At 46.6% G+C, this 72,089-nt stretch overlaps 1 protein-coding gene across 1 annotated transcript; it reads right to left on the bottom strand.

Annotated features, from left to right (window-relative positions):
- Nucleotides 1-15,969: 15,969 nt before the first annotated feature.
- On the bottom strand, nt 15,970-67,468 carry LOC146199468 (uncharacterized). Its single transcript, XM_084594955.1, has 2 exons — nt 66,109-67,468; nt 15,970-18,511 (listed from the first exon to the last, which is right to left on the bottom strand). Exons 1-2 carry the CDS (start codon nt 67,138-67,140, stop codon nt 18,506-18,508), a joined length of 1,038 nt encoding a protein of 345 aa, XP_084451081.1. The 5' UTR covers nt 67,141-67,468; the 3' UTR covers nt 15,970-18,505.
- Between the last annotated feature and the right edge of the window lie 4,621 nt (nt 67,469-72,089).

Genomic DNA, 72,089 nt, shown 5'->3' with positions numbered 1-72,089 from the left:
GACGTGAGCGAAAAATCCCCGTCATGGCTCTAGATGGCAGGCGGTAGTTTGAAGGTGACATCGCCAAGCACTGATTCATTGATAGATTGTGCTGTGTGACGATACCACATGTTGCCAGAATGTTGTGAAGAGTTGCCAACTCAGGTTATTCATTTAAAGTGGGAACGTGACATAGGAATCAACTTTTTGGGCCCCTGGGATGCAGGGTCAGGCACGCTATATATGCTATAGGATACAGGCTCATGTACGGCTTGCTTGAAACGGGGCATTATTCTATGTCGGGGAGGGGGGGGGGGGGGGGGGGGGTCGCTTATTACTGATACCTGTATAATGTGGTAGTTTTGGGCTACATGTGACTAGAATGCGTGAGATATTACAGGCAAACGTTACCGCTAGGGCATCATATCGTTAAACACAGAGCTTAAGCAGAGGAGATTAAGGAGAATAAGGGCCACAGTGTGGCTACGTTGCTAACTTGAATGTTGCAAGCAAACTGTGCGCAGTCGAAGAATAAGTATACGGAACGATATTAGTGTTCGAATACGGCCAAACATGAAGGTATGCCGAAATGCCGGGTAATGCTTGCAACATGCGAGCTTCCGTGCCCTCGCATCATATAGGTTCGTGCGGCAGATGAAATTCAAGCTTAGCGACACCTGACATGCCATTCTACTCATTTATTTCGGTTCTTATGCAATGCTTGCACTTCATTCTCGTGGGGAAAGTTAGGTGTGTTGAAGCAAGGGATACGATGTTCCGGACGAAGAGCGCGTTTAGCACGCTTTTCGATTTCGGTGCATGCCTCCAGCTTCGCAGCCGTTCTCCGCTCGTCTGTCCGTGTTTCACCAACTTGCACTATCTTTGCCTCTCATGTTTGTTTTCTCTTCAGTTCTTCTCGTAGCAAGGCAACATCTGCATGGATTCATTGGCTCTGCTTGACGGTTTTGCCGGGTGGTTTTGCCGTTACACACAGTTCGGAAAGGTGCTCAACGTCTTTATTTCTCAGCATACAATTGGAGGTACATACTAAGTTTCTTCCCAATCTTTATACAAAACAGAGAATATCTGGCGCCACATGAAGCTCGGTTTGTGATGCCGTACGAGCTAATGCCGCATAAGAAGCAGTGGGGGAGGTGGACCTGCCATAGAGGTATCTGCTGTGCATGCGTCATACTCGCCGCCTCGGTGGCTCGACAACGGCTCGCGTCACAGTTTCTATAGCAACCAACCAGCGAGGCGGCTACGTCACTGTAGCTATGCCAACCAGGCGCGGAGGCGCATCACACAAACTTGAGGAGCGAGATGGCTATAGAAGTGCTTTTGCACTAACATTGGCTTGCACCTATATGTCGCGAACGGGGTGTCCGAGTGAGTAGAATTGGGTCACAGCTGCGCTGTTGTATCACGCGTTACAATGTTTTCGAAACGGTCCAATTTGCGGAAAAATGTTTCAGTTTTTCAGCAAGACTTGTTTTCCAACCAAAATGCTTCATTCCCCGATACTTTCGTTGCTGTGGAAATGAACAGGTTCCCTGAAAGTACAAATGTCGCACGTAGGATTTCGGTCTAGTCAATTGCTTTCAGAGCACTAACAAAGCAACGAGAAATAGCTTAGTTAGTTGGCCAAAACCAGTGACGTCACAGGGTCGAAGGGATAAAACATGTCTCCGTATTCTTAATTTTCGAAGCTTGGTATTAAATCATCGTACCCTTTCGACACCTCTCTCCGAGCCATCTTGGTCAGATGGCGACATTTCTGAGGTTACTTAGAAGGAGGAACTTGGCCAATTTCGCTTCCACAAAGACTTCAAGACGTATAAGAACAAGGCCTTTTGATTGGAGAGCATACACGCCTTGCGGAGATTAGGAATTGGTTTAGTCAATTTTTGATGCGCTGTTGGGGCCCACGATATCAGTACTTCGTACCTCCGTTTCCTTCAGCAGAACCGCTTTTGCAGTTGCGAAAGTGGAGCTTCGAGTAGCTCTTGTGCCGCATGTGCACAGGAAGCTATAGCGTCCACTCTGGCGGGGTACCGACACGGTTTTGCGGTTCGCCACCTCGCGAGAAATGCAGCACTGCCGTCGCGCGACCAAATTTGAGCTTTGGTTGCATATATGCACTCTTTATCTAGTCCCACATAGGTGTTAAGATGTTTCAGTTATAAGTGGAACTTCCAATTTTAACTTAAACTTCTTAACATGTATGTAGAACCTGATTAAGAATGTATATTGCCTTAACCTTCTCCATGACTGTCCATCTGCACCATGCCTTACTTCCTGGTCCTTGCACTGCAATACACATCTTCCGTACTGTCACCCATGGTATATGCCCTGACTAGGCAGAAGCGAGCGCGCGGTTACCTCGGCGGCGGCTGAGTGGCGTCATATCCGCCACGTGGTTTCTCCTCGGTTCAAGGACAAATACGCACACACGCCACACACGGCGAAGAACCTACAGAGGTGAGCAAAGAAATGCGCACTGGTTAAGCCGCGAGCCCGTGATGAATTCATCGTGGGCTTCCTGCATCGATGTGCTTGCGCGCACACGTGCCGACCTCGTGCAAGCAACTCGCATCGTGTTTCTATCACGCCTCCGCGCTCCATCGGTCTCAAGGAAGTTCAAGCAGCGTGGCAGACGACGCTTGTCTGCTTGTCCATCATTACGAGCGTGACGGAAGAACGACCGGTGGCAACGACAAGCGCCCCGGCCAGCCAGCAGAGGCACAAGAGGAGTGAAAGGAAGAACGGCCCATAGATGAAAAGGGGAGTGAAGAAGAAATAAAGCCAAACACTGACAAAAGCGCGGGCACAGTAGGCGGTGTGCCCGAGCTCGGCTGTCGAGATCGCCGACCATTACCGCGAGCCAGGGCACGCTAATGGCTGTGGGCTTCGACATCCTTTAACGCGACATGGTGGGGCAAGCAACTCTCCGCACACACTCGCATCGATCCCATAAACGCATAAAGCAACAACCGCAAAGGTATCCAAACGCCAGCGAGGTAGACCAAGTACGGGTGCGGAAGAGGAGGTGTAACGGTGGTTGGTCCTCGCGGCGTGCGGAGGGAGAGGGGGGGGGGGGGGGGGGGTGACAGGAGGAAAGATAAAAGAAAGCTCAGAGAGCACACCCGTACTCATACCTCCCCCCCTTCAGCACCCATATGCGAGGTCTCGAAGAGGCCTTATCATGTGTCTGACTTCTCTTGCCTCTTTACCGCACCCCATGCTGTGGTCTTTGAAGTAACACGCGCTATCATGCACACGTAGGGGGTGTTTCTGTGCTGCTGGCAGTTATTGATGACGAAAGGAAGGTGGTATCGTTACACGCCTGGAACAGGGCAACGATGATGATGAGGCTGAAGCCTTCTTTTCACTTTCAGCTTCCCTCCCTCCATAGCCCGCCTTCTCTCGCGCCCTCTCCTTTTCACCCACCCTTTTCGGTCGCCATGCCGCGGCAGCTACCGGAGGAGGGTCGCGTTCCTATCGGAGGAAATAGGCCGACACAGAGAGCCATGATCGATGGACATACGTTACGTGTAGCGCAGTTCCTGCCAGCTTGGCGGCTGCGTCGCGACCGCGTTGTTCGTATACACCGCTGCATGCGTAGGCGCGCTATCGCGAAGCCTGTACTACACCTACAACTACTCGGCGTGTTGTTGGACCGATCCGGCGCTCTCCGTCATTGTGTAATCTCCTATAGCGCGAGACGGCTCGGCGCGTCCGGCGCCGCTATTCAGCATCTGTTTGGGCGTGAAAGAGCGCCCGCTTGAATGAGTTGTTAATCTCTCCCGTTCCGGTGGCGGCGGCGCTCTAAGCCGCGCATGCCGGCGGCGAGTCGCGCCTATTTGCGTCCACAGAAGCTCGTTAGGCGAGTCGGTGATTCTCGAAGACGCTGGCTGAGGCTGACCGATTATTCTTTTCGAGCTTGGATTGCGGCTGCACAATGCTTTATTAGGCACTCATTGTGGACGGCACTGTATTCGTGTACGCGGCGACCTATCTGTGAGTGCAAAGCTATCGCTGTTGCAGAGTTACTTTTGTGGGCTGTTAAATGATACTATAGTTACAAGCGTATAGGGATCATTTTTTTAGTGCAAGTGATGTCTTGTGGCATAAAATACGCGAACAGAAAACGTTCCCCCTAAACAACGTCGGCTATACTCGGCCAAATCACACTTTCTCCTGCCCCAGCCAGCTGTTGTGATTGCGAAGGACGCATGAGAAAATAGCTTGGTTTATACGCTTTGTTTACAGGGTTTAACATCACTCAGCAACTCAGGCTACGAAAGATGCCGTAGTGGAGGGCTCCAGAAATTTCGACCAGCTGTTCTTTTGAAATGAAACTGACATCTCACGGTACAGGAGCATCTTGCATTTCGCATCCATCAGAACGAGGGCTGAAGCGAGATAAGAAATTAGAATGGAAGAGAACGCATGAACCGTTGAATACCTTCTCGTTCAGCAAAAGGAAAGTGAACGTCACTAGTAATCACGAACTTTTAAAATAAAGCTATTCGCTGAAATGTTTTCCAGTTTACTATCATCTGATGCGAGCTCCCATACAATGGTACAAGGATACGCACGGTACGCACAGGCAACCAATAATGCCTTCAGGTGTCAATGCTGCTTATACGCACACAGCTGCAAGCAATGTCAAATACAGGTAGGAATTTAATTCAGGAACTACTACGTACTGCATAGCACCTTAAGTTCTAGCACATGACATACCTTAGTTAATTCTAATGTGTCTCGAGCTGACAATATTTAACCCTACTTATTTTGTCAGCTGCTCGAAGATCATGCAGGTTAGGAAAAATTAAATGCGCACTGATAGTCTTAGGCCCTGCTTTACCGTAAACACTAACCGGATATATACTTTTGGTCAACCGTGCAGCAGAGATAGAAGTCGTGCTCGGGATATTTTTTCCATAATATATGAGCTGGAGCGTAAAACTTTGCAGTCCAGTACGATCTATCCGCAGCTTGCACCAAGGTATAATTAATGATGGCTGCTCAGAGATACAACTCTTGTTTTGCGCGGCTTGGCATTTTCAATTCATTCGCGCTGAAGCTTTTGTTCGCGCGCAGGCGTATTAATCATTATAGCACTTTTGGCAGCCCGAAAACACGGCTTCAGGGAGTGAGCATATACGTATGTTAATATTCCTCCTCCTTACGCAGCTGCGACTGCCGCTCACGACCGCACCTTATGACCTTTATGACCGCAAAAGTAAATTAGCCACCCTTAAAGAAAGCTTATGCGGACGAGTAATAATTCATCGTCTACCGTCGTCCGCCCGCTGTATTAACTCACTGAGCACTACTACCGATGAGGGCCGCGCAACAGCAGGTCACGATTGGTTAATTGCCTCCCTGAAGCAGACGCACGATCGAATAGTACGTATATACTACAACTCCCTGTATATACACATGCGCTCATCTCCGTGTCATTAAGGCTACAACGGACTCACAAGACCTAACACGTCACGCACCTTCATTGCTTTTAAACGTGACTACCTATAGGCCACCCTAGTTGAACAATTAGAGACTCATTACTACGTGGTGAACAACGAGGTCAATAGAGGGGAGGGCGCTCGGAGCCACCGTACGTGATGAGAGCTCTTGTTGGCCTAAGTACAAACATACTTCGTCCCCGAGGGAGAGCGCACAGCGTATTTCGTATTTGAGCTTCGGTTCTGCGGTTTCTGACCTACTCTTGAGCTTGGGTTTCTTCGGTGAATTTAACGAACAGTCACGCCTAAACACTGTACGCTGTGATTCATATGCAAAGTAACGAAACAAGTGCCTTGCTTTGTGTGGTTTCGGCAATCAAAACATTGTCCTCTTGATCTTGCGGAAGTGATACCGATTGAGCGGACATGCAGACCCGCCCTGGCCAGTGATGACGAAGCTCACTTCGTGCTTGCCTTTTAAAGACCCTCGCTGGATTCGGAATCATGAAAGTCATTTTCACCAAATGCCACGCTTACGCATGCATCTATGACCTGAAAATCGTACGATGCCAGCCTGGTAGCAAGGGTGCAGCTAAAGTATCAATGCTCAATGCAATCGAGAAGGCTGACCTTAGCAGTAGATATTGCTAGAATTACTGGCAGCTTTAGCCGTCGGACCAAGTCATTAAATCCTCCTTTCAATATATATATATATATATATATATATATATATATATATATATATATATATATATATATATATATATATATATATATATATATATATATATATATATATATATATATATATATATATATATATAACACATAAAATAAAAGCTTGCTGTACACTCTGCGCTCTTAGTCTTGAAAATTAAGCAAAGGTATAATAACAAATGAGTAGGGCAATAACAACAGCAGCAAAGATGTCCTCGGAAAGAGTTAAATACGAAATGGGTCATCATGACTGGTCCAACAAAATATCTGCTTGGATTGAAGCCGGTGTCCAAGCGTGGTCCCTCGATAAGGACGGTCCATGCAATTCCTCTCCAACGATTATCCTTGCCTTCCTGACATAGCAAGACCAGTGGTTGGCTTGTGACAAAATCTAAGGACAAACTTTTACTGGCAACCGAAGTTTTGCCAGTGATGAAACCATTGTATACATTGATTAGTGGCCATGCTTAGGCCGATAAAATTGAGGCTGAGGTTATAAGCTCTGTACTATGCAAAAGCCATTGGTAGTACTGGCAAAGAAATTGGCACGCGTCCCATTACACAGTTTAAAATCGATACCATCAGCAAAAGCATATCAGGAACTCCCCAGATTGCATGCCGAAAAAGTTCTCAAACAACTCATATCAACTTTGCATGCTCAACGAGTGCGAACACATATTCGACAAAGTGCTCTGCAGAAAATGCAAAAATGGAAAAGCCTGTTGAGCGTTCTATATCACTACTACTTTCATTGTCTAAAAACGGTCTATTTGTGGACCATGATTTGGCTACCTTCATTTAGCCGATTGTATAGGTTTGTCGTCCTTCCATGCGGTCGCTGGGGTAGATTATCGCGGTGACTGGTTGGCTACAAGGCAAGAAAGATAGGCATGTTTGTTGACTATAGCTTCGCGAATTGTAATCCCCAACGCCTTAAATAGAATATCTGAAACACCTCTAGCCTATAGCACCGCTGCAATACTCCATTGACATCTTTTTATTCTCGCTGTGCCCTCCACGCAGGTGCTTTCTCCGTAGTTGCTTGTGCATACATGTGACCGGCCCTTCGGTGCCCGGGAACGAGCAAAGCGCGCACGTCAGGTGGCGTCCCCCCCCCCCCCCCCCCCCCTTTTTTTTTTTTTTCACTGCATCTGTTTGTAAACAGCCGGCCATCGTATGTATACGCACCCCCTAAGGCGTCGGCGTCCTTTTTTCGAGACGAGTACGGGCGCGACAGAGGACCGCACGCGGCGCGAAGCCGAGAGGCACAGGTCGGTGGTCGCGCGAAAGTTGTCGCATAGACAAAGGGCACCGCGCGCGCTTCATCCTTCAGAGATGGCGAAGCGAGGACGCGTTCACCATTCACAATGGGCTCCATTAAAGAGCGTCGCAGGTCCCCCGACACGCGACCGAGACGTCGGCCGCCGCGCCCAATCGCTCAAGAAAGCATGCGGCCCAGCCCGACGCGATGCAGAGCTGCCAAGTTTTGCCGATCGTTTGGGCGAGGATAAGCGACGGCGCACCGCTGGCTTACAGAGGTGTCACGCTGCGTGTCTGACCACGCACGCTGCGTTTGCAGTTCGTGGCGATTGAGGGGCGGCCGATAAGTGACAGACCGGGGCGGGCGAGTGACGGACCCTCTCGACTTCGACACCGACGCTTCTTCTGCACAGGCTGGCTGTTTTGTACATTCCCTGCGCGCTATACCGATTATGGTGAGCGATAATCTCCGTGATATGATGGCTATAAGAAACGATTTTCTGCTAATGGCAGGATATATGTATAGATAAATAGACTGCGGTTGCGCCAGCTTTGTACTGGCTATAGGTTTTGCCTGATACGCGTTGGCCGGTATTGACAACGACGGTTGAAGAAAGTAATAGAGCAATGTTAGGGAGGGTTCTAGGGGAAGCGGTATCTATTAGTGGCACTAGACAACACCGGCATCTGAACATTAGCTTTATTTTTTAACATTCTACATAGTGACGAGGGAGAGGGTGCCAGATACTGCATCTATGTATGACGGCCACATTCAATACCGTTGGTGAAGCACTTTCCTTGTAGCCTTGTCAGAGCGCACATACCTTGAATGTAGTGCATCTCCGTTGGCCCTCTGAGTTTGCTCGGTTTGCGTAAGGCACCACCAAGGCCAACACCGTTGTGCAGCCCGTCCCTCCATTTAAAATTTAACGTGCGCTACATAGGTGGTAAAGTATACATCCTGGTTCAGTATGATATGCAATCTTTGGCAAGGTGATTCAGGTTAGTGCCAACTGTGGACATGTACTTCACAACTGAAAAAAACAAAACAAAAGAAAAAACTCTCTGTTGCTTCCCATTCAGCAATACGTGGTGTATGTAATTTGTGGACGTAGGACTCCGCAATTATGGCCTCGTTCTAAAAAAAAAAGAAAGAAAGAAGAAGGAAAGAAAAGAAGAGGGACCAAGGGAGCGCCAAAGGATGACAGCTCGGGAAACTGATCATTGCCGAAGGAGCGCACTCGCTCCTGTGTCCACTGTGCGAGCCCGCCTATAAGGCCCCAAATTGCAAGCTCGCATTCCCTCCGTGCACTAGAAGATCGCTTCTTCCATTCAGTGGGCGGGGCGCCCTGAGCGTGCTCCCAAAGCGAGCTAAAAGGCAGCTCTTCGCGTTAGAATCAGAAGCTATACGAGCGGCCCAAGCCGAACTCTAAATGCTCTGCTCCTTTGTCCGCTACAAGCACAGAGCGACTTCCCAACAGAAGGCGAACCACTTTTCTCCTGCGCATCTTTCTATATACACGGAGGCACTGAAGCAGCAGGAGGGGGAGAAAGCGCATCCCATGCAGCGTGCCGTCGCGTGTTCGGATCGGTCACCCTGGGTGGCCCATCTGCTCCTCAAAAGAGCAGCGCTTAAGCACATACAGGAAGTGCTTGAATGGAACACCTTCTGTGAGAGCAAACGAGTTTGTATGCGGTTATACGGGCTTTTCTCCGTCCTATGGCGGGGCCGCTTTTTTCGATCACGTACCGTAAAACAGCGACTGTGCGCGGTGTATGGGAAAAATAATGGCCCTTCCGATGACTGTTATCGCCGGCACCTGATAACAATGGCACCATGAAGAACGGTTGCGCCCACCATTTAAGTGACGAAGAAGAGCGGCTCCGCGCGCTCTTTTGATATAAGGGTTATTTGGAGAACGGTTTTACGCCCATCGCGTAGGCTAGAGGTTTGCGAAGATGCTCAGGCTTTTGGTGGGTTAGCTCGAGATGTATTCATGCATTGTTCTCGCGAATTTGAGTGGTTAGGTTAATATACATATAGCGCTCTGCAAGATAACAGGGCTACTGAAGCGCTCTGCTGAAATCTGGATTAATAGATTGAACTGTTCGCGCATGCACTGCCAAGTGTGCACGTTAAGTGCACTTACATGGAGTGCGCTTCTGCATCTTGAATGATATTTTCGGGTATATATATACGTGGTGTTAAGCGGGAAAGCAGAGTGTACCTTTAGAAAAAAAAACAAAAAAAAAAAACAAAGACGAATTAAAATGAACAGAATGTTTGAAAAAAAAAAAAGGCTAATGGGAATGAAAAATATTTAAATATTGATTGTTTGACGTGGAAGATAACTGCTTTCATTATTAAGATGTCGAAAGTCGAAGACCGGCTAGGACACGTTTTCATCTTAGCAGAACTTTTGTCAACAAACAGCATGGCGGCTTGCACTGGGGGCAGAAAACAATTCGGTGTAAACGACGGCCTCGCAATTATTGCAAGTGTCAACAAAGCCTCACTGGCCACGCAGACATTTGGCAACACGATCGGCGCGGTCAGAGCGGGTCAACACCACTAGCAGCTGGCTCACGAACAAAAACAGAATTAAAATGCCGTCGCTATACAGTATCGCATTAAGCCCAGCGATCTGAGTTGCGTATTATTATTGTTATTATTTTTGTTTCTTTGTTAATTCAGTAACTAAAATTGGCTTTTGTGTCTTCTTTAGAGCGTTATCTCCACTGCGTTCATTTGCGAGTTTCGCGTTATTCCTATAGATCCACCCTTGAGCATGAATGTAAAGAACATGTTACCTCGGTTATGGCGCGGATGCACGCATAAAAACTCGGGTTGTTGCCAAATCGGGTTACTCATTTTTGAGGTGGGAGATGGAATAGGAATGAACAGGGCTCTTTGATGCTGTAGCGATCGCGGAGAACCGCGCATCCCTCCGAAGCACCGCGCGCCGCGGAGGAGGAAGGGGACAAAAGTATTCCTTCTCTTCCGAGGTTGAGTAACCCAAACGGGTTGCTCGTTGCGCCGCGTTTCCCTCTTCCCTCGCTGGGCGCAGGAGCGCACCGCTAGGCGTCGCAGACGCGACGCTCATTGGCCGAAAAAGGACAAAGGGCAAGATGCGCCGAGATCGGCGGGAACCGGCTACGGCCGAGGAGAGACGACAGCGAGCCGCGGCAACGGAAGGACGCAAGGTAAATACCTCCCCGCTATACTTCTTTGTTGTCGCCATCTTGCCCTTCGAAGTGTCAGGCCCCATCCAAAAGGATAGGGTCTCCAGCAAGACCTTCACCAGCGTTCTTTTTGGGAAGACCCAATAAACATCTGGTTCCGGGCAAAGTCCTGTTCTGTGTTGTGTCGTATTTTGCATTACTACTTTGCGGCCGTGAGAACGGCTGCACGTGGTGTGTGATCGCGGGAGCTCTGTGTTTGCGGCCTAGACCTCAGAAGAGGCTCGACGGCTTAATAAGAACCCCCACAACTGGCGCCCCACGTTGGGCGCCATTGTGGGGTTATGAGGGGGAACGGTCTTCCGCCCCGCTCCTGCTCCGCAGGTGCAGCGTCCTCGCTAGCGACCCGCGGAGGGGAACAAAGGGGACAAAGGACGGGGACGACACATAGTTAATACTCGAATGCTATTTATTGCACTTGCAAATAATACAGAGCATGCCGGCTAGCTATACATCAACAAGGTTTTCCTTGCCCTTCCAAGGAAAACCTTGTTGATGTATAGCTAGCCGGCATGCTCTGTATTATTTGCAAGTGCAATAAATAGCATTCGAGTATTAACTATGTGTCGTCCCCGTCATGCCCGTTACTCGTCGGCCACTCAGGCGCGTTCATATACTGAACACGCAACCTCGGCTATAACGGAGATGCATCCATACCACGTGATCTCGGATATACCGAACACGCAACCTTGTTTACAATGAAGATGCATGCATACCACGTGATCTCGGATACCCTGAACACGCAACTTCGGTTATAATGAAGATGCATCCATACCACGTGATCTCGGATATACCGAACACCCAACCTTGTTTACAATGAAGATGCATGCATACCATGCGATCTCGGATACCCTGAACACGCAACTTCGGTTATAGCTGAGATGCATGCATACCACGTGACTTCGGACAAGACGAACGTGTGGCCTCGGTTATAACGAAGATGCATGCATTTTTGTCATAATCGATGTCAACTATCGCTCGATATCTATGATTCGGCAGCGTCGGGCTGCTCTTTTTCTTCTTTTTTTTTTTTTTTTCAAATTACATTAACGTCTTCAAAACTGCTGGCGCGGCTATGCCCTCGGCCAGCGAAGTGTTTTCCGCAAACGAACTCGTCACGGAATAAGTATGATCCGCTAGCACCATGCGACTTTGCCGAAGTGCTCTTCTGCGAGTGCCACTCCTCGTGAGTGCACTTAACTTGTACGCTTGGCAGGGTTATTACACGATTTGTAAGCTGGAGGCTCAAAGGAGGCGCCTGAGAAAGTGAAGCACATTTATCGCGATTTTCAAGAACGCCTGGTAACGGCTTTGTTTCAGCGACTCTGCAGTGAGTCAGTCATATGACACTAGAAGTGTTACAGCTCTAGAAGGGCTAGAAGCGTTCTCCTATAGCACATGTGATAGTACCCTCTGCGCAAAACACCTTAAGAGGTGGAGATGATATCTCACTGAATCAGAGTTGTCATCCAATCTGTGCCATTAGACTCCAGCAGGGTGCACCGAGCGGGCTATGGGCACGGTCTGAAAATTCTTCAAGACGGAGATGATTTATAACGGAAATTCGTTACATATACGTGACATACGGCTTTCCTCGTATGAATGAAGACGGATCTGCTAAAAGGTGGTATATGGGTAGGGAACTAACGAATATTTTTAACAGCTGTTTAACTTTGAGATTGACCAATGCAATAATATGAATGAGCGGGAGAATCAAAAGGGATGGCCTTCAATAGATGTTCGTGCCGGATTAAGCATCCCCCACTGGCATCTTCGCGCGTTCGTTATCCACAAATCAACAATTTATTTATTTATTTATTTATTTATTTATTTATTTATTTATTTATTTATTTATTTATTTATTTATTTATTTATTTATTTATTTATTTATTTATTTATTTACTTGGCGCTGTCATAAGTCTAATTTCTTCCTGGTGCTGATTAGTCAATCCTACGCTGAACAGCCGTGAAAACGTTCAGATGGGCTCCCAATCAGCCACATTAAGCGGCAACTGTGATGTTAACGCTGAATCTTGTAGTCGAAACAAGGAGCAGAGGCCTGCAGCCCTCTATGTAGCTTTGCCCTCCGTTCACCAAAAAAATTAATTGCTTCTTGGTGAATGAGTTTTGCGTTTTTGTTCGTGGCTTCAAGTTTTCAAATCTGTAACGTTGGGGCGAGCGATGGGTTTTTCCGTGCGGGGATGATGGGTAAGCCACGGGCACTCTCATGCTCATCGCCGAGAAGGAGACGGCGCTTCTCCTAAGAAAGCCTCTGGGGGGCGCAGGGCAAACTCGGGTTGTCGGAATGCGACTTAAGGGCCGTCAGTGGAAGGCCTAGAAGGCACCGTCCGCATCTTCAACACAGGACTCGGAGCGCTATACTGCGCGATGCGGCGGGGAGATCGAACGACGCTTTTCAAGCAGCTAGGCCGCCACAACTGTAGATATTTTTGCTCACATCAGCACCGTGGAAAAGCAACTTCTTACGGTCTCCGCTGCAGGCTTAAAAAAACAGGAGATGGGAAGCTTGGGAGGTATTGTCGAAAAAATGTCTCACATCACGTTAAGGGCACGCGCGTCGCAGAACTGGATGTCTCGTCCACTGTCTATCAGTTAGGTATAGGAGTGACTAATTTATCGCGGTCTTCAACTTCTCTGGGGCGGATGTAGGAACGTGTACGTCGAAAATGAGAGTACACTGTGGACCTATTTTCTTTGATGCGATGTCTATGTCACCTTCTCGGTCGTTTCCGTCCTCATTGACGCCTGGCGCAGTCACAAGCTGTTGCGTTCACTCGCTGTAATTGCTCGTCGTCGAATACCCGCCGGCCCACGAACAGAAGAACAGCACCGCCGTCCACGCAGTGGAGTGGGTGCGCATCGCCGGCCAGTTCGCGCTGACACCCCATGAAGCACCACATTCAGTTCCTTCGGTAGGCCAGAGGCTGCCGAACTCAAAAGCCCGCATCCGCGTTTCAAATCACTACCTCCTCATAGAATGCCGTGCAATGCTTCACTGCGCGTTTTTGCGTCTTTCCTGCTCCGCCGCCCCGTCTCACAAAAGGCAGTGCTTTAGCACCCCAGCTACTTCATTCCTGTTTTACGAGCACTAAAATGGCCTTGCTCAAGAGTAGGCTTGGATGTTGTCCTAGAAATATTTTTTGAATCATACTATATTCCATTCAACGTTGCAGTTTGAAGAACTACACGTTCTACCAGCGTTAATAGTGAATACAAAAATTTGACTATGGCAGCATATTAGGGACAAAAGTATTCACTCGTTATTGACCACTGGTGGCTGTAGATGAAGCAGGTAAACATACAAAGCAACGCACTCGAACTTTGCGAGGTCTACAACTTAAGATTTTAGGAGCTGAGCTTTGAAACTTTGACCCTTGAAGACGTCTCATTGAATGTTTTCCGGCAGCAGTACCTTAAGATCGCCCTTACCTTTCGTCTGCAAACAGTTGAGAGACGGAGTAAAGAGAGTTTGAAACATCAAACGAAGAGCAATAGAAGTAATGAGGAAGGTGAGAACATTCCCTTATCTTTTTGGTAGTTTGTAGAGAGTCAGCCTGTCTCACGCCATCTTAGTGCGGTGCCCTTTTCCTTAAAAAACCCTGTTCTCTCTATCTCTTTCAAGCCAATGTACATAATGCAGTTTTGAGAAAATCTGCTCTGACCACAGCTCAAGGTGCACTGGCGAGTCGTCTAGCGATCGCTTCCAATCCTGTAGGCCATAAAAATACTGAAGTAGCAGTTGCCCAGTCCTTAGGAGTGAATAAATCTAAAATCCGAAGAGTAATATGACGACACCTTAAGAGTATGAGGACAGCGTTGATTTGCGAGGGGTGTAATGGCAGCTTGGAGGCTTTATTTCATGAGAGAGCCCCGGCTCCCTTCTCTCGATCCCCTACCCATATCACTCCCTCGACTTGGGGCTGGTGACGTGTTTGATTCTGTGGCAATCATGACAAAATATGTATACGTGGTCCTTCTTATGTTGAGCATGCTTGAAGTGCTGCTCGATATGCAGTCTGTATGGATATTTGCCCACTTTTCATTTTTTTTTTTTTTTTGCATTTTTTCGCCAATTGCTATGGTGCTTTAAACCTTTTGCCTGGTGCGAACTTGGAGAGACCGCAGTGAACTAGGAGCATTCCAGAGCAATTCTTCAATATATGCGCTTTTATGCTACAGTTTTTTATGGGCTGTTTTCCGTTATCTATGCCAAGAATGCTCCATCATGACCCATATAAGTTCAGAACAGCTATACATGTGTTCTGAAACAATCCTTCTCTGCCATTTCTAAGAATCGGGAGTCAGGTAAAACAATATACGATCAAGCGATCCTGCGGTTTCTCATGCAAGGGATCTATAGAGCATGCATCTCTACGAACCTTCCGCTTCGAGCTGTCATACACTTTCGAGAAATTTCTTTGGATCTCATAACTTCCTCGTAACGATATATATATATTAAATATATATGTATACGAGCGCTAAGCGACGTCTTAAAAAATGTGTTGCACGTTGCGCGCACGCGAGAAAATCACGCAGTCCTAAAAATCGTCGCATTGTACTCGAACCTTCCATTACATTGGGATCAATTTATAAGGCAGATGATGAAGGAGCCGTTAAGATTAAAGGTGTCGCGACAGGCACCCATCCTTAGACATTGCCTTTGAAACTCTTTGGTTATTAATTACTATCTTCCCCAACATCAAACTGTTGCAAAATTTGACCAATGAATAGAACAACTCCCTGTATGGCTGAATATCAAAACGTAAATTATTAGGTTTTAACGCAGTCATCATAGCAAATGATTCATATGACCGCTGTAGTATGCACGACTACAGCGGTCATATGAATCATTTGCTATGATAACTGCGACTTTTGGAAGTATAGCGCTACACAGCAGCGCGTACGAAGAGCGCGCCATTACATTGAATCCACCACAGCAAAAAATACATCTACCTCTAATCTTCATTTGCTTCTGACGTGGCACTAGTACCGCAACGAATTAAATCTGGCCCTCATTATGAATCGTTGGGTAGAAAAGCAGCCCCCGAAAATAGCACTCATCAGACCCTCGAGTAGAAAGACTGTGGAGTCTCCTCCACCCCTTCGAAACGTCCTTGCTATCATACCAGCATAATAATTTTGGCTTAGTTGCTAATGTAGCTGTAAAATTATTGCGAGAAAATCCTCGTCGATAGCTTCCTCAAAGTGCATGCCATTCTGCAGCATTTCTGGTAAACCCACAATGCTAGAAAGCAGCGAGGATGCTTCACAGTAAGGAACATGTAGACAGTTTCTGAAAAGCAGTCGTTAAAACCATTTATTGAGAACAACATATCACGACGAAGAAAAAAAAATAACATGCCACAGAATCTAACAAAGCCATAGACAAAAAGGTAGAACATTTTAATTTTTTTCAACTGTTTCCTTTTGTTTGTCTTACTTATTTTAGAAGAGTGATAGATGATTGACGGACTCATGTACACTATGCTCCCGACGCAAATATTGTATATTTAATCGGAACACAAAATTAGCAGCGCACTCTTCACCACTGGAATAACTGACACCTTTGGCAAGAAAAGCGGTGATAGCAACAGCAGAGACATTAGCCTTCAATGGCTGACATTTAGTTCACTTAGAACGACAACTCGAGGAAAACGAACTTTGTGCGCGCACGCAAGATTGACAGAAGCGGATATAGTTCCAAATTCTAGAGGGTTCAAGCCGTGAAACAGCGTTCGAGCCTAAAAGCGTGTACGCAGCTGTTCTGGAACTTTCGAGATTAGGCATATTACCTGCTAATAGTATAGAGAGGTAAACAGCTTCTTGACATTTAAATACAATTCACTTAAATAAGCTGCATCTGGAAACGAGATCGACTATTCGAATTTGCATTGCAAACCTGATACATTCCTTTCAAAAACCAGAACCTTTACAGCGACATAGAATTCTGGTTAGGTTTTTTTTTTTTTTGTCTTTTGTGGCTGACTTGTTTTTGTGAGCTATCTTAGATACTTTGTAAAAATTGGAAAATTTTCATTGCGAAATTTGCTTCATATTTGCCAGCGCATAATTCTTTCTTTTTGGTTCAGGAGATGACAGTCCTAGAAACATAACGGAGACGCGTGTGCAATATAACAAGCTATTATTGTTAGGCTGGCTGCGAAACTCGCACGCCGCCATTTTTTTTTTATTACAAATGTTCCCATAGAACCGCATATATTCGGCTGTTGACTTTATTGCAAAACTTTGAGCACCTAATGCGATCTTTAACCTTCAGTTCAACGTGCACGCGCCAAAGCGCTGGCGAAATAATGCTGACGAGCGTTGCTAACAAACGCTTCACGCCCATAACACGTGCGTGAAACAAATGCATAAGGACATTGCATTGACTGCCTTCGATTGTCATTTGTTGTCGTAGTAGTGATTGCGCATAAAATGGGAAGGCTGTAAGTGTAGCGGATTTAGTTTCGTTGTATCTTTACTTGGCGAGTTGCGACAGGCCACGCGCTCATAAAAATCCCGCATTCTGTCAAGCTTGCGTTAGCGTAAGACGTGGTTACTGATTCTTCTTCATTTGCATAAAACTAAAATTCATTCACTGACTTGCTTCCAACTGAATATACATTCACGTGAAAATAAACTGCAACACGAAACGAGAGAAGAAAAACAAATTCTGTGTACTAAAACAAGCACATTTCTGGACCCTCAGCGAGCTGATTGAGTGCCCCTGTGGGATGACTAGAAAGTTAACCTCGGACTTGGACCCACTGGGGCTCAAGGTGGATCGATCCACTGGTATAATATTTTGATGTGTACTCAAGAACGCTACGCGCATTTGTGATTACAATAGCGAAAAGTTTTCGAACAAGCCCGCCATTGCAAAGCTGGTACGGTTACCCTCGCATGAGATTCAACATCAACAAAGCATACTTTAATGCTCACTCTAACAAATATCTGTAAATAAATAATGATAAATGAAAGTGTGCACGCGACATCTGCAACCGCATGACGGCTGAGAGCGAACTCAATCGCATCCATTATGAAGGTGTCTCCGAGAACGCGGCAAATGGAAAGTAACACGTCTTTTTGTTTCGGTAAAATACGGACAACGGCTTGAAAGCTTCAAATGAGAATGCGCTGCATCTAGGAACAATGCGCAGGGCGAGAATATAATGCAACAATATAGAGAGACGCCTCGCTTTTGAACGCGTTTTCTTTCTTTTTTGTTTTCGTACTACTTCAAAGCAAATAGGCAACTCTCTTTCTTTTCTTTTTTTCTCAGCTTGAGCCACCAACCTCTCGTCGTCAAGCCCTTCAGCGAGGTGCACAAAGCCCGCACAAACCCCACATTGATTAAAAACCGAAACTACCGCATTTATCCACACAACTGCGTACCATGTTACTTTAAACAGTGGCCGGAACAGCCATTGCGCGTATCGCGAATATGTTCACTTGACACTCCCGCTTTCGGAAAAAGTTCTGTACAGATCGTCTTAACTCGCGTCTTTTCGTACAGACGCGACTGTGACTCGACCGAGGGCGCCGATTTTTGCGGGAGCAGCGCTCGATCCTTCATGCATGCCTCGTCGTCGCGGATTACGCGTGTCGACGCGGTATACGAACGATAAGACGAAACGGAACACACCACTAGCGAAATCTTGTGAAGCACAGTTGCCCGCACACTTTCACTGTCTCTGTTCACCGTGGCCTCCGTGCAGCGTCCCGTCCGCGGGGCCTCTGTCGCAGCCGCTGAGACGGCGACACCGTTGTGAGCTTCGCGCCGGCTTGGTGGCCTGGTTCTCGTCGCTCGGCGACCGCTAGGTCTGAAAAAAGCACACAGGAAAAGAATGATGTCAATTATAGGACAGCGTGCTGAGGGCGTGTGATTAGAACTTACAGAATGCCAATAAGTATTCTTCGGCAAATATTCTTTATTTGCCCTCATTCTAAAGTATTTCTCGACAACTTTCCTTAACGAAAAAGAATATTTTGGTTCTGTAACAAACTGATCAGAATACAGGAACTTGAGTAGTTCGGGGGGAAAATGGAATTTTTTATATTACAGAGTTTTGAAAACCGTAATTAATGTTACGAACTGATTGACAACCTGCACAGTTCGGATGCGCTTAACATACCTCCGAAATGAAGCCTCCTATCAATGATGTTATATATTAGTATTTGACATCCTTACAAAGAAAAATAAACACCCGGCTAGGCGTCCAACTATATCTAGACTACAACTATGATTTTCACTGCGGCACTGTGGAAACTTTCTCATGACATCATGAGTAATTTGGAAATGTTTTGTTCCCAGCACAAATTTATGATGCCGGAAACATGTGCAGCTGAAATATGTTTGTAGCGGTCCTTAGAGAAGATTGATAGCGTAAAATAAAACGCGGAGTTTAGTTTGCAAAATGTGTGGTTAGGGTTCATATTTATTATTATGAAAAAGAGTAGCTATCCTTTATACCAACCTATTTTAGAAAACGAAACGCGACAAGAACCTTCAGGGCCTGTGTTTCTTACAATATTTTATTCTATCAGAGAACGGATCTCAAAATACGTCTCAGTAGCTTTACGTTACTTTCCACAGGGAGTGATATAGATAATATTAAAGGAAGCAATGATGACGATGGTTACGAATTTAGCTAAATGACGCAAAGATTACTTTGTCAAACAGTGCTGTTGTTAACGTTTTGTCTACAATAAGTTGGGTCAGTGACCAATTTTTCTAAGCATATACCCCAAGAAGCTGAACTGTTTACTGGGAGAAAGGAAACCTAACCTAACCTAACCTGCCTGCCTGCGGTGGCTTTTGCAATCGGATCCTGCAGCCCCCGCATAAACTGTCATAAGAAAATTGGTTCAGGTGGAAAGCGGTTCTAGAAGAGGGAAGAATAAAAAAACAAACAAGAAAACAATGTTGTTGTCACTATGCAAGGACACTTGATGCGAGAGCATTCAATTATCCTCACCCTGTCAAACGGCAGTCAGTGCTGGATGCCGTAGCTTTTTACTTTATATTGTGTTTTATGCGCACATTCCTGAGCAGAAGTCGAATGTACAAAAATCATCAATGCACCTTCTAGCCTTTCAGTGTCATCTCTAAAAATCCGAACAACTAAATTTAGGGGCAAATGCGAGCTTGCCATTTACACAAATGATACAAATAATATCGGCGGATCACCTTTTTTTTTTTAACGAAGATGTGAACGCATTTCATTTCGCATGATAGCCAGCGCCATGAGAGAGAGAAAGAATGAAACAGAATTGCAGGGAGGTTAACTAGGTGATGCTCAGTAGGCTACCCCATATGTGGGAAAGGGAACAAAGAGAAAAAAAGGAAAGAAAGAGAAGACAACATAAATATTTAGGACTTAATGTTGGTTTGAAAGAGGGGACGAAGGAAGAAGCAATCTTCCCATATGAGCCCTCGATTAACCTACGCTTGAAACTATACATAGCGTCAATGCTATGTATATCGCTGTCCACTGCCCACGTTATTTCCTGTATTTTAAAGGGACAGACTTGGGTATAGTCCCTTGTGAATTATGACCATGGCTCTCTAGCAGCTAGAGATCACTCTCAATGATAACGGGCCTTTTATAAAAGACAAAAGGGGAAACAAAGATAACACTGTCGCCACCAGCGGCCGATTTCAAAGTAAATTGCATGTGTTGACAAGAACTGTTAGCGCTTGCCCTAGAAGATATATATCATCATCATCGGCAACTACGGTCTCCTCCTCGGTAAAGAGTTAATTATGCGGTGGAAAAGTGTTTAAATTCAGTTTTAGTCGCGATAAATTGGTTTTAATGCCCCAAAACTAACATTCACGTATCCGGAAGTAGCCGGGGAGGTAAGTAAATTACTCAGATTGTCCTCGCGTTCCTTCAGAGGAATAATGAAGTAAGATTCAGCCCGAAGGGCACAATTAACGTCTCCTTATCTGCCAAGCAGCCCTAGTACATTGTTGTAGCCCTGTTTTATTTCTTGTTTTCAGTTATTTTGCTTTTATGCCTGCAAACCGCCCGTGAAGAGAAGTGTTTTGCCCAACAACCATTTTGGTTAGTCAAACATTCATTTTCTAAAAAGAAAAAAAAAGAAAATTTCAACTCAAATAAACTTGGTATTACTACCTGAAGTTAGGAGCTCTTGCATTTGTCACCTTGTTTATTTGCTGCGCACGTACGCTGTAGACGAAATCGCACCCTTAAAGGTTCATTACCGTATCTGTACCCTCCAGAAGAGGTGCACAGAGGCGCCTTTTAATGGGCGCAGTGCTGCTTGTTGCACCCGAATAAAAGGGTGCATCAGTACTTCAATGCTCTCTTTCTGGAAGGCCGCTAAAGGCACGGAAATGCACCTTTAAGAGTGCGATTTTAGTTACAGTGTATCACGATTGTCAGTGCCAAGAACGGAATCAACGTGGCCGGTGGCAGTAGGGAAATGAAGTTGTCTCCAAACAAGGCAGAGTGTTCGGCCTACAGTGAAGTCGACCGTTCCAGAATGGCGGTTCTAAAAAGAGTTCGTTTGGCACTCATTGCGATTTTGCTGAGCGCGTTCTTGGCCGGCGTTTAGCGGACATGAATCAATGTGGTGGTTTTTTGTTTGTTTTTGTTTCGTTTTTTCTGTCCCACCCGTGAAGTCGCTCTCTTGGCTCACAGGCATGTCTGTGAAAGGGGGTTTGCAGAGAGGGGGTTCGGGGAACAGGACAGACTTGCCTTTGAACAGAGTGCATGATCGATGGCACGAACAGCGCGGCGTTCCGCTATGCCGTAGTTGAAGCTCCATTCCCTTCCATTCTCTTTGCACCAAAGCTTCAACACGCAGAGCCACTCCGACAGCTCAATGAATAACCTTCACAGGTGTGGTGTTTTGCTTTGAGTCCCTGATGACGAAATCACCGTAAACTCAGTTCAAAGAAGAAAATACATATTACTGATCTGCTTTTATATATGTTATGTGTATTGGCTGATATGTTGTTTCTTTGTGAGTAACATAATTAGCTCTGCGCAAACGGCAATGCTGCTTGGTACCTACAGGTTGAGCGACGCATGTTGATAACACACTTTCTTCGCTGTCTCCAAACGAGTCATTTTTCTGGACAACTTCGAGACCGAAGCACGAACCGACGCAAGATATATATATATATATATATATATATATATATATATATATATATATTCTTATTGGACACGCGCTGCCGGACACCAGGAGAAGCCGGAGACCACGGCCCATTTGCTCGCAACAGCGCACAAAGAAACCCAAGGTTAGGCACAAGCTTGTGTCGTGATCCAGCCTGCTTCTATTCCATACTTTTGCAGCTAAGGAAAACCTTAAGGATTCGATGGGCACGTCTTTGAGTTCGTATACACTTGTCTGAACGTGGAGAGAGGCACGAATCACAGCGGGAGGAGTATCGTATTTGCTCGCATAAAAGACGCACTTTGCTGTAAAAAACATGTTGAACGTGGCTAAACCTATTATAAAGTGTCATATCGCAAAGTTGGCGTATATGATTGATGTAGGTGACGTTGTCGCTGCATTCTCGTCCGCAAATTGTTCACTTCTGTTGGCGAAGCGTATTTCTGCCTCCAATGACTGCCGCGAAGGACCAGGCTTGCTATCAATTTCTAAGCCGACTAAATTAACTCGGCTAAACCACGTGGTATATATGCCTCTGCTGACGTCACAGAAAGGTTTAACGAAAGAAAGTAGATTGTCAGGTAACCTTTAGGTAGGTGACGTCATGAAAGCCGCCGGCCATTCAGTGGCCGATCATATCATCACTTGCCAGTTACCACCTGCCAGAGGACGCATCTATGGTCGAAAGTAAAAGAAGTACTACCGCTTGTTTTTCAGATTTATCCCGTGCGTTGGTATACGCTCGCCTTAAAAAAAATGCTCCTGTTTGGCGCATGCGTTAGGTGCGTGTTGTCAGATTTACACTTTGGTCGTATAATGCTTCCAAAATTTGAATGAACATTGTGGGGATGCGTTATTTATGTGAGTAAATACGACACTCGCAACGTGAAGAAATGGAGGCCACACTTTCTATAGCGACATATTGGCAGGCGTGGTAACTATCACTGCAGTTTATAGCTGTTAATTTTTTTACTGGGAACTCGCTGAAATTATCCAGGGAGGGGAACGAACAAAAGAAGACACAAGGAACAAGTGTTTAGCAGGAGCCGTAATCATTTAAACACATTTAGTTATGATTATGAAATACAGACCAGCCCTTTTATTACGACATGGTTATATAGTTCCCGTCATATCAAAACTCCGCCGCCATCATAGACGGCGACACTTGTCCCTTTTATTTTGTCTCCTGCGTTGGCATAATTTTCTGTTAACTCAAACATGAACCAACTCGACCGGCAGGAAGTACTTTTAAGTAACAGAGGAAATTTTCCGATTGATCAAGATAACTGAAGACAGGACCAGTTGCAGGGCACTACCCACAGGAAGCGAATGCAAAATTGGCCCCCTAACGCGTCCGAAAAGTTCATGGTCGTATACCACAACCTCCAATGGGCGTCGGGTGATGCGGTGAACACGCTGCTGAAAATGACTTTGAGTTCGTATAGTCGGGGATTGGAATTTCATATTCAAAATAAACGCGACGACACATCTACGCGTCAAAGGAAGATAGGAAGCGGCAGAGAACCGGCCAGAACAGAGCGAATGTCTTGGTATACCGGGTGTCCCAGCTAACTTGAACCAAGGGTTACAAAATAATATATTTGAGGTAGGTCAGTGAAACCAGTTGCATACAACTACCAGCCTGCTTGCGCACTACACGCAATTTTTTGTTTTGCAATTAGTTAATTGGCTAATTATTTTAATTTTTCTAATTTAATAAATATTCACCTAAGACCAAAAGTGCGAATTGGAAAGTTGTAGAGCACCTTCAGAAACCCCCATTCCATTAATTGCGATGAAGAAAGTCTCACGTGTATCTTTTTTTTCCGGGCTCAAAAGAAAGCCCGCGAAATACAAATAATACCACGTGACTAGCGCATTTGAGCGCAGCGATCGTGGTGCTCTCAGTCGTGGTTTGAGCGAACGAAATCAGCTGCGGCCGTGACCCGATGGTCCCGTTGCAGCGGCAGGCAGAAATGTTGGCGATGGTTGGAGCGAGCTTGAGCTCGCCCGTTGTCACCGCGATCTTCGCCAGGCCTTTGCACCGCAGCAGCCTACATCACGACAGGCGGATGACGATAAAGAACCGGCAAATGAAGGTGCAGCGCTAATTGTAGTCGAGTCACATGTCATCTCGCCCCTTTCCCCAAGCCTGTATGCGCAGATTCAGTGGCTGATACCTTATCGTTCATCCGTTTACCGTAAAGTTCGCTGATGGGAGAGAAGGAAGGTTTGTTAGTATCCCGGTGGTGTCGGCTCGCCGCTCTGGGTGCTGCTTGCACCATCACGTGGGCCGGCTGTCGGACGCGGGCGAAGAAGCCATCACAGGCATATCGGCCTGCCGCTTTAACGGGGCAAAGGAGACACGGCCGCAGCTAATTTCGTTCGCTCAGACCACGACTGAGAGCACCACAATCGCAGCGCACAAATGCACTAGTCACGTGGTATTATTTGTATTTCGCGGGCTTTCTTTTGAGCCCAGAAAAAAAGATACACGTGAGACTTTCTTTATCGCAATTAATGGAATGGGGGTTTCTGAAGGTGCTCTACAAGTTTCCAATTCACATGTTTGGTCTAAAGCCGATATTTAATCAATTCGAAAAATTAACATAATTAGCTAATTAAGTAATTGTAAAACAAAAAATCGCCTGTAGTGCGCAAGGAGGCTGGCAGTTGAATGCAATTGGTTTCACTGACCTACCTCAAATGTATTATTTTGTATCCCTTGGTTCAAGTTAGTTGGGACACCCGGTATATATATATATGCCACTGAAGCGCCAGAAGACCGGGTCAGCCCTATAATGCCAGTTCAGATCGGGCGCAAGTTAGCGTTGACAAAATTGATTTCACGCCTTTGGCAAGGCAAAATTACAGTCACAGCTTTTTTTAATAAAGAAAATATTTTTGCCTCCACCACAAGTGCAGTTAGCTGAAGAAAACAAGATGGCCGCTACGCATCCTGCTTTAATATTCTGCTTTTCTTCACCTTTCTTGCTCACCACTCACGGAAAGTTGCAGTGCTGATGCTAATGCTTACTTATAGAGCACAGATCTCCGAGGTATCTCTTTTGCGTATGAAATATGTACGTATTCATTTTATCTTGCTATTGTTGTTGTTGCTGCTGTAAACAGTCTGTTGTCTTTTGCCTCGGCTGCCCGTCCCAGTCGAAGATTTGTGGTGTTCTGCACCAGTTACGTCTTCGAGATCTGTGTACTCCGCGGCCCTTTGTCGTACCTTTTCCATGGCCATGGATAAGAGCTCAAAATCTGAAACAACTTCTCGTTTCGGAAGCTGAATTGGCGTACTCCATAAAACACTGAAATACTACTCCCTTGTGCTTTCCTTTCCAAGGCAACAAAGTTGGCTCGCAGCGTTTGTTCCCTTGGAGGCAATAAAGTGACGCAGCTTAAGTTGCCTTATTGTTCGAAGCCTCGCTCATTATTCTTATTGCGCGAATATTATAATCTTTCGGCAGAAAGGAGTGTTGGAGCTCGCTGGTCGTCAACCGCGAATAACATTTCCCGCACTGAACACCGCTCGCTATGTTACTCTGACCGCCTATAATTCACACTGATCACATTGGCGAAAGCTAAAAGAGAATCAACGCGTGTTCCGCTTCGCCATTTTTTTTTTTTCTGCGTCAGATGTGAATATTTGTTTATGTATGTGTGTTGCGGTGTGTGTTTTATTCAGGCAGTGGCATCACTATGTGAGGAGAGGTTAGGGCTCTTCTTGCTTCTCCTGCCTTGCCTCTAGTTCTTGTCGTGTCTACAAACGCAGCCCAATAGTAACATAGTATTAAAAGGGCACCAAACCAACGACATACTAAAAACAAATCGAGGCAAAATCTTCTGTTGAAGCCGTTTCATAAACCAGCTGAAGACAGCAACACGGATAAGTGAAAAATAAAACATTATTTAATAAAGGCGAAAGTTTGACACAATATTTTTGCGCAAATGTTGCATACGTCAAGCTGCGAACTTGACGTCCGCCAAAAACAAGCCCCCCCCCCCCCCCCCCTTTTTTTTTTTTTTCTGGCGCAAAATACTTACATATATGCATTCATGCAGCCGATTTCTTTGTCTCACCATATATTTCCCAGCCATAACAAAGCATTATTTGCTTAGAAGATTGTTTTCGGTTATTGTGAATCAGCTTTGCTATGCTTGTTTCCCTCCAAAGGCTAACATGAATGAAATGGCAATGATAATTGAATGAGAAGAAATCTATAGCCCGGGCCCTGACATAAACCGGTGTTCTTAAAAATCGATGAAAAAGAAAAAAAAAAAAAAACTTCGGGAACTCCTAAGCATCAATTAGCAGAATGACGAGATAGCATTAAAGGCTCCGCAAACGCAGCTTTGCATAGAAAGAAAGCAGCGAAAACTGTTCACTGGCTCACTGTCGCCGCCGAGCGCAAAAGCACGCCCGGCGCCAGTATATCTGCTGTAGGGCTTTCGAATTACCAGAACGAGGCCATGTGTTTTGACGTCAAGACCTTTTGGGCCAATCCGGATTTTCGCTATAGAGGACATCGTAAAGTCCGCCCTAAAGTTATTGCGTTAAAACGTATGGAAATACAGTGGAAAAGGCCGCCGCGGTGGCTCTGTGGTTAGGGTGCTCGACTGCTGTGCCCAGGGACGCAGGATCAAATTCCCGGCCGCGGCGGCCGCTTTTCGGTGGAAGCGACAAGCAATGCGCCCGTGTGCTGCGCGATGTCAGTACACGTCAAAGAACCATGTAGCAGAAATTTCCGGAGCCCTCCCCTATGGCGCTTCTCATAGCCCGAGTCGCTTTAGCACGTTAAACGCCATAATCCAAGACAGTGCAAACCCTCTGCGGAACTCGTAATAATAATTAAGGTGAAAGCCTTTAATGGCTCATGCTGTCGTGGACAAAATGTGTCCCGCTTTTGCGGCGGCTCTGATTGGCTGAGGCGGAATGGCGTCATAGAGCTCTTGATCAATCACAGAGCACCACCACAGTATGCGCGAATGTGTGCCTTATATGGCCATATGGCAATCAATGATCAATTACTAATTAATTAATTAATTAATTAATAATCGATGACTAATTAGGTATTTCATTGATTTACTAACTAATAATTAATCAATTGCCTGCTTGATGACTAGTCAGTTATTAGTAATTATGTATTGATTAATTATTTACTAATTAGTGCCAGTTGCTTAGCAGAATGTGGCACTCGGGCTTTCGCCTTTGACTACTTTATTCGCTAAAGTCCTTCCTCCTCACTTCGGACACTTAATTAACAATCTCAAAGATGCACGTTATAGGACAATTGAACGACTTTTCGTCTGGTTTCACCTATTCAGTTAGCACTGGAGTCTTCAGAGAAGCATTAGCAATAAACGAAGCAAATGACGATGACACCTTGAGGACCGAATTATCTTTGCAACAAACTTGTTGCCCGTTGCAGGAATCTCTTTCTTCAAGTATAATGCAGCGCAAAAGCCGAGGTACTCATCACATATCATACATCTACTCAGAAAAACGTATACAGCTCACAACTGTATGCACTTTCAATGAGTTTCTTTCGTATATCTCCTTTCTCGAAAAAAAAAAAAAGTCAAATCATAGAGTATTAAAGCGAGATCTGCAAAACGTTTGCAGAACCAGGCGCCAGATAACCCGACACGTCATGAGACGACCAGACGAATATGCTGAAAATATGTCATCGCAAAACAGAGTCAATGCCTCTCTGTGAAAGCACTCAGACAGTCGTGCAGAAAAAAAAAAACAGTATCGTGGATAAAACATGTATAAGCAAAGAGATACTAAGGGAAATAACAAGGAGGAAATAACAGCGAGCAAAACCAGTAAAGTGGTTAAAGTTGAATATAAGTCAGGATATATATAAATATCATTCAGAAAGGTAAATCCTTTCTTTGATCGTGAAACTGACAGCGCGCTAAAGCACCGGTCAACCCATTTAAAATAAATCAGGTGTAAATGATTTCCCACTTCTCTCTTTCGCATGCTTTATCTCAGACTCATAGTGTTGACATTCAAATTCACGTTCAGGTCCATAGTGCATTCACAATCAGATATCCCGTATTTCTTACAGTGGTCGGCAAGATGGTCGCTCTGCTAATTAACACATGCGGTGCTCTCTCAAAGCCCCTGAGCGTCCAGTGAAGCCAGTATATGGCAATACTATAGGTACCTTCCTTACACGAGTATGAAGTAAAAGCACTCGAAAAACGCAAATATCACTGGGAGATCCCTCAAAATTCTGTTATTTCCAAGTTTGCTGACCGATGCTGAGTGTTGCCGAGTTAGCAGTTTTCCAGCTAAATTTTGCGGTTTTTACAGTGAGCAGAAATGCTCTACCGTGGAAGGCTGGATTTTTGGCGGTTTTTCAGGGCTGTCGTTTTTTTTTTTTTTTTTATGGGCGCATTTCGTGCTCCTGCAATTTTTCTTTATACTAGTGCGATTTCTTTGAAATTATATTCATTTCTTCCAGTGAACGTCGCTGTGAGCGCATGACTTCAGTGAGATCTAAAGGCGGTGAATATTCGAACGCGCCAAATACGCCCAGAATTGATTTTAGGACATTTTTTCTAATGCATGCGCTCATCGAATCTGCTGTGCTGATGCTGTCCATGCGGCCCGACGGACTTGTCAAGTATGTGCAGAAGTTTAGGAAAGACTGGCTGCAGGACCCTAAGGTTCGAGAAAAAAAAATCACTGCCATTCAACTTTAGGAGCACAGCTGCATTATGGGCTGAAGTGAACTTGTCTACAGGATGCTTCCGGCAGGGCTTCTGCTGTGGTAGAACGCAGAGGTTGCACCCGGTTCAATCGCCTAAACGCTTCTTCGCTTGTCACTTGTAAACAGGGAACCTTATGGGAACAGAAATGATGAAAAAAACCCTGCCTTATTAAAGCGAGACTTCGGAGGGAAAGTAAATACTGATCAAACTGCGAACTGCTCGCAAGTTTATCAATGTGCTCTTTGGGAGCAGTAATGGAATTATGTTTAGAACCGCTGGGAGGAGAGGACGATTGTAAATCCCGGCCGCGGCTGCCGCTTTTTGATGAAGGCGAGAAGCAAGGTACCCGTGAAAAAAAAAATCCAGGTGGTCGAAATTTCCGGAGCCGTCCTCTACGGTGTCTCATATCTTGAGCCGCTTTAGGAACTTTAAAACTCCTTAAAACGAAACTAAACCATCTTCCGAAACTTGTCTGTGCTTCCTCTGTTCATGGCGTGTGACTAAGTGGCTTGCGAGCTATTTTATCTCATGATTCCCTCGTCCACCGTTTTTGCCACTGTGGGATGAGCCCTCAGCTATCTTTCTTTCTTTTTTTTTTCGTTTACCGCAATTGTGCAAGCGATGATCTTGATTTGTAAACATGCATAGCCTGCTCTTCATTATAATATAACAGCCGGCAGTCAGCGCTTGGTTTCTGCATGGCTCCTATTTTGTTTTCATTTCTCGCGCTACTTAACGGGCTGTGATGTATTACCGGTATTACCGACTAGTCAAGGCGAAAGTATTAAGCCACGCATTATTAGCGGGAAATACGTGTAGGCATGTAAAAATAGTTATTCCTTTAGATGAGCTGTTTAAAGTGTAAGTTGCACTATAATTTAATCCAACATTTCGGTTGGGAAACTGATGGTCACTAAATGAAAAATATGTTAAGCGAGAAAGGAGTCAACGCTCTTAGGACGTGTGCGCCACATTGGAACAAACTGCGGTCGCTCACTGCCCAAGATGCGCTGAGAACTCCTGGAGTTCTTGCCTCCAGTATTAAGGCGGCCTTTAATGCCTCATACTGTCGCTAGCAAATGTGTCCGCGCTTCGGGTTCATGCCTTATATGGGCATATGCCAGTCACCATTGAACCGATACTCAATAGCAATCGAATGGTATCGGAACATGATTTAAGGCATTTCCACGATAATTTCATGATAATTTACAACTATAATAAAATGGTTAAGCAGCTTCCGAAAAGAGTACAGCTAGCGAACGTGCTCCTCCTAATGGGCTAGCCCATAGGAACCAATGCATTTGGAGGTCATCGTAACATCACTAATCATCACTTACTAGTTAAGATATGTTTAACTAACACTAACCAGACATTAACTAGTACTCACAAAGTGCGTCATGGTTAACTATCACTAACCAATAGTAATGGTTAGATGTTTCGAGACGGCCATAGCCGTCATATTGTGATCTCTCTGATCTCATCGGCAGTGACGTCATGACCGGATGATTCTTCAAAATTACAGGTTAAGCAGGAGACTGGTGCCACCACCGGATAAAAGTCTAAACAATAGGGAGGCAGTCGCATGGCGGCGCCTGCAAGCTGGGAACTTTGTAAACCCGGTCTGGGCATATTATGTCCAAATGGAAGATAGAAAAAACGATAAATGCAAGCACTGTGGGGAGAGAGGGACCCTCGACCATATAATCTGGGAATGTACTAGCTCCCCAGGGGCTAAAACAAATATAAATTGTAGAGAAGCCTGGGAAGCCCTGCTGCGGAGCGAGGCCCCTGCTCCACAGCTACAAGCCATCCGCCTGGCGGAAGAAGCCGCGAAGAGCCAAGACCTCTTTGCCTGCTTCTGATCGCGGAGGTCTCTGCTCCCGTCCCTTAGGCCTGCGTGCCGGGGGCGGGAATTTGGGGCCTCCTTATCCGGTGGAAAATAAAGTTATCATCATCATCATCATCATCACCATCATCATTATAATCACCATCATCATCATCATCTTAGGTCATCATGACATCACATCTGGTCATGTCTAATAATCGGAAGTGATAATGATGTCACATCCGTATATGACGTCATGACTGGTGATGACGTCACCAGGAGATTCACGCTTATACGAAGCTGACCCCGCCGGGCGTTCATCCATCCGTGCGGCGCCTTTCATTTGGCACTTCCTCGAACGCCGCACCACAGAGCATATATAGAAATAGGCGCAGTACAGCAGGCATCAGCGGCGTTTAAAAGTGGTCGACAGCAAAAAAAAAAAGGCGCAGTGTCTGTCACAATTCTATAGTCAATCACAAACGGTCTCGCAGTCAATGCCTAAGCAGCGCGGCGGGAAAGGCTTCCTCCCTGAAGAACTTTAATGAGCCAAATTTGTGCCCCCTGAATTATTTTATGTGTTGTTTGTTGGTTTCAGTTTTCACGGGTGGCAACGAAAGTTCGGCATTCCCCCCGTCCCGTTCCCGTATGCATATTCTTGACCTTGGCTAACGGCCGAGCCTTTTCGCAGCCGCCTTGCGGAAACTTTTGCAACAGTGTCGCTGTCACCAGCCCACGAAGGACGCGCGGTCGATGAGGATAGCCAGTATACAGACACGCGCGTAGCCGATGAGCTTATGCCAGCACACGCATTTGGGAGCGAGAATGCACCCACAAATCTGTCAGTCATCTGTAGCCACAATGAACCACGGCGGATCGGACCCCTTGTGGGCGCGAGAACTAACGGCGTCTGATTGCTACAGTCGTGACTAATAGTAGATTCACGACACCAGGGCCCCCCGATGGTTTCACGAAAGAACCGGCGACTCGCAGTCATTTGCGTAAGAAGGGAGCTTATACGACGTACTCAGCGGTCCCCAAAGGCAGCTCACGCCCTTCAATCAAGTTGCCATATACACCTGCATCTGCAGGTGTCCCGATATACCAATATTCTTTAGGGAGTTCCGAAACCTAAAATGACGTCCATTTCGGATTTCGTGAGAAGGCAGAGTGGAGCCAACCGTGAAAAGAAAATCTTCCTGATATCGAATATTGAAGCATTCAGAGATCACAATTGTTAGAGGCGTGTTTATTGTCAATTTAACTTCATTTGCCGAATACGCACGCCAAGATTTTTTTTTTTTTTTATCGATTCCGACAGCTGCTTTTCGATGGAACACAAGAAGTCCCGGATTGAGGTTTCTCCGCATGTTTAAGATCACATGTGGCATAAATGAGTCCCGCAGCCTTTCACTAGGACATATCCCGCTGTCCAGATAGTCGCTTTGAGATATAAAAACCTGTTTATGAAACAAGCCTTCTACGCACATTACATTTATCATGTCTTAGGTTTTTTGTACCATAATTTTTCCATTTACTTATCGATATCTTTCAATATTTCCATCCTTTCTATTTTTTTTATAGGTTCATTCTTTTATTTATTCCCCATTTCTTACGTCACTCACTCTTTCATCGTTTTCTCATGGCGCGGTTCCATTTTCTACCCAGATTGAGATAGTTGCTTCACCCTTTTCTTTGCCTAATACTTTTTTTTCTTGGTTAATTGTTTCATTTACTTCTTTCCCGGTTTGTTCTGGTTATGCTATCATTTCCATCTCCTTCCTTCCAGTTATTCTTAAACTATCCAACTTCACTGGCACTCGATGGTATTATCGCAATCCGCATGTCGAGCATCGCCCCGGTGGCTCCAACGAGGCGCCCACCGAGAAATGAGCGAGTGCTGTTATAAGCCTTTCCTTTCCTCAAGACTCAGTAGACCATGCATAGTCACTGCACCTTGTCTTTGCTGTTACGTTACTTATCGGTAGTTCCTATATATGGCCGAAATTTAGTCGGAGCCCTCCACGTCTTTTTTCTGTTTTAGTCATTTGACTTGCAGCCTTCTTCACTTACACCGCAGTGCATTTAGTTCTCTAACGAGAGTGTGAAGGTTACGCCCATTTCCTTTACTAAGAGCCATTTTTTTTTTTGTTTATTCGAGGCTGCGACGACGACGATCGACTCTGCCATTCCAGCAGAGATTCAGAAGAATAGAGCAGAGCTCTGTTTCGCTCGCTGCAAGCTAAACAGCGATTACGACTGCACCGGCTCCACAGTATATGATAACCTTTTCCGCATTTTTATTTGCATAAAGTCAAGCACGCAGCCTTTCTGTGATTGCAGCCGCTTTGAGCAAACGTTTTGAAAACTCGACGTAGTAACCTTTTATCGCACGCCTTAGTAAGTGCGTATGACATCTGCGGCGTGGCCCACCGTAGCACGGCCGAATCCAAAGCCAAGAATCAGTTCAATCGCAATAGCTATCGGCTAAAGCGTTTGAAATGGATTGCCAACATTTCCCCTCGTTGTGGCACATTCCTCTCCAAACTTTTCCCTTTCAGGAGTACCCTGGTAATAATGGCATTGCGATGAATTTTTTTTTATTTTTTTTTTTCAAGTGTACTCTGCAGTCCTTTCTAAGTAAGGTACAGGAGACAACTAGAGACGCCTGGGGACTAATTAATTTATTTGCCCAATGATGTATTCGCATATCCCCCCCCCCCTCCCTCCCTTCCTAGCCGGGCCAAAAATATCTACTACATATGATCGAAATGCAGCGTTAGAGTGTGACTTATTCGCACCATGTTGGAGTGCCGCAGTCTAAAACACGGAAATCTCGGATATAACGAAAGTATTTACTGTGCTCTTCATAACTGTTACCTAAGCGGACACACCTTCCGCATTTCCTCCTCATCAATCAAATCAGTCCCCATAAATTTCTAGAGCGCTAGCAGTAAATATGCCGCTTGCGAAAAAGCCGTTATGCCTTGGCGAAGGCTATGCTACTTGCCACCGACCACTGTTATATATATAGTACACGGATACACAGGGTGTCCAAGCTAACTTTAGCCAAGAGTTAAAAAATTAAACACTTGCGATAGGCCAGAGAAACAACCTGTATACAGCTGCCAGTCATCTTGTGTACAACAGGAATTTTTTTTGTTTTGCAATTAACTAATTAGTAATTAAGATAATTTTTCTAATTTACTAACTATTGCCTTTAGACAACAAATGTGATTTTCAAAGTTGGAGCGCTTTTTCTAAAGCCCCCGCCGGGGTGGTACAGTGGTAAGACGCCCGACTACTGTCTGGAATACCCGGGTTCGAACCCGACCTCGGCGGCTGCGTTTCGATGGAGGCGAAACGAAGAGGCGTCCGTGTGCAGTACGATGTCAGCGCACGTTAAAGATCCCAAGGTGGTCGAAATTTCAGGAGTCCTCCACTACGGCGTCTCTCATAGCCTCAGTCGCTTTGGGACGTTAAACCCCACAAACCAAACCAAACCATTCTATCTATTTCCGATAAAAAAATCCTCACATGTATTGTTTTTCTAAGCCCTAAATAAAACCCGCAAAGTACAAAAAATATCACGTGACCCACGCCGCTTAATTGCGGCGGTGGTTAGCCTGACGCTGGATTTGTATACAGTGTTCTAGAACACTGTAATTTGTATCTGTTGCAGGCCGCCATTGCACCTGCCAACGCGCGTCTTTCTCTCCCTCTTCTTTTTCTTCTCTATTTTCTCTTCTGTCCGCACAAGGCAGCGGAGGTGGCTCAGCTACAGAGCCAGTAGCAGGCCCGCGCATTTTTTTTTTCTTCTTCCTACAGTCGTAACAACAATGTATCGATCCTAGTTGTGGCGCTTGTTGCAACAAATATGTATACGTTACAAGTCTTACATTGTACGCAGGGAATTGACAAAAATGCCATCGCATTTTTGCAACTTTCATGTGGGAGGCCAATTGAGAGCGAACATCCCGAACAAGCCTCTTTTGAAGAGTAGGTGATGGGGGCCCTGCCTTTATAATTTGTATTTAAGGCAGCTTGGGCTGCGCTTTATGTTTCTGCGCAGACAAATACACCCCTTTCTTCATTCTTTTGTCCAGTACATGCTGTCCAACGCCTTACCGGATTTAATCGTCTAAAGTGAAGGTGATCGTTATGATATGTCGCGGTATCTCCGAGAGGTGGTAGCCGCTTATAGTTTTCTTGGTAGTATTTGCACACGGTAAAAAAAAAAAAAAAAAAAAAAAAAAAAGCGCCTAAAGCAGCACCTCGTGAACATGGTCTTGCCAGTTCCCTATACCGAAGAATTTTCAAAGATACAGATGGTCAAGATGTGTTGAAGAGGGTGAGAAAGATGTGGGTCATGCCTGCAACCAAGACATTCTTCCGTCTACAAACTGATACCTTACCTGTTAAAACTTGGTTATATCAAAAAGAAATTGATCTACCATGGGGTACAAATTGTTTCCTGTGTACCAAATCAGAATCAATTGAACACATTTTCATAGCTTGTAATAACGCTATCTTTTTTCGGGCGTGTTACAGCATACCATTAAGAAGAAGCTTCCTCTTACACCGAAAGGTATAATTTTCTTTGCCAGTTCATGACCATGTAGTACCATGTGATGCCATATTCTTGTTGGGACTGCAATCTGTATGGCGCAGTGATGGATTATCGGCATTGTGACACTGGAGCGAGATCTGTGCGTGAATACTTTGTTGAGAGCATTATAAAAATCCATGATGTGTTGAAAGCTGCAGACTGTGGTGCTGAAAAAGAGTTTTTTAGGAAGCTAGCACAAATGAAACGACTCCACTTTTTAGGGCCGGCAAACGGCCTGGCGAACTTGTAAATGTATATGTGCTATATATTTTGTAATTATGTACATATAGCAATAAAGAAAAAAAAGTGGCGTCGACGCACCCCACTACACGCCCGTTGTTGCTATGCAGTCTGGTAGCCCCGTGGTACGACGATGGATTCATGCTGTTTTCCATGCATGAAACCACTCGAGCTTGAAGAAATTTTCGAGCACCATGAGAGGCTGGAATGTAGTAGTCCACGTCAATGCGTGTAGCCTGCTAAAATAAATTATTTTCCTTTGTTTTAGCATTACTATCCAAAATGGTCGTTCAATGACTTCCCATATCGGAGTTGAATAGATGAAAAGATGAATTCGCATTGAATGGTCCATTGTCTAATGAAAGTGTTCACATTTATAACTCTACTTTAGCTATTAGAATGTATTCACAAGTCAAAAAGCGCACAGGTGGTCTCTGTCGCTCCCTTGATACGCTCAGCTGCATTCGCGAACTTTTTTAATAGACATATGTACTACAGCTTTCAAGTGTTCATCAGGCGCTATTCTACGAAAGCCATTCTCCAGGGTATTGTCCCGATACGCTTATTCCATATTCCTTTTTTCTTTTTTTTAACAATGGAAGCTTTTGTTCGCAATCACGCTATAGAAAACACGTCACTGCTCGCACCAAGCACTCTTTCAGAATACGAATGCTGCAGCAGTGCGCTTTGCAGAATTTAATTGACTTCGGTGCACGTCAGTCGATCACCATAATATAGGCTTCGCCCGAAGAAGAAAACAAGAGTGGCTGCACACGGTAAAAGAGACAGCGAGTGCACACGCATTCAACTCGACAGCTTCATCAATTTCCGAGAACTATATAATTAGTGCGGCTGAAATGCAAGTGCACAGACGGAATGTCGCGGGCGTCTTATTATTCCACGGCCTTTCATGTATTAATCGTATACTATAGATATTCGTGTATTCTGCTTTGTTTCTATCACAGCTTAGACCTTTACGCCTTTTCTGCAAAATCAAAAGCAGAACTGCTCCTAATGTCACGCTGGCTTTTGAATGATAACGAGACAGCGCGAAATATTTCTATGTGCTTTCGGAGTTAACAATGACGAAGTTCATAGGTGAACCTGAAAGAAAACCCTCAGCCCACGCCTACAAAGCAGCTGTCGCCGGGTATGTGTTGAGAGTGTATAGAGCGTTTCACAATTGATGGTTGTAACACTGCATCGGTATATACGCATAAGGTCAGCAGCAAGAATGATCTCGTGCGTATTTCCCATTCGATGTTCGTGCGTAGATGTAACACCACTGCGACTTTACGTCTGGAAGGATGACTTTTCTCGCGATCATCAGACAGTCACACTTTCCATAAATGCAACCGTTTTAAGTCCGTAGCGTTAAGGCTCCCGTTAAGCTGAAAACTCGGCGTTGTACCGTCGGCGTCATCGCAATAAACTCCTGATGAGTCGATAGGGTCATTATATGAAGTCAGAGACACGAGGCTTCAAGCAGGAATTTCAAGCATGCACTCTACGGCGCTCATATCAAACGAGGCAGCATTCATAGAACGAACGTGATTAATATTTTATCCGTAAAGTGAATTAAAAGGCATCGCACATGTCAACCTGAACCGCGCTGTAAGGGAACGGAGGAAGGTGGGAGTGAACGTGGATAGAGAAAAAGAGGAGCCGTATAGTGGAGGGCTACGGAGTAATTTCGACCACCTGGGGATCTTTAACGTACGCTGACATGGAAGAGGGGGGCGGTGGGGAAGGGTGGCAGTTACTGGCCCTACGGGGCTGGGACAGTAGGCCAACGCCGCTTTTATCCCACGGACACAGCCCACGACGCCTCTTCATTTCGCCTCCATCGAAACGCAGCAGCCGCAGTCGGGATCGAACCCGGGTACTCCGGCACAGTAGTCGGGCGTCTTACCACTGCACCACTCCAGCGGAGTTCCGACGTTAAACCCCATAAACCAAACCATAAATAACATCTAATAAATTTTGGTGTGGTTTATAACTTATAAGGCTTAACGTCCCAAAGCGACTCATGCTATGAGAGACTCCCCTGGCGGCGGGGGCTAGCCTGCCACAGAATTTTTATCTGTTGTAGGCCGTCATTGCACCCGCCACCGTTTCGGTGGTGGCTGTTGTTGCGGCGCGCGTCTTTCTCTCTCTCTCTCTTCCTTTTCTTTCTCTATTTTATTTTCTGTCCGCAGCGAAGGTGACTCAGCTACAGAGCCAGTAGCAGGCCCGTGCATTTTCTCTTCCTTCTTCCTACAGCCACAACAACAACCCATGCTATAAGAGACGCTGTAGTGGAGGGCTCCAGAAAGTTCAACCCCCTAGGGTTATTTAATGTGCGCTGACATTGCAACAAAACATGTGTGCCTTGATTTTCGCCTCCATCAAAAAGCTTCCGCCACGGCCGGGTCCTCTAATATTACAAATTTTCCTTTTATTTTTCGAGCTCACGAAATGTCCTTCGCGTTTCTATACTTAGCGAACCAGTTGTATTTACACATAATAATAATAATTGGTTCCCAGGAAGGGAAAGGCGTACTATCTGTCACACTTGTAGCTGTGGACACCTGAACCGCGCCATAAGGGAAGGAAGGAAGGTGGGAGTGAAAGTCGAAGGAGAGAAAAGGGAGCCGTAGTGGAGGGCTACGGAGTAATTTCGACCACCTGGGGATCTTTAACGCGCGCTGACATCGCACAGCAGATGGACGCCTCTTCGTTTCGCCTCCATCGAAACGCAGCCGCCGCGGTCGGGTTCGAACCCGGGTACCTCGGCACAGTAGTAGGGCGTCTTACCACTGCACCACATAAAATCTTTTCAAACTGGCACGAAAGTTAAAACGCATCGCGCCGGGGTAGTGTGATAAGCCGAGAGCCAAGAACATCTTGCCCAACTTCGATCCTTAAACGGGCAAACAACGATAGCTGCTTCCGCGCGGAGAACGTAACTTGCCGGTACACCCCGTGCGGCTCTGCTTTATAAGGTAAAGGAAATCGCACAAAAATATACGCTGACCAAGGCGCATTGTCGCAAATATACAAGAACTGCTAGCAGCGCCCTGTACTGCGCAGTAGTGTCCAGCCTAACCGCTGGGCTCCTCTGTTGCTTTATATTGCATTGCATTGCATTGCAGTGTGTGTGTGTGTGTGTGTGTGTGTGTGTGTGTGTGTGTGTGTGTGTGTGTGTGTGTGTGTGTGTGTGTGTGTGTGTGTGTGTGTGTGTGTGTGTGTGTGTGTGTGTGTGTGTGTGTGTGTGTGTGTGCGTGTGCGTGTGCGTGTGCGTGTGCGTGCGTGTGTGTGTGTGTGTGTGTGTGTGTGTGTGTGTGTGTGTGTGTGTGTGTGTGTGTGTGTGTGTGTGTGTGTGTGTGTGTGTGTGTGTGTGTGTGTGTGTGTGTGTGTGTGTGTGTGTGTGTGTGTGTGTGTGTGTGTGTGTGTGGACAAAAACGTTATCATCCCTCACTTAGCGAGCATGCAGCACAGATCCGCGCAGTATCACTCAACCATCGACTCAACACAGTAAAGGAGAGTATAAAATACGCGAAGCCATGCTACTAATACAACTCTCATCCTCCTCCTCCCTCACCCGCTTTCTTTTATTGGTTTGGTTTGGTTAGTGGGGTTTAACGTCCCAAAGGGACTCAGGCTATGAGAGACGCCGTAGTGGAGCACTCCGGAAATTTCGACCACCTGGGATTCTTTAGCGTGCACTGACATCGCACAGCACACGGATGCCTTGCTTTTCGCCTCCATCGAAAAGCGGCCGCAGAGGCCGGGATTCGATCCCGCATCCTTGGGAACAGTAGTCGAGCGCCGTAACCATCTGCGCCACCCCGGCGGGGTTTTTCTTTTATCGGGGCGAGGTACTTCTCCGAACGAATTCTTGCTGTGGAATAACAAAAAGGCGTCTCACTTGAAACACATTTACAAAGAAGCATCTGCGATTTCGGTTCATTGAAGAGATCAAGAACGATGTAGTATGAATGGCCATTTAAAAATAATACTTTGCTGAATGTTTCGAGCAGCTGGAAGTAAACCCTTTGAAAAGAAGAGTCACGTCAGTGCTTTAGGTTGTCGACTTCTTGTAAAGAGACTTACTGCACTCATGCTATGGTGCGTCAGGTCGTGAACTACTCGCGCACTCCGAAATTTAATCCCAAAGAATTCTAACAGTGAATTTCAAAACGCCTGACGGTGTCACGGTGGCATGTCGCAACCGATAACAACGAAGGCTATACGAGGTGCATCCCCAGTGCACCCTTCGTGATATGTTCATGATCCTGGCACAAGATGACTGCACCAATTTCTTAACACCACAATTTCCGCACAGTCATCCTCATGATTTGCATGACTATGAGCCATGACTGGTCACACGACTTAGAGATACTACTCTGCTATATAGGTTCTAATACATAGCAATCACCTTCGATTAATCATATTAATGATAAGCCATGTCATGACGTGCTTTCCATGACCATGTATCATGACGGATGCTTCGACGTATGCCTATAATCATACACACACACACTAATCTGTACTCGATACCAGGGACCGTATTCCGATTTTGCGTCGTTATCCAAGTGTCGCTATCTCACGTGATCTCGAGTCATCTGATTGGTCGAAAAGCCGGAACTGGGTGTTGCAACTGTGAAACCGGAAGAGATCGCAACATCATGTTCCAGCGTTTCCACCAATCAGGTGACTCGAGGTTGGGGAAATAGCGACACTCACGATAACGACGCAAACTCATAATACGGACCCACGCTAACCAACACCTATTAGCGTGATCATGACATGATCAAATACCAAGTATCCTGTGCCATACCTAGTACAGCTGAATGTAACCACACATGCATATCATGATTGCTACCATAAACACACAGCACGCGAAGGATCAGCCAAGTGTGACAGCACAAACATGTCCCTTTGCGCCGTCATATGAACATCGTCACCCCTTCGGAAAACGTGAGTGTAAGTTGTAGTATTTAATATGTATAGGCTGCCGACATTACAGCGTACGCAATCATGTAAACACGCATACAGCCCCTCAAGCAAACTTTGTTATGAAAGAATATGATGCTAATCGCTGTGTCTTTATTACATGCATTTTTAAGCGTGAAATGTGTTCAGTCTGCACTCACAGCGAACATCCGGGCACCGATCTGCCGTCATCCGGGTCCTGAGGTAATCGACGATCACCTCCGGACGCAGCACCCCGACCTACGCATCGCAAGAGGTGAGCGCATTCACAGTGTCAGCGGCCGCTCGCTGACTCGGCTGCAACGCGCAATGATCCTCCGTGCACGCATTGGATGTGTGTGGCCTGGGGAACGACGGATGCGCCACGGACTTGCCAATAGTGACGTGTGTGACGGCTGTGGCGAGGTAGAAACTCTCGAACATCTTCTACTGCGCTGCACCGCGCTAGCCGAACCACGACGTGAGTTGCTGGCGGCTTACAGAGCGCAGGGGGTAATCCCGGACAGCGTAGCTGTGCTCCTGTGGCCGCCGGGCTGTGCGCGCGCCCGCGAGCGAGCTCACGTGAGCTTGTGTGAGTACATCGAACAGGCGGGCTTGATGACCCGCCTATTTCACCTCGCCAGATAGTGCGCGCTGGGACTGAACGCTCCACGTGTGCTATTTCCCACAATAACGGCTGATCGCCCACGACAGCCGTCAGTGTTTTGTACAGTGTGCAAGTGCGTGCGTAGTGAACAGTTGCCTGGACGTGGAGCTATTGCGGAGGCCCGCCCGATGTGCCGAGTACTCAGTGACCTAAGACATTTACGGGTGGGCCTCAAGCAAACTACTGTATACTGTACCATAGTGTATATATTTCTTTTATTTTTACCTACTCTTTTCTTTCTCCCTATCACTCACCTCTTTGATTTCCTCTACCTTCTCCTCGCTATCCCTTTATTTCCGCCGCCCCAGTTCAGGTGCTTCAGATATAAGATAGCAGATACCGGGGCTGGCAAACATCTTTTCTTTCCTTTTGTACATACAATAAATAACCACTACAACAACATAAGCGTCCGGGATCCGAACGAGATTTCACAAGACGAGTTCTCCGCTCTCTCAGACTTCCGCGCCCTACTCAAGGATGCTGCCAAATGCCACACAAACACTCCCGACGCGCTGCAGCATGTTCGAAGCGCGTTCAAGTTTTTGAATCGTCTCTCCCTAGGATGCGACATCAGCTCATGGTGTTTCCCCAGTTATATTATACACGCTCCTGGAGCACATCAACGTGCTGCTTCTACATTCTTGCTAGGCGCCTGCGTCGCTTCGTGGACGTGTGCGCTTTTGCATCGTTCTGAATTTCGATGCCGTCACCGTCACAACTGCTTAAGTAGAACAATGAAGCCTGATGAAAGGAAAGTAGGAAAGTTATGGGGGGGGGGGGGGGGGGGGGGGAGGAAAGCGATCGCTTTGCGGGTTACACGCCAGAATAAAATACTGCTCGCCAGACATGGCAGTAATTGAATTAGAGTCATAGAGTTACTGCAATTTATTACATCTTTCGGTGATTTGTATTGCCATAAAAATATTTCCGATCTCATGATTCAGCCATATAATTAATTACTTCAGGACAGTAATTGCGCAGCAAAAGTGATCAGTTCCTTTCAAAATTACTTTTACTTAAAACCACACAGCTTTTTCACTAGGCATACGATAGAGCGTTGCGAAAACAGAACGACTCATGGTACGTCTGGTCCAATGTAACGGATCGGCAAAAAGTGACAGAATTGAGTCGAACTCTGCGTCCGAGACCGAAGTCTGGTCACTTACTGCAGCTATACTATGGGGCTGTCGCGACCGCTCCCCAAGCAGCAAGGTATAAGGCGCTAAGAGGCACCCAAAGGGGCAGATCGTGCGAGATGGCTGGAATTGTAAACTGTAGTATAGGGAGCGTGCACGCAGTGGCGTTTCTTGTATGTAGCAGCGGCCCGGGCCTGGTTGCACTTGTCGCCACGGGGTGAGGGAAAGGGGCAGCAAAGTGGAAATGTCCAAGACATGAACATTACTAAGCGCAAGGTGCGGAGGCCTATTCGGCCTATTCCTGGGGCCCCGGAAACAACAAATAACCTGGCTGCTTTGGAGCTCCAAATGGTGGAGATACCTCCGTGCGAGAAAGACGCTTCAGCTTCGCCGCTCATTTCTGACTTGGGCTCTATGAAAGTGATAAGCGTTCTAACTTGCTTCTATTTTTGTTGTTTTGATGATATTTTCTTAAGTTTGTAATGGCGCGTGCTGTAGGAAAGAGGGAGGGAATAGGTGTCTGGGCCAGAATTTGGCGGGAATAGGAAATTACGAGAAAGTCACGTCTGGAGCGAGGTTATTGTTTGGTTTACTAGGTTTACTTAGTTTTTATGTGGGTGAAAACTAAAAGCTAAGAAGTAATTGTATCACTCAGCGGAATTAATTGTAATTTATTGTCATTCTTTTCGAGTGAGTAATAAGTAATGTAATTTAATTTCCTTTAAAAAGTAATTTTGCCATGTATGTTGCGATTGCCAACGACATGCTATGCTCATAGCCATTTAATGTTTGCATCTACTCTCTCCCTCTCTCCCTCCCTGTGTGTGTGTGTGTGTGTGTGTGTGTGTGTGTGTGTGTGTGTGTGTGTGTGTGTGTGTGTGTGTGTGTGTGTGTGTGCGTGCGTGCGTGCGTGCGTGTGTGTGTGTGTACGTGCGTGTGTGTGTGTATGTGTGTGCGCGTGCGTGCGTGCGTGTGTGTGTACGTGCGTGTGTGTGTGTATGTGTGTGCGCGTGCGTGCGTGCGTGTGTGTGTGTGTGTGCGTGCGTGCGTGCGTGCGTGTGTGTGTGTGTGTGTGTGTGTGTGTGTGTGTGTGTGTGTGTGTGTGTGTGTGTGTGTGTGTGTGTGTGTGTGTGTGTGTGTGTGTGTGTGTGTGTGTGTGTGTGTGTGTGTGTGTGTGTGTGTGTGTGTGTGTGTGTGTGTGTGTGTGTGTGTGTGTGTGTGTGTGTGTGTGTGTGTGTGTGTGTGTGTGTGTGTGTGTGTGTGTGTGTGTGTGTGTGTGTGTGTGTGTGTGTGTGTGTGTGTGTGTGTGTGTGTGTGTGTGTGTGTGTGTGTGTGTGTGTGTGTGTGTGTGTGTGTGTGTGTGTGTGTGTGTGTGTGTGTGTGTGTGTGTGTGTGTGTGTGTGTGTGTGTGTGTGTGTGTGTGTGTGTGTGTGTGTGTGTGTGTGTGTGTGTGTGTGTGTGTGTGTGTGTGTGTGTGTGTGTGTGTGTGTGTGTGTGTGTGTGTGTGTGTGTGTGTGTGTGTGTGTGTGTGTGTGTGTGTGTGTGTGTGTGTGTGTGTGTGTGTGTGTGTGTGTGTGTGTGTGTGTGTGTGTGTGTGTGTGTGTGTGTGTGTGTGTGTGTGTGTGTGTGTGTGTGTGTGTGTGTGTGTGTGTGTGTGTGTGTGTGTGTGTGTGTGTGTGTGTGTGTGTGTGTGTGTGTGTGTGTGTGTGTGTGTGTGTGTGTGTGTGTGTGTGTGTGTGTGTGTGTGTGTGTGTGTGTGTGTGTGTGTGTGTGTGTGTGTGTGTGTGTGTGTGTGTACTTGACCTTGAGAGCAAGAATAACGAATTTAAATGGGTGGACGCGTGTACTTCGTGCGACGCAGCGATAAGGAGACACAGCTAAATTAACATGAATCCTAAGAAAGTTCCTGTGAGTGTGCTCGATGGCTCTAAATATGACCGCAAATATGATTGATTTCTTGAAAGAAATGTCGGAAAAGACCTTACAAGCGTGGAATGTTTGATTCCTCAAACTGAGAGCACATATCGATACGCGGGTAATGTGTGCGACGTCATAAGCGGTGCGTCAACCACATTTTTTTTTTTTTTTAGCTGCAATCGAGAAGACCAAATTTTAAACTTGACTCTGCGAAGAAACTCCACAATGAATCTGATCTTGGAAAAGCTAAATACCGTAGCATAGAGAGAAGAACACAAAGTGTAAGTTTCGTTAAATACGTTGCCATGGAAGACCCAGCAGTTGGTCCGAATTCCTCGCACTAGCGTAGGCAGCGCTCTGTGTTTACGCGAATGAAAGACGTCATGTCATTGTTTAATTGTTCTATCCAGCCACACACGCTGTGATATTCTTTTCATTTCCTCGCGCGTTTGCAAAAACAGCCGATGTCAAAGCACAAGAAAGCCCCCAATGCAGTAAAAAGAAATTTACGCATGGTCTCAACTCGCGTTGTTCTTCCTGTATCGCTCACAACACGACGTTCGGCACTCAGGGGACTTTCGGGCAATAACAGGAGGCCTGACAAAAGAGAGCCCAGCATTCACGCTGACATTTATGAGCGACCTCTGGAACGCGGCCTCGGCTCGCGGCCCAGCGCCACGACAATTTCATGAGAGATCAGCGGGGATCCTGTGATGTGGGAGCAGTTCGGTTATCGGCAGTCCCAGTCAGTCACTGTATCCAATAATTCCAATCCACCTCTGTCACACAATAGGCTTAACATCTGAGCTCGTGTTTTCGTATGCTTCATTCCAATTGTACTGAAGCAGTTTTTATTATTTGGTTCACTTTGTCATCGCCGATCTGGCAGTATCTTAAAGGAGACACAAGTCAATGTTAATAAAAAAAAAAAGCGAAGGTGAGCTTCTCCGAAAGCTTCATATATCATTTTGGCAGTGAGCAAATCTGCGGTTTGCTACAGTGAGCGTATATGTTTCGTTATAAACGTTGTACCTGAAGAACAATGGGGGCATTGTCGACGGACCTGTGGAGTGTGTGGCTATCATCTTCATCGGAGACATGTTTCTTTCATTTGGGATCGGTACCACCCTGTGGCTTTTACTGCAGAAGGGATCAATGAACTCCACAAATACTAAACGAACGAGCATTTTCGCTGAGAACGTGCTGCAAGCAAGACTTATTTGCACTATAGGGCCATATGATTACGTGGATGTTGTACTGTTCTATTGCACAGGAGTTCGCGGGTTCGGCACCAGACATAGGATCCGTATTACGGTGGAGGGTTACCCCAGACAAATTTTACGGATTGAGAGTACTGTGCACTTTAATACCCCTAGATGACAAAAAAGCAATAAGAGAAAAACTAAGTTCTGCTCCTTGCCTTGGACGTTCGCCAATCTCCGAAGACGGCTTACGGCGGAAGTGGTTATAAGAAGCTCAAAGCTTTTCTTCATAAAGGGTGTTGCATGTTCACACCCCACGTGGTCGAAATTTCCGCAGCCTTCCAGTGTCCCTCACAGTGTATAATGCGCTTTCGGACGTTAAAGTCTGTAAACCAGACCAAACCTTCGGAAAAATTGGCCTTAAGTTTTAGTAATGCTAGCCGTGCTTTTCTTCGATGAGTTTTAAGGCGAAAGACTTTAGTGGCTCCATACTGTCCGCATTCGTTCGCTCTGTCACACTGTACCTATCAATCAAATGACGTCAACACCCGGATCCGAAAATAGCGTCATCATAAGAATAAAAATTCGGTCTCCACCGGGAATCGAACATCCACCCCCGAATCCCCAGCTGAGCACTTTAACCAACAACGCCACGGCTGGGATCGTGAAACGCACATCATAACTATCGTTGCCTATCATGAAGATGATAGTTAAATAAGCAAATCATGTCTCCACCGGGAATCGAACTTCCATTACTCGGGTCCTCACCTGAGCGCTGCAACCAACTGCGCCACGCCCGGGATCGTGAAAACACACATCATATAGTTCTCCTTGTCTACAGTGAGGATGATAGTAGCGATTACAATGACATTACTGATAAGGACTATGATGGCATTAGCAATGATAATGACGGTGCATTTCATAATGATAACGAGAGCAATCATGATGCCCTGTGTGCACCAGCAACGCTCAGGCTTTCGCATCTCTGCTGTGAAGATTCCACAATGCTTGTTGTTGTGACTGTAGGAAGAAGGAAAAGAAAATGCACGGGCCTGCTACTGGCTCTCTAGCTGAGCCACCTCTGCTGCCACGCTGATTTATTTATAGGAAGGGAAAGGCGCGGTAACTGTCTCACTTGTTTTCTGTGGACACCTCAACCGCGCCGTAAGGGAAGGGAAGGTGGGAGTGAAAGTGGAAAGAGAGAGAGAGAGAGAGTGAGAGAGAGAGAGGAGCCGTAGTGGAGGGCTACGGATAATTTCGACCACCTGGGGATATTTAACGTGCGCTGACATCGCACAGCACACGGACGCCTCTTCGTTTCGCCTCCATCGAAACGCAGCCGCCGAGGTCGGGTTCGAACCCGGGTATAGCAACCAACCAACGCCATAAAGGAAGAGAAGAGGGAGGGTGTGAAAGACGATAGAGAGATAGAGGTGCCGTAGTTGGAGGGCTACGATCCACCGCGCTATAATAACTTTCGCCTCATCGCACTTTAGTGGTTCAAAGGTCCCTCTAGAACTCTTTTCATTGGTGGCGTCCAAAACACGGGGCGGGCGAGGGGAATGGATGGAATTCTCGGAAGCCACAGCTCATACTCATTCCTGCTCCTGTCTTGCTTCTACAGAGCTGCAGAGCTATAGGTTATTCGTTGCGGTTATCAGTATACCAATTGTTAATTTCCATGTGCGCTGTAAGATGACCATGTACGCTAAGCGTCTTTTTTTTTTTTTTTTTACATTTTGGCCTAAATGTTGGCCTTTGCGAGACTTCGTTTCCACAATCATTACTTTTTTTCAAGACGTCTTACAGGCAGATTAACTATTAATCTGCTACACGAATCGTTCTCTTAATCTGACGCGATTGTTAGTCCGAGGAAATACCGGAGTGATGCAACCGTTGATCCAAAGCGAACAGGAAAAGAAAAGTTGGTTTGGTTTGGTTTGTGGGGTTTAACGTCCCAAAGCAACTCAGGCTATGAGAGACGCCGTAGTGGAGGACTCCGAAAATTTCGACCACCTGGGGTTCTTTAACGTGCACTGACAACGCACAGTATGCGTGGAAGTAGGCATTAGATTGATATCTGCTTCCGAGACAGGTGCGCTGTCCACTGCAGACTATTGCTCCAACTGCTTCAGATGTCCGAATACGCAGGTTATATGTAAATCATATCAGAGGACCAGCGTTTTTCAATAGCTTGGAGCCAAGGCCTTTTGCTTCTGCACCTCACCGCGCGGCTCGTAACGCAGTCTCAGTGTCTAAAATCTCGTGATGGTAATAATATATTTTGTACTTTACCTCTCGAATGAAAGGATTTCAATTAATGCTAAAAGAGTGCCAGGATAAGACTTGGAAGCAGACTCTCTCGGGATTAAACTGTTGACAAAGCAAGTATAGGCCAATCGGAATTCCTTGAATGTTTGCAGTAATGCAGTGTTTGCCTGTTATATTGCCGTACGCGTCAGTAGCAGTCTTTAATATGTCTCGGAACGCGGATATCGCACTTCTTATAACGGCATTCTTTTCACGAGAAAAGAAAATGTGATCGAACCGCGCCTACTTACGCACGGCGGTTCATAGCCGGCACTGAAGTGATTGTGACAGTGGCTGAACCTCTAGACCGCAGCGCTTGTACGCCTTTCGGCTGAGCAAGCTTCAGATACAGCGCTGGCTGTTGGCGAGCGAACGATGCCGCCACGACGACCGACGTTTGGCACCAAGAACAACTTTTCACCATCATACTGTATGAAACAATATAGGATACTTAGAACAGAGAAAAGTGATCGCGTATATCCTTTCGGCGCACTACACTATACTCACTTCAATGCGCGGTTCGAAAACTGTCGCACACACATACCGCCGCATTCTTAGTTGCCGATCGCTCTGATGTAACTATAAGCCTTTCTTAAAGCGAAAGCCTTATATGCCTCCTGCAAAGTAAAACATGTCGCCCCAAGTGGTAGCGCCTAAACATCCATCGTGCTCTACATACATCGTGGTTTACTTGAGTCACAACTGGGACGCCAGTCACTGTCGAGCCAGTGAGGCAGCGAGTAGGTCAGCAGCATGCAAAACACTGCAAAACACTTAATCCTGCTGCGAAACCTCCTCCCCCCCCCCCCCCTTCGTCGCCTCAGACGCGCCATAAGGCGTCAAATTTCACCTCTTTAGTATCCGCATTGTGACGTAACCTTTCTGCGTGTAGCGTTCGAGTGGTGTCATATATACAGTTTCGCTGCCTAATTAGAATGCAATTGATAGTAATAGGGATTCGAACCGACAAAGCTGCCTCCAATTGTATGCCCTAATCACCTCCGCTGCCTCGTGCGGACAGAAGAGAGAAAGTAGAGAATGAAATAAAAAGAAGAGGGAGACGCGCGCCGCAACATCCATCGTCCACCAACTGAGTGGTGACGGGTGCAATGACGGCCTACAACAGCTAAAATTCGGTGGCTGGCTAGCCCCCGCCGCAAGCGGCGTTGACCTACCGTCCCAGCCCCGTAGGGCCAGGAACTGCCACCCTTCACCACCTCCACCTCCTTCGGCGAGCTTTCTCCTTCGTGCATGCAAGCGGTCTTAAGTTGCTCGGTCTCTATTTCTTTTTTTTTTTTTTTTGCCAGCAAAGCTTTACGTCTAAAAAGCTTCCCCGCTCATCTTTTATTGCTTTCTTTTCTTGCCCACGCTTAGATTTTTTTTTTCTCTCTCGGGGCAAAGATCTCAAGGCGAGAGCCTTTCTTGGCTCATTGTTGGTGTGGTCGGAAGTACCGGCCGAATGTGGTGGCAACGTGTGTCGGCAGAAACATCCGCATGAAACGTCCCACGAACTGACGCTTCAATAAAAATATATCGCCTCCGGGACTCAGAACAACTATCCCTTCAATCCCCATCCGAGCGTGTAAACCTTGCCCTACACCATGCCGGGCACGTGAAAAACAGATCGTAATTCTCCTTGTCTAGCGTAAGGATGATAGAAGCGATGACAATGACAATGAAGTTCGTGGTTATGATATTGACGATAGTACCGATGGCAATGATGGTGTATTTAGTTGATAATGATAATGATGGATTAGGCACTGATACGTGGCTTCCCCTTTGTACACTAGTGGCCCTGATGATAATAATAATGACGATGTAGTATAATGGATTGATAATGGTGATAGCAGCTATTGTGATGATGGTAGCGGCGATGATAATGAGATGAAGTTAGTGAAAACAGCCCTTTACAGCGGCTTTCGCCATCTCCACTCTTCAGCAGACTTGAGTGCAGTTCTGTAATTTTTTTTTCTAAGCAGCAGTACTTTTTTTTTTTTTACCGCCAGGCATTCTCTTATATTGTACACCTGCCATTAATTAAATGCATAGTTCTATTATTTTATTATGAGACCTAGCGTGTTACCCATAGGCTCACCAATATCCTTATCACACTTAAATAATAACCGTACAAGCTAATCTTCATGGTATCCTTTCGGAGGATTTACGTCATTGCAGGAGGTTCCAGCCCCCGTTCCTCAGGCCTGCGTGCCAGGAGAGGGGAGTAGGGGGCCTCCTAAATCAGTGGAAATTAAAGTTTTAATCAGTCAATCAATTGATGTATTGTAAATTGGCGTGTTGCCCTTATTGATGGTCCCTGCAGAGCTCCATCTTCTGCTCTGCACCATCACACTTTACGGACCTGCGTTTTCTTCAATATTAGTTTACGGTTGTATATATTTTAGATTAGTTCGTGATTTCGTATTTTTAATTTATAGAGACAAAATGCATAGTCTAAATACATTTCGGGCTATATATTTTTCTTTGATTGTTCAATAAAGCCTACGGCAAATTTGTTATTGCGTTTTTTGAAGCACTTCAAAAATGTTAGGGAAAAGAGACAACGATAAAATGCATTAACATAACGAAGATAAGCATTAGCACTGTTTAACGTTAGATGCTATACCCAGGCAGGCAGACCTGACCTTTCTTGCGTGTGCGCAAAATCTTTAGTTTAGGACAGCCACAAACTGCAAAATTTGCTGTTTTTCGCTTCCATAATGTTGTCCCGAAAGGTGTGCTTGTATCCGCTTATTTCTTAGTAGCTATGTATATGTTTTATACAACAGAAGAGTCTGAGAAATAATAAAAAAGGAAAAACCCGTCCCTAGTGGCGTGCGTGCTTTATTTCGGATATTGCATCGTGCCTCAGTGTGAAGAATGTGCACGTCATTAAATGACCACCTGCGCTGTTTACAAAACAGAGAAAACCGAGAGTGGCCAATACTGTCACGGGGTAGTGACAAGGTCGTATGCACAATAGAGGAGACTTGAAATTCACTGGAATGAACTCTTTATTGGGCTGACTTGCGCCCGCTAAAGAACTAAGCAATTAGGCAGTGGCGATAACAGTAAGAGTGCTCGGCAGACGTCGAACTATAAATGCCCCTTCCATTTGGCAGTGATCAATTTAAATTGGGCTAAGAACCATCCAGATAACCGGTAAAATGAAGCTAGGAACATCTCGAACGACACGGAAACAGTTGTGCTTCGCTGCAATTACTCGGGAGAAATCTCAGGGCATCCCGGGCTACAAAGAAAGTGATAAAGCCGCGTCCCGGCACAACGAGCATCACCGTTCCATGCGGTATACAATCACAGTGATAAGGCCACGTGCTGGCGGCTGTTTAAAACAACAACAAATGAAGCGTTCAATGCTTCGTGGCAATATCATCCTGTAGGCTAAATGGCATGTCACGGACGTGCGGCACGTGTATACCACTGCATACTTGAACGCATTTGTTTTATTCTGAATGCCCTGCCTCGTATACCCTTTCCCAGGGCGTAACGAAGCCCCTCTTAACGACGCCAAGGGAGAAACCCGGCTCTTGTTATTCTCGTCACCATAGTTCTCGAAGCTACTCTCGACGCTGTGGAAGCATGACCTCGACCTCAAGCATCTAGCCGCGATGCCTCGTTTTACCAGTTTTGGATGGCATGACTTGTAATCGGGAACAGCTTACTGTTCTATAGTTTGGTAAGCTCAGCATACGTGGCCCTTCGGAAAACTGGGGTTCCAACTTGAAGGAGAGGCCCCATCCACTCTTTAAAATCCTCAAAACATCCCCGTGCAAACGAAGCGGCGCCGTTCCCTAACGCCTATATCGTCCACGAATCTGAATACGCGCGTATTTATTCCTCTCTGTGCCGCATCTGCGTAGCGATCAGCTTTGACTCGAAAAACTGTCAGACGATTACGATACGTGGTAATGCGAAATTCAAACGCGGCTCCTCGGGTATTTCAGCATTTCAGGGAAGGCGGCCGGTGACATTTCTCTCTGTTACCCGGATACGCTTACGCTTCGCCTTTTAGTGTAGGACGTGGTATATCGTTAACAGGTTAGTCGGTTAGTCTGCCACAGCAGGTTGCGGGTGGCCGAGCAGAATATTTCGCCGCACGTTTGCTATAGTGCCAACTGTGACAAGTCGATCCCGCCTTGGGCCACCTTATAGCTGAGCACCAATTACGCCGACGACTCTAAGAACTGCGCTCTTAAACAACATCTGTATTTCACTATAGGGAACCAGCACTGCCTAGGTGGCGCTGCAGTTGTCCCGCACCGTGCCTCAAAAATGCTGCTCTTAGCCGCTTGGTTCGCGATAAACGACCGAGCATATTCAGCAGCATTATTAGATACTCGTGTGACAGATAACGTCCTTACCCAGGCGCTCTCGATGTAGCCCAATTATCTCACACACGTCATGCAAAGCTTTGACAGAGCGTACAATCTGATCCCTGTAAGTTCATGCGTGGCATAGGAACGTCCTACGAAGGATCCTCAAAAGTATTTGCTCTTCTCGCTATGGATATGTGTTCGCTGATTCACGTATTTTAATCTTTCCGAGAAGTGCTAGGCTGTAACTGAGAGGTCATGAACGACCTTGAAATCTGGCGGCATTATTCGGCGTGCTGTGCTGCTTCGGTAACTGTAGTACATTCAGATGCATCAGGGTTGTATGGGAGCACAGTATCAAGGGGAGCAGATGGATGTCGACCGTAAAGCAAAAAGAACCGAGAGAAACCCGTACTGGATTGCGTAGCACTGTTGTACGCGTAGGTGATATAAGGAATACATTTGGTGGAGGTGCGGCCTGATATCCTTGCTTCACGCCGGAACTTCGCACCCGCACGCTCCCGGTAACTCGTATACGGCTGAAGACTGGCACCCCCCGGCCGCCCCTATGATCCCACCGGTCGTTTGCTCTGGCTCCTCACGCCAGCGAGACCATGCGCTCCTCAGTGGGACTGACGACACTGACTGTGACGACTGGCTTGCTTCGTATACGAGCGATTGAGTCCATACAATAAGTGAGACGACGCCACGAAGTTAACAAACGTCATCTTTTATTTGACCGGCGTTGTCAACTTGTGGTATCGTAACCCCGAAGCCGATATCACGACTTGGGACTCATTCAACGCTAATCTCGCAACCATGTTTGGCCGTCCTGCTGCAAGCTCCGCGCCGAACAACGATTGCACCATCAATCACAGCGGCTCGGCGAGACATTTAAAAGTTACATTGAAGATGTAGTCTATCTGCGCAGTCGCGTGAACGCACAGATGTCCGAGACAGACAAGATAAAGCACATCCTGAAGGGCATCGAGTATTACGGCTTTCAAATGTTAACATCCCAGGATTTGACATACTGTTGCCCAAGTTGTAAGCCTTTGCCAAAGCTAAGATGGGTTGCGCAAGCAGCACCTCCTCACTGGACATCCTCCCGCGCTTATTGAATCACTTTCTGGTCTCTCCGCTACATCTGAGAGCTCCTCGTTGCTGCAGCAGCTCAAAGACTTCATCCGGGAGGAAGTTTCTCGCCATATATCACTACGGACTATCAACTGCGAGATGTCCCGAAATTTGGCGCCCCTTCGACAGGTCATCGCCGATCGCGTGGCGGAGGCCCTTCCCTCTGTCCCTCTTCCAGCGCCCATGCCCCAGCCCGCACCAGCCGTTGAGCCTCTCGCATACGCCGACGTCTCTGTCGCTCCACCAAAGACATGTGCCACCACCCCTGCCGCACCACTGACGAACGTTGCCGTCGTGCCCGACCACGGCCACCTATATACCTACGTTTTGGTATATGCTACGCCTCCAGGGCCAGCACAGGAATTTCTTCGGGCGCCACATCCCTCGGTTTCACCTAGTCCGCAGCTCCGCAATCCTTAGCGAACAAGTGATAACCGTCCCATCTGTTATTTATGTGGATTTCCTGGCCATATTGCACGGTACTGCCGAAATCGCGCTCCTGACGATTTTCTACCGCGCCGAATGTCAGCTTCCTGACAGCCGCCCCGAAATAAGTACTCAGCCGCCAATCCATCTGCAAGTTCCGTTGGTTCTGTCGCGCATTACCCTACCACCTTTTTTCCTCGCCGCTCAACCTCGCCTGGTCCACGCTCCCTCTCTCCTCTGCGACAGCGTCCCAATCTTGGTCAAGGGGAAAACTGAATGCCGCAGTTCCTGAGGCGAGAACTGTGCAAGGAGCGAAATGTAAAAGGCCTCACGTATCTCCCGCAAATCTGCTTGAGAACCAGCCGTCTTCCGACGTTTTCCTCCGCTCCATCGATGCCAATCTTCCTGGGCCTCAGCGCTCTGAACTTCTCGCACTGATTTATCAGTTCCGTTCTTCATTCGACTCTCACCAGCCTGCTTTGAGCCGCACATCAATTGTCGCCCACCACATTGACACCGGTTCCCAGGCTCCTCTGCGTCAGTGCCCTTATCGAGTGTCTGCCACCGAGCGCTGAGTTATTGAAGCCCAAGTTTACACTATGCTTCAGAATGGCGTGATTGAACCGTCCGTGGTCGTCCCCTGTAGTCCTGGTGAGGAAAAAAGACGGTTCTATTCGATTCTGCGTTGACTAACCTCGCCAAAAATAAAATCAAGCGCAAAGAAATCTATCCTCTTCCACATATGGATGATGAATTAGACTCCTTTCAAGGCGCTGAACTATTTTCCTCGCTCGATTTACGATCTGGTTACTGGCAGGTACCCATGGCTGCGGAAGATCACCCTAAAACCGCATTTGTCACCCCTGATAGCCTATTTGAGTTTACCGTCATGCATTTCGGTCTTTGTAATGCCCCTGCTACATTCAAGCGTATGATGGATACGATTCTGCGTGGCCTGAAGTGGAAGACGTTCCTCTGTTACCTCTTCTGATGACGTCAAGGATGTGACGTCACGCAACCTGAAGTCGGGCCAAAAAACGGGCATAGGAAGGGATTGGCGCACAATTTGAAAGTGCCAAAGACTAAAATAGTTGTCAGTCACTTAGGGTGACGTCAAGGATGTGACGTTACGCAACCGGAAGTAGATCTGAAAAAGGGCATAGGAAGGGATTGGCGCGCAGTTTGAAAGTACCAAAGACTAAAATAGGTAAACAAGAAGTGAATTAGTGTGACGTAGAGGATGTGACATCATGCAACCGGAAGTAGAGACAAAAAGGACATAGTAAGGGATTGACGCGCAATTTGAATATATCGAAGTTAAATGGTTAATTAAGTCAATCCATTAGGGTGACGTCAAATGTGGCGTCACGCAACCAAGTATAGACAAAAAGGGCATAGGAAGGGCAAAAAGCATCCGTGCTTTCGCATTAATCCAATGCAGATTCTGCAGTGCTCTTTAATTTTTTTGAATATTATCTTTTGCGTCGAGTGGCGCCCTGCATTCGCCCGAGTTGGTGCGCATCACATCTTCTAGCGAAGGTGACGTTAGCAGCGGAAACTGCTGCATAATGCAATTACTGATAGGCGAGGTGTTCCTGCGCAGATTTGCCGTTCGTCTCCTTTTATACTTCCTTATCTGCTGTCCAGTTGAGCCTAGCTGTTACGAAGGAACAAGCGGCAAAAAAGAAAAAAAAAGTACACAACCGAGCCAGGTTGGCTGATGACGTACCCGTCGGCAGACATGATACCAACCTGTATTATGTCTTCGTGTACCATGTATCATGTATGTTTTCGCGTTCGGAGCGGTGCATGATTTGACAGGGAAAACATACAAGCCGCGGTCTCCGATTGCCAATATATTCAGGAGTATATCAACTACAGATAAAAAAAAATTTGAGGCAGGATAATAGGCAATTAAATCTCTACCAGCAGGAGCAGTTTTTCTCAACTCTCATGGGGACCACCTTTTAGCGGCCCTTAGGCGGATTTATCATTTGAAGACCTTAATCGCCAAGAAAATTATTCACGTGGTCAGTGCTTGCCAATTTCGCTATACTTTATGCGTGCCCATTCATATTGTTGTTCTTTTCGGTACAGCCTAGCGGCTTCGCTGACTATATATAAATACACTCTCTTATATCTCAATTCACTGCAGGTTACTTCTTCTTTGAGGAGCAACTCTGTCAATGCTTCCTACCTTTAATTAGTCCAGTAACATAAGCTGCTTTGCCAATTATCATGCCAGCTTTCTTTCAGGCGCAATGTAATGACGCGATGAGAGTGTCGTGTAAGGAAGATATGAGGTCACACTGACGTCAAGCAACAAGCACTGTGCGTAAGGAGAAAATAAAAGTCATAATTACGTTGTTTTCTGGCATCTCGAGACCGTATCCTCGGGAAAGTGGATGTCAAATTCATGTATACTTTCAATATAGCAAAGTCAAATGAGTCTTTTTTTGTAGACGACGCAGCAAACACTACGCGCGTCCTATAGACTCTTTTGTCGCCGAAGGTACGTGAAGGTAAGTCGGGATAACTGCAGATAACTGTTCATTGACGATCGAAAAAGGAAACTTCGTCATTCGACAGATAAAACTGTTTCACCAATGACCTTTGGATAGCGCTTAGGTGTTCATACAAAGACGCTGGAAACATGCCACCAGCGGCAGCTGTCAGAAAGCAAAACCCGCGCAAAAAAAAAAAAAAAAAAAAAACACATAATTTATCGAGGAAGAATTTTAAAAGGTTCCCAAAAATTGGAACTGAGAAAATGCCTGCGAGGCTTTTTACTTAGTACATTCTGGCTTGCTTCTTGCCACGTTCCATTTGCTACACAGCTGAACGTTATGCATTGATTTCAATTTTTCAAAGTGAATAAATGGGCTGTAACTACTGTTGGTGAGGAACTTGCTCAAGAGGTGTTCAATATGATCACGGATTATTCAAGATATTTTTTTCAACGACTATAATTTCGCGTACGTTTCCAATACAAAATCGAACCCGAACGAAACATATTCAGTATTCTTGTATGCCCCAGAATCACAAGATGCGCCCGGACAACGCTGCACTGCAGGGTATTGTTTAGTAAGAGACGTTCGAGGGTTGTTTTGTCTGACTGTTCGCCGCAAAGCTTCTGATTACCGTATGTACTCGATTCTAAACACCCCTCTCTCCATTTTCCCCATCGCAAAGACCAAAGTGAGAAATCAGGAAGAGGGAGGGGGGGGGGGGGGGTGTTAGATTCTAAAAAGTCTAAAACGAGAGCGACAACGGCCTGTAAACAGTATGGGCAGTTGAAAAATGCACAGCATGTGTGTGTGTGTGTGTGTGTGTGTGTGTGTGTGTGTGTGTGTGTGTGTGTGTGTGTGTGTGTGTGTGTGTGTGTGTGTGTGTGTGTGTGTGTGTGTGTGTGTGTGTGTGTGTGTGTGTGTGTGTGTGTGTGTGTGTGTGAGTGTGTGTGTGTGTGTGTGTGTGTGTGTGTGTGTGTGTGTGTGTGTGTGTGTGTGTGTGTGTGTGTGTGTGTGTGCGCGCGCGCGCGCGCGCGTGCGTGCGTGCGTGCGTGCGTGCGCGCGCAACAGGCAAAGGCAAAACAAAGAAAACAGACCGAAGATGCTGCAGGATCATTTTTCACTTTTTTTTTCCCAAAACAGGGTTGACTTGTTGAAACCGAAAAATAACATACAGATAAAAAAAAAAGACAAAGTAAGATGTTCGATGCATAGAATGGCACGAAGGCATGAAAATGCGGTCGCGGTGATTGATTAAATAAACAAAGAAAATGAAAATAGAGCATTCACATGGAGTACTTGGCGTTCTATGCGATGTCAGTGCGCGTTAAAGAACCCCAGGGGGTCGAAATTTCCGGAGGCCTCCACTACGGCGTCTCTCAGCCTTCGTCGCTTGTTAAACCCTACAAACCAGACCAAACAAGGGTAACAAAAGACGAAATCAACTGTTAACATAGCTAAACGGAAAATATGAGGTGCATTAAACAGTAAAAGATCCAAAGGAATACTAAAATACATATATGTACAAGTAACAAAGTTGGGAAAACTAAACACTAAAATGAAAATGCACTTGCGGTAAAGAAAACGAACGCAAGAGCATGTAAAAGCTCGTCGGTAAAATTAAGGTAAAGTCAGATACCAAAAGGGAGAAAGGCATTGCAATCCTTTAATCCGAGAGTGCAACGAAAGATATGCGCTTACGCATCGAGCCCTGACAATCATCGGCTTCCACTATTTCGCCTGTCGGCTTATTCCGGCACTTTAGAACTGTGCGTCTCTTTGCCCCCAGCGGTGGTACAGTGGTTAAGATCCCCGACTGTTGTTGTGTTGTTGTTGTTGTTGTTGTTGTGGCTGTAGGAAGAAGGAAAAGAAAATGCACGGGCCTGCTACTGGCTCTGTAGCTGAGCCACCTCCGCTGCCTCGTGCAGCTAGAAGAGAATATAGAGAAGAAAGAAAAGCAGAGGGAAAGAAAGACGCGCGCCGCAACGCCCGACTACTGTGAAGGAGTACCCTGGTTGGATCCCGACCGCCGGCGGCTGCCTTTCGATGGAAACGGAACGAAGTGGCATCTGTGTGCTGTGCGATGTCAGTGCACGTTAAGGATGCCCAGGTGGTCGACATTACTCCGGAGCCCCTGTTTCTCTTTTTCTCTTTCACTCCCACTTCTCCCTTCCCTTATGGCGCGGTCCAGGCATCCACAGAACAAGTGTGACACACTGCACCTTCCCTCTGGTGTGAACCAATCATTACTATTAAGACCCTCGCGGTGGTACAGCAGCAAGACGCCCGACTACTTTGCCGGAGTACCCGGGTTCGATCCCGACCGCCGGCGGCTGCGTTTCGATGGAGGCGAAACGAAGAGGCGTCCGTGTGCTGTGCGATGTCAGCGCACGTTAAAGATCCCCAGGTGGTCGAAATTACTCCGTACATTCATTATGACACCTCTTTCTGTCTATCCAACCCTCCTCCCTTCCTTTACGGCGTGGTTCGGGTGTCCACAGAAAGAAGTGCAAGATACTGCGTCTTTTCCTTCCCGTGTACCTATTATTATTATTATTATTATTATTATTATTATTATTATTATTATTATTATTATTATTATTATTATTATTATTATTAAAACTGTGCGACTCTTCGAACATCGGGCAGCATCGATCACTGCTTTTAAGACATTGAACTGGAAGGTTCCTTAAGGACGTCCCTGATAAATCAGTTGCGATTTTCCCTTACATTGACATCGACCGATTTACGGCTTGCCGCAAGGCAGTGGGATAGGGTAAACTATCTTCCGTGCATGCTAAGGGTTTTCTGTACCGGGTGGTGCAACCAGTTTCTCTTTTCTTTTTCATTTATCTGGTTTGGTTTTGCTTGTGGGGTTGAACGTCCCAAAGAGAGACGCCGTAGTGGAGGACAGCGGAAATTTCGACCATCTGGGGTTCTTCAACGTGTACTGACATCGGAAAGCACACGGGCACTTTGCTTTTAGCGCCTCCATCGAAAAGCGGCCGCGAAAGGCGGCCGCCGAGACCTTCGACAGAGCTGGAATAGGCGCTTAGGGTCCGAAAAGACGTCAATACTCCTACTTTCTAACTTTCTGAAGGTTACGAAATTTGGTACATGGTACGGAAGAACTCAGCCTTTTCGTTTCGACAGAGCATGCGCTTTAGCTGATAATAATAAATTGGTTCATGAGGAAATAAAAAGCGCAGTATCTGTCTCACTTGTTCTATGGACACCTGTACCGCGCCGTAAGAGTAGGGAGGAAGATGGGAGTGAAAGTGGAAAGAGAAATGGGAGCCTAGTAGAGGGCTATGGAGTAATTTCGACCACCAGGGGATCTTTAACGTGCACTGAGAACGCACAGCACACGGACGCCACTCCGTTTCGCCTCCATCGAATCGCAGCCGCCCCCGATCAGGATCGAACCCGGGAACTCCGGCACAGTAGTCGGGCGTCTTACGATTGTACCATCGCAGTGGGGCTGGTTTCAAACGTGTTCCTGCAGCTTGAGCTCACGTGATTATCCAAGGCATTATTAAGAGTGTATATAAATATATAGACCTGATGCGGGTGCACAACAATGGGCTATAGCTGGCTGAGTGTGCTAAATGGCCAAAGATCAAATTGTGTGTGGATCTCCTACGCATAGTTTTGGGGTAAAGTCAAAACATAAGAACGACTGTCAAACATGGAATAAATTTAAATTCAAATCACTACGTTAGCTCATGCTCTGTCGTTCGCTTTCGTAAGCGTCTTTAAAACGACGATGTGAAATTTCGCTGGATAGAAAAGCCTTCGTTTCACCCCTTTTTGTATACATGAAGAATTCGCTACAGCATGGGCCATATACGCGACGCTGCTCTCTCAACCTGTCCCTTTCTGCAAAGCCCTCCCCGCTTTGTTCTGTATTCCGCCTTTTGCTGTTGCTGCATTAGCGAACTATACAAAGCTCGTACGTGCATAAAAGGTACACGAAAAGCATGCAATTCTCTGCGCATAAAGAATTAAAAATGTTGTCGAATACCTAAGAAATGCATGACAACAGGTACACAGTAGCCAAAGGCAACGGAGATTGCAGGTGAAGTGCGTGTCTGTATCGTAAGCGAATATTTGCGCACAAGTAGAATGTCACAAACACATGAACAAGCCATGCGAAGAAAACAGAATGTGAAGAAATGACATCAGACAGTATTAATTACGACCGGCTGTTCGCCGCAGAGCTTTAATGTAAGGCGACTCCGCAAGTATCAATCTATTTCAAGACGACCTTCATTTTCCGTGTTGCTTTTATTTCTCAAGAGTCAATGCGCCTAATTTAAGGTCCCAGAAGGGTATACGTCGAATGCTTTCCGTCCGTAAAAGGCAGCGCACAGGCAAGGTAAGCAACACGTGAAACATGCCTCATTTCGACTTTTAGGCACCTATAAACTGTCCGTCTTTCAAATATATCGCAAGTGGCATCAACATGGCGCATAACGTTTCCCCGCTTTACTTGTGACTGGCTTGGTAGGCTAAATATTCGACTCCTGACTGCTGGATGCCAGCTGCATGAATGTGAGCAGGCTGCGCTGTCGTGATAACAAAGGACGCATTGCTTTGTTCCGTATAGCAGAGACGTATTAACGAGACTCAGGGTCGCAGAGGTCCAAAAATAACTATGGCTATGATATTGAGGTATCTAAGACGCATTCGTATACGTGTTATATGGGGTGTATACTGCATGGGTCATGTACAAAGTTGACTATTGTCTGTACACTCCGTTAACTATATATAGTGAAGCAATATCTATATCGATGGATTCGCGCCTTTTCCTCGTCTCCATAAAGTGCTCATGAAACTGGTGTGCAGTGATTTAAAAAGAAAGCGAAAACATTAAACATAGATTCTTGCAAAACAATCACCAGAAAATCGCGCTACCGCTTTATAATATCGCAAACTCTTACTCACTGTGTGTTCGAGACACGCATTTTATATCGTTTGTCCCCTATCAGGAATTGTGGCATTCCAGCTATCCCCAAAACAGCCAGAGACCGCAACACTATCACGTAGTAGTATAGCTCGCCCCTTCATGAGCAAAGCAACGCGAGCTAGTCTTCAACTACATGCTCCCTGACGGCCCGCGATACAGAAAAATGCATACGCGCATGCATAAAACAAACAAAAAAAAACTTAAGAGACACCTGACTTGAAGGGCATGACGACAAATCGCTAACGGGTCTCGCCTACTCCCCTTGCGTATCATAGCTTTTAATCACATCTCTTAATGTTTGCCTCTCTTATCTCCCACGTACTCATTTGCACACTGTCGCAAGTAGGTCACATACTTTCCGGCGTTTATTTTTCGAAAATTTTCCGCTGTTTTTTTTTTTTGTGCGATTATTCACTTTTATTTAAAAATCGGTGTTTTAAGGCGAAAACCTTTAATGGCTCATCTTTGTCCGTTCGTCGGCTAAACCTGTCACACTGTAGCTGTCAATGACCAAGACAGCCACGCCGAGCTTTCCCACCTCTTACGACGAGGTTCAGGTGTCCACAGCAGAAGCGTAACAGATGCTGCTGCTTTCCTTTCCTGTGAATCAACTAAAATCACCGCGTCGAATCCGCTTGGGACGCTTCCACCGCGTTATAAAGGCTTTCGCCTCAGCGCTCTTCAGCGATCCTTGGGGCTGGTACTCCCCTGATGGGGCTGGGACAGGTGGGTCCCCGCCGCTTGCGGCGGATGCTAGCCTGCCACAGAATTTTTATCTGTTGTAGGCCGTCATTGCACCCGCCACCGTTTCGGTGGTGGACGACGGCTGTTGTTGCGGCGCGCGTCTTTCTCTCCCTCTTCTTTTCCTTTTTTCTCTATTTTCCCTTCTGTCCGCACGAGGCACCGGAGGTGGCTCAGCTACAGAGCCAGTAGCAGGCCCGTGCATTTTCTCTTCCTTCTTCCTACAGCCACAACAACAACAACTTAACTTCATCGATCCAAAGTGCCCTCCCCCCTTTTTTTTTCGATTAATTGCGTGGTACAAGGTGTAAAACGCAGCGATTATCGGCGAAAAGAATTATCAAAGCACACAAGATTGTAAAACCAAAACGCCACAAATTTAATTGATCTTGGAGCAAATGATATATTTTATATTGATACACTCATACTTAGGCAGGCTGTCATCAGCCATGCCAGCAAGCTCTTTCGAGTTGGCAGCACGCAATTTTGAGAATGCTTGCTCGCTTATATAGCATTACCGCTTGACACAGGAAAACTCCAAGTGTCTAAATATGCTTGGGTGTATTCAGACACGCGTGCCAGTCACATGCATGCAGTATCCAGGCAGTACTGGCGATATATACTGTGGAACTCTGACTCGAGCTCTTTAATATTGTACTCGCGTCCCGCACTACGAGTCTGTCAATCTGTTCACGTCGACTGAATTCACCCACCAGGTCTCCTATATATATATCACGCCTCCTCCTACTACTTCCAAAAGCTGACATATATTTCCGAAATGTTCCATTGCTATACAGCAACGGGGACGCTCGCGGCAGCACGGCATAGCCTCCAGCGTCTCATTCGCTTGAACTGTTTGTTTGAGTGCCAACTAGCCCGTTTCTTTACTCTAAAGAGACGAAAATGAGTAGTTTTTCGCCAACAATGGCTCCCATGCTAGCATGGTTTGGGTTGGTTAGTTTGGTTTATAAGGTTTAACTTCCCAAAACGGCTGGGGCTTTGAGAGACATCGTAGTGGAGAGATCCGGAAATTTCGACAGCCTAGGGTATTTTGACGTGCACTGACATCGCACAGCATACGGCGCCTTGCTTTTTTCGCCTCCATTGAAAAGCAGCTGCCGCGGCAGGGACTTGATCCCGCATCCTCAGACACAGTATACGTATAGTCGAGCCCCCTAATCACTGCACCGCTATGGTAGCATGAGCATACCAAAAACGGGCTTTCTTCAGTTTTAACCAATTGAGTATGTTTATTTTTTTCTTTTTACCGGTGGTTGTTTATTAGTGTTTTTCGGCTAAAACCGGAAAGTACACGCCTATAGTCGTAAGCCCCATTGTGTGAAAGGCAACCTGACGTTGATATAAAGCCCTCCTTAACTAAGTCTCAACGTGCCAGATATACTAAATAGGAGTAGTAGAGCAAGTGATCCAATTAAGCGTCACCCCTGCCAACTCGGCCATATAATCTGGTCTCGTGACGTCAAACTACCATGCCGATTTTTATCTGTACCGGAACCTACCAACTGCCACCTGCTAAGGGGCACGCCCGTGTGTTGCCGATCAACGCCAGCGCCGACGCCGGATGTTCTGGAAAACTATGCCTTTAATGTTATCACGTTAAAAAGCGTAGCAACGACGGCATCTTCGGATACACTATTACCATGGTCTGGACAGCATTCTTCCTTACTTCAAGGCTATCAGTTTATTGTTAGCCCTCTTTCTCCCTTTCCACTTTCACTCCCACCTTCCTCCTTTACCTACGGCGCGGTTGAGATGTCCACAGAAAACAAGTGAGACAGTTACCGTGCCTTTCCCTTCCTATAAAATCAGTTATTAAATATCAATTATTAGCAGTAAGCAAATCTGCAGGGGTTGACTACGATTCCAACACTCAAAGGCCGACACCCGAAAGTTGTAGGTTAGGCAGAAAACAAATCTCGAATACAAGCAGACTAAAACAGTAAGAAATCTGAGAAGGATATTTCTCTCTTTCCACTTTCACTCCCACCTTCCTCCCTTCCCTTATGGCGCGGTTCAAGTGTCCACAGAAACAAGTGTAACAAATACTGCGCCTTGCCCTTCCTCTGAACCAAATATTATTATTAATGTGACAACTACACAAAACGCAAATCAAATTTATTTGCCACGGACGTTCCCCTGCAGACCCCATCTCATCATCGCCGCTGGTTTCTTTGCCAATGACCGCCTCACACACTGCATAATATTCTGTTCTATCAAGCTCATTCGAAATGCAATAGTTTCTTATTGAGTGTTGGAACAAGCCTGCCGAGATATCATATCCCAGGCTGCAGAAATCTAGCATGTTACCTCTCCTGCAGGCTTTCACGTATCCTTTCACACATACACACATACAAACATACACTTGCGGTCCCTCATTCGCGTACATGCATGTCTCATACTCGCTTAATCAGAAGTATACTTCAGTTGTGCTGCTATATCACACACATCATCTTTACCACACGTCTTAATATATATCCCATCATGTGAAAGGCCATCGGGCATGGATACAAATCCCTGCATGCTTTAACCAAGCCGTGGTGCGAACATATACCTGTCAATGACTGGAGATCGAAGGGTCCTGGAAGGCTTCCGCGATGTCATCATCTCATCTCAAAAGCCAAGCCCGAGCTGGCAGTGCAGTCGTGTCACGTGATCTCGTGAAGTTACGCCATGCGACGTCACTCACGTCAGTGCATGCCATACCAACGACCACCTGCACCTGCCAGAGCCATACGATATTTTGCTCACAAAGCGACCATGACAACGGCCGCATCTGCTGGAGAATATATGGTCATGATTTATAGTATACAGCTTCGCAGCCGAGTAGTGGCCTGTCATGACATGATGCGCATATATATGGTCGCTACCGCGGCCTTTGTACCAGCGTTGGCAAGCATCTTCTCTCCGCTGGTCAGGTGCCCGGTATCGGAATCGAAGTCGGTGCAGGGAGTAGCGCGCGTGGAGCTTTTAGCGCTTCGAGTTTCAAGGGAGATAATTAATTGCAAACTGTTACAAGTATGGCAGTTAAGCATAACGCAGAAAGCATCGCGACCGCGGCTCTCGGAGTTTCAAACCTCTTTCATATCCCCTGCGCAGGCTGCCACAGGTCGCGTGACAGAACGAAGTACACGACCCGTGGAAGGTCAAGCCGCCCCTCAAATTCTTCCGCCGCTTCCACGGGATACACCTATTTGCAACGGCTATAATATACAGATAGTTGTGTGTGATAGGCGGAGTTGTGTGAGTGCCATTTTTCCGAATAGCTTCGTGCTATTCATGAATGAACTCCTGTAGCTTAAGCAGAACTATAGGAGCTTTTACACCGTATTCTTAAAAGGTCTAACGGTTTAGATCATCAAATACAGTATAGCTTACTGAACCACGAGATAATGCAACGACATCCAGACGCTTCAAGAGAATGGATGAAGAGAAGGCGTGAAAAGGGCCACAGGGCCGGAGTATACAGTAAAGTGCACTATATATAAATAATAAACATCTATAATTGCGAATTTTCCCAATCATGTGGCCTCGTACCCACATTCTCTGCATGCATGAGGCGGTGAATTGTGATGCACAGAACTGTTTCGTGTTAGGGGGAACTGGACCGCAATTGGGATGTCTCGTACATGCGCACAGCCGTACAACCAACTTGTATAGCAGCTGCATCTGTTCGTTTTGGAACGATTCATTAAAGACTTCTCAGTGGTCCCAGGTATAGAGTTGCCCAAACGAGTCTTGAACGACCCTTGAGATATCGCTTTTGGTCAATGAAGTTGCACTCTAGTGAGTATATTTTCGCATAGGTGCAACAATTGCAGATTGGCATAGTATATAAACTTAGCGATATGCGAGTCTACGTCCGGAAACAGTGTCAGTTGGTCCTTTACTGTGTTTTCGTAGCCCGTTCTCGGTGGTCTATTGTTCAGCGACATATGTTTTCCGTTTTCCTGTACGCAATGCAAGCACTATATCGCGCTTGTGCAAGAAGCTAGTAATGAACTGAAGCACCATAGCACAGTATGAAAGTTGATGACCAAATGAACAAAAGTTGATCATTTAGATTTATTTTCACACTTGCCGGCGCATATAAGGGAGGCGCTTGGTAGAGATGATTAGAGAACGATGGATAACCTCTGTTTTCCAAGCATGCGGGCGACCCTGACCCAGCTGGCAGTGGCGGGTACGCTACCAATCGTGCACGAGGCATGACTTGCTTAATCTGTATAAATTATGAGCCATCGAACAATTGCGCCCAATAGTAGTCGATCAATAGCGCCAATAGCTCAAATATTATTGTTTGACATTCGAAAGAATGCATGCTACGGAGGAGGGAAGAAGACAAAATGCTCTTTTAATACGTATTGTTCTCCTTTCATTCTACCTATAATCGTTCTTCTTCGACATCCGCCGTTGAGTGAATCAGGCAGAGAGGGAATGTCTCAAACACGACGTTCTCAGCGCTCTTCGACGTTAAAAGTAACTATGAATCGTTGCAGGACAACGCTCGAGCCTCGTGAGTGTATAGAAGAGTTGTCCTTACCTCGAGGCGGGCGTCGTGTGGCTTGGGCCTGGCCAGGGACGAGTAGAGGCCGAGGAGGTGGGCCGCCGCCGAAGGTACCGTGGACAGGGACTGCGGGTCATCGAGCAAGGATCCCGCTGCCGCAGCGGCCGCGGCAGCCATGTGACCCGCATACCCAGGAGGCAGGCCGGACTCCACGGACTTTAGGAACGGGTTAAACGCGAAGAAAGACGACGACGACGATGACGACGACACGGGCACCTGTGGAGGCCCCAGGTGTTGCCGGCAGTTGGGGTCCGCTGCTCCCCCGGCGTAGGGAGAGCCGCAGCCGCACGGCATCAGGTATGACAGTCCAGCTGCAGAGTAGAATGACGCCGCTGCGGCTGCAGCGGCGGCCGACGATGACGTCGGGCCGTACGGCGACGCGTACGAGGGCGGCAGAAACGCCTTGAACGCGGGGGGCGCCGCAGGGTCAGATGTCGGAGTCGTGGACGCTGATGAGGCCGGAGGCGATGATGATGATGCGGCCAGCAACGGGGACGGAGAACTCAGCTTGCGGCCTCCGGAGCCGATGACGTCGTCGCACGAAGGTGGCCGGTTGTTATTCTCTTCCGTATGACACGACCTAGGAGAGGAGGAGCGGACGTGCGACGGCGGAGATGGCGAAGGCTGCAGCGAGGCAACGGCCGGGTGCTGGGGAAATGGGATGGCAATCCGCGGGTGCGGCGAAAACAGGGAGCGCGGCAGGCCCAGACCCAAGTAGTCTCCCGGGCCTGGGATGTAAGGGAGGGCGAACGGAAACCGGTGGTGGTGCGCGTCCTTCTTGAGCATGCTCTTGGGCTTGCGGCGCGGCTTGTACTTGTAGTCCGGGTGCTCCTTCATGTGCAGCGCCCTGAGTCGCTTGGCCTCCTCGATGAAGGGCCGCTTGTCGGACTCGGACAGGTGCTTCCACTCAGTGCCCAGTCTCTTGGAGATCTCTGAGTTATGCATCTTGGGGTTCTCCAGCGCTATCTTGCGCCTCTGGGCACGAGACCACACCATGAAGGCGTTCATGGGACGCTTGACGTGCGAGTCCGCGGACGAAGAAGAGGACGAAGAAGAAGGAGGCGCCGACGACAGAGGCGGACGGAGCGACGACGGGCCTCCGCTAGAGGTGGGCGGGATGGACGAGCGAGCCAACTCACCTATGGGGCCCCTGTCCAGGAGGGACAGGGGCAACCCATGCGGCGCGCCGGAGTCCCGGGGCGCAGCGGCCGGAGGCAGTGCTCCGTACGGGAAGCGGTAGTCGAAGCCCGCAAACGGGAACGCGGCCGACACGACGGAGGCTGGGTAGGACGCAATCTTGACGCCTTGCACCGGGGGTTCCCGCCACGCGGGATCCGCGCACTAGGGAAGAACCAAAAACAACACACACCGCGCAAGAGGAGGCGCTTGATACACGCGGCGCCCCAGCCTCGTAGTCCTCGGGTCGAGGCCGCGGCGTAAGCAACACGGTGGAAGCGGTCCGCTGCGTCAGGCGGCTGAGGGGGCGTTGAACCGCGACTGAGTCACTGTCGTCGCCGGCGAGCAGCTGAAAGTGTCGCTCATGCCAGAGCTAGGCTAGCTAGGCTGGGCGTCATCAGTTGCCTCTTGTAGCTCGGAGTGAAGAATCAAAAGACGGCGGTGGTTGCCGCGATCACGATCAACACAGGTGCGCTTACTTACGAGCACGCGAGCACGAGTGTGAACGCTCACCGAGTCAAGAACAGAAGGCGTACGCGACCGGCGTGGGTAGTGCACCCGCGGAGCGTAGCCGGCGGACGACGTGTGCGACTAGTCAACATCGCGGCGTCAGTTCACAGCCACTCAAGCAGGGGAGAAGAAAGGGTAGGGGAAAGAGGAAGAGGCAACCCCCGACGCGCGGAGCGCTCGTGCCACTGCCACCACCGGCGCCGCCGACGCCGGCTGCTGCTGCGGCCACCGAAGCGGCAGCCAGTGATCCCCGCGCAAGAGGAGAGAAAAGGGAGTAAAAAAAACACTGCGCCGCCGTCGGCGGCGAAAACAAACGCGGAATCCGGCGAGATTCGTGCCGCTCTCTCCCTCAGTCGCGCCGCGCGCGCAGATTGATTCTCTTGGAGCGTCGCTTTGTTATTGGCCTGTTCAGCCGTCGGGAGCCGGTCGCCTCTGACGTCACAGGGTCGGCGGGGCCAATCATGTCGAGTGGCTCAAAGGGCGGGATTGAAGGCGCCGCCACACAATGCCATTGGGTTTTTCAGGAGAGGGAGCAAATATAAGAAGGAGAAGCAGCAAGAAAGGAGAAAAACGGCGCGCGCGCTGCAGCGGCGGCACGCGCTGCGCTGCCGTCAGTGCTACGGGATGCAGGCTCGGACGGCCGATCGACGCAGCGTTCGCCACGAGCGCGCACGGGGTATGCCTTGCGTGGGCCTCTGAGGCCCTGCACTGCACTGCATACTGATCCGTTCAGCTGGCTTCGGACACCATGAGTCAAATTAGTAACGAAAAAAAAAAAAAAGAAAAGAGGCTGTATGCGTGAAGGCTGGACTCGGATTGACAAGGCCGTGAAATCAATTATGTATACTACGAGATGCGTAACTGAAAGCATAGATGACGTCAGTAGCACATACGACGCACATGAAGGAAACGTGACGAACATGCAGTGACCAGAGCGGGTTATAAGCATGCGCCCTAATACCTGTAATGTATACACCACTGCCAAACAAATATAAATTTCTACTAAGGGAACCTTTATTCACGGCCGTTCTAAACTGAGGCCTTATTTTATGTTACACGGCCACTCTTGAAAGAAAAAAAAAGGAAAAATAACATTATTCGAAACACAGGCCACCGGCTACTTACATGTTTGTAGACAATATCGTTTCTCTAGAGGGCAGCCGACGAAAAACCCACGCGAACTAAAAATGGCGTAGCCTCGCCAAACAGATAGAAAGTAAAAGTGCACTCGAGCAGTCAACTCCATATAATAGGTGTTGTAACAAACCATAACCCACCCTCCCATCCACGCGGTGAAATCTCGCATGTTTTCACGCAATATTAAATATCTGCTCCTCTCTTTTGTTATTTCGCTCCTGCATATCCCAACTTCCTCTGTTTTTTTTTTTTTTTTATTTTTGCGTCTTCTTGTCACCGGCTATTATATTTTTCTCCCCCAAACCCAAACAGACCGATCCCACAAGCGAGGCAGCTGAAAGCCTGAAAAGAGACCGCGTATTCCTTCCGCTGTTTGATCGCACGGCGAGGTGCGGACAGTCGGGCCATAATGTGCGGGTCGTCAATACGGCCCGGCCCCTCTGGTGTTTGTACGACGACGCCCATGGGCTATGGACTCCGCAACCAACTCTGCCTCTCTTTATCTTCTTTCTTTTTTTCTTCCCCTTCAGCTTTTGTTGCGCTGTCTGTAGCCTTTGCTTTGTTAAACTAAAGATTTTTGAAGAGGATGAGAAGTCGCCCCTATCCGTATTGCCTTTCTTTTTTTCTGATTTTTTAATTCCTTTAAGGACTGCTTTGTGGTATTTCGCGAATTCAGCTCCGAACTGAACGAAATGCGCATGTTTCCTACATGCTACTTTGCTAGAAAACATAAAGGTGGCTTATGAAGGATGTTAAACTCCAGATCAGCAGGTTTTTAATATTTGAATTTTACGCGATGCGTATGCAGCTCGCACGGACGAAAAGGCACCACTTCTCTGACCTGGTATATACCGCAGAATTGAGATAAATGTGTCGTAAAAAATAAGTATGTGATTTCGTATCAGACTTGTTACGCAAACATTATTTGGTGCAGCGTTGAGGGCGGTGTCGTGTGCCATTCCGCTTCCTCATCCATCTGCTAGTCAAGTTAGAGGTTAGTTTGCGATAAGGATTCGAATCGTAAATATATGTATACGTCCGATTGCGTGTCGTTTATTGTAATAGTAAATAGGTGTCAATCGCTGAATTCGAAAAAACAACATACGCATTGCCTCCAATTCCGTATTGCCCATTGTATAGTGTGTATAGGCGCACGTCTATAAATAAGTAAAGACAGATACTGCGCCTTCCTTTCTCCAAAAACCAAACCAACTCCGCCGCGGTGGTGCAGTGGTAAGACGCCCAACTATACACTCTTTAAAAAAGGCAGTTGTGGTTACTAACTTCTCGAGCAGTAACTGCTTGTCACATATGTTAAAAACTAGTTGGTAAGTGCACGTAATATCTGCTAGGTAGTAGCATATACTACCTCTAGAAGGTAGGAATCAGAACTACCTCTAGATGTAGCAGCAGAAACTACATTTAGTAAAATGTACTACCTACCTATAGAAGGTAGTAAGAGCAACTACCCTTACTATAGTATTCACTATTACTGCAGGTAGTAAGAGAAGCTACCTTCAGCAAAATCTACTACCTATAGGTATTAAGAAAAACTACCTTTAGCAAAATACACTACCTCAGAGGTAGTAATAGCAGCTACCTATATCAAAATATAATAACTCTGTTAACAGTATAACAACCACTACATTTAGCAACACGCACGACCTACAGAAGGCTGTAACAATTAATAAAAATCTGAAGTAAAAAATATTACACATTTAGCAAACTCCTACGCTTTGTTGCTATAACCACTAACCTGAACGCTGGATTACATAAGGTGGAATCACTGAAGCAGTGGTCATACATGGCTTCCAAAAAAAAAAAAAGAAAAAAATTGAACACAAGTGTGGCTAAGAAGATGCGACTTTATTTCTCATTGTTCAGTTCATGCATTCAACTTTCTAAATAAAAAAAAAAACAATTGTCCGCATCACAAGTGGTGAAAAGGAGATTGACTGAAGAGGAGAAAAATACTCGTAAAGAGAGCAGGTGCTTTTGTTCCGTTTTGGTTATAACTTATCACACATTCATAAGAGACAGTGTATTTACATCAGAGTAGTGTGTAGAACTTCAAACTTTATAGGAGGTTTAGGTATTGAAGGTATTGAACACTTTTAGCAATAATGATGACAACTGATGGAAGGAATAGCATAGAAAGAATATCAGCCTGTGTCTATGGAAGTTGCTTTACTTCAATAATTTAACCAGACATGTGCAATGAAAATCACAGTGAAAAGAGGGTTTTTTGGCAGAGAAGAATGGAAGTACCAGCTCATACACTGCCTAGCCTTCTGCCTTGGCTACCTCTAGCAATGCCTCAGGTATGAGGAAATTTTTTGCTCCTAATTCTTTGTTCATTAATATCCTGCATAAGTATGAAATACTTGTCGGAGCCATAGCTAAAAGTGGTCAACTGTCCACTCTATGGCAACTAAATGAAACAGATGTTAGATCTTCATGAAGCACTATAAAAGGATATTAGCAATAGCTGTCATAAGAGACTGTCAGAGTCATAATAAAATGTGTCAGAATTGTTTCAAATAGAACGTGCCGCTTATAACAAACTGACCTACTAATACACAATAAATTGAAACAGTACATCATCAATTCCTTCTCTGAGACTCAAAACTGTCTGTGGGGTTTAATGTTCCAAAGCGACTCAGGCTATGAGACACCATAGTGGAGGACTGCAGATATTTTGACCACCTGGAGTTCTTTATTGTGCACTAAACATCGCACAGCCCACGGGCGCCTTGCTTTTCGCCGACGCAGAAAAGCGGCCGCCTAGGTTGGGATTCGATCCCGCATTCTTGCGCGTAGTAGTCGAGCGTCGTAATCACTGCACCACCCCGGAAACTCCAAAACTGTCTCCCCCCCCCCCCCAAAAAAAAAAAATATATATATATATATATATATATATATATATATATATATATATATATATATATATTTGAAACATTCCTCACACCCTGACATTACGCAACAGATAGCCAGCTAATTGTCACAATGCATATAACTGAATATAAAAGGATGCCTGTTAGCGTAAATTGCTAGATAGACCTGCTAAATAAGACCAAGCTTATTAAGAATAACTGAAGGCTTTTAAAATAGTGTTACATAACCTGCAGTATTTT

This window comes from Amblyomma maculatum, chromosome 2 (genome assembly GCF_055883805.1).
Source record: "Amblyomma maculatum isolate TAMU_Amacu chromosome 2, ASM5588380v1, whole genome shotgun sequence".
Lineage (NCBI taxonomy): Eukaryota > Metazoa > Arthropoda > Arachnida > Ixodida > Ixodidae > Amblyomma > Amblyomma maculatum.
Note: the sequence above shows the minus strand (reverse complement) of the source record. Positions and strands in the feature narration are given on the sequence as shown.

Excerpts from the sequence above, each read along its gene's own strand:
- LOC146199468 (XM_084594955.1), bottom strand. The coding sequence starts at position 67,140 with ATGAACGCCTTCATGGTGTGGTCTCGTGCCCAGAGGCGCAAGATAGCG.